The sequence below is a fragment of the Carassius auratus genome, chromosome 45, assembly GCF_003368295.1.
Source record: "Carassius auratus strain Wakin chromosome 45, ASM336829v1, whole genome shotgun sequence".
Classification (NCBI taxonomy): Eukaryota; Metazoa; Chordata; class Actinopteri; order Cypriniformes; family Cyprinidae; genus Carassius; species Carassius auratus.
Genome location: NC_039287.1, coordinates 7,461,993 through 7,518,885, shown reverse-complemented (window position 1 = coordinate 7,518,885; position 56,893 = coordinate 7,461,993). Strand labels below are relative to the sequence as shown.

At 37.1% G+C, this 56,893-nt stretch overlaps 2 protein-coding genes and 1 long non-coding RNA gene across 4 annotated transcripts in view; 1 reads left to right on the top strand and 2 right to left on the bottom strand.

Moving 5' to 3' along the window:
* The first annotated feature begins 19,848 nt into the window (after window positions 1-19,848).
* Window positions 19,849-35,688, top strand: LOC113063092 (sorting nexin-3-like). The gene is made up of 4 exons (XM_026233259.1): window positions 19,849-20,069; window positions 32,703-32,798; window positions 33,074-33,198; window positions 34,880-35,688. Exons 1-4 carry the CDS (start codon window positions 19,908-19,910, stop codon window positions 34,983-34,985), a joined length of 489 nt encoding a protein of 162 aa, XP_026089044.1. The 5' UTR covers window positions 19,849-19,907; the 3' UTR covers window positions 34,986-35,688.
* A 1,568-nt stretch (window positions 35,689-37,256) lies between these two features.
* LOC113063091 (nuclear receptor subfamily 2 group E member 1-like) lies at window positions 37,257-45,095 on the bottom strand. Of its 2 annotated transcripts, none has more exons than XM_026233258.1 (9): window positions 44,397-45,093; window positions 41,029-41,174; window positions 40,524-40,611; window positions 39,729-39,964; window positions 39,426-39,572; window positions 39,198-39,294; window positions 38,913-39,062; window positions 38,683-38,788; window positions 37,257-38,530 (listed from the first exon to the last, which is right to left on the bottom strand). In XM_026233258.1, the coding sequence occupies exons 1-9, from the start codon at window positions 44,452-44,454 to the stop codon at window positions 38,368-38,370; spliced, it is 1,191 nt and encodes a 396-aa protein (XP_026089043.1). In that variant the 5' UTR covers window positions 44,455-45,093; the 3' UTR covers window positions 37,257-38,367. The 2 variants fall into 2 exon arrangements, 1 of the variants encoding a protein (XP_026089043.1); XR_003278627.1 differs by having other exon boundaries at window positions 38,390-38,530; window positions 38,683-38,823; window positions 44,397-45,095.
* A 9,663-nt stretch (window positions 45,096-54,758) lies between these two features.
* Window positions 54,759-56,893, bottom strand: part of LOC113063090 (uncharacterized) — a 5,060-nt gene continuing 2,925 nt past the window's right edge. Inside the window, exon 3 of the long non-coding RNA XR_003278626.1 lies at window positions 54,759-56,758. This is a non-coding gene — a long non-coding RNA (uncharacterized LOC113063090). The remainder of the gene's footprint in view (window positions 56,759-56,893) is intronic.

The window sequence follows — 56,893 nt, the reverse complement described above, 5'->3', positions numbered from 1 at the left end:
GTAAAATAACATTCGCAATCATATTTTTGGCATAGTGAATCACTCCCATTATCTGCATGAATCAATGGAGTTTGTCATCCATGTCATCAAACACTGAGTGACACTAAAGGCAACATCTAACTGAACATAACCACAAATTATGTTTCAGAACCATAGCAAGACAAGAGTTCAGTTCCAAATCTGTATTTTCACAATACTAGCAATAGATTGCTGAAGGAGTCTCAGAGAGTCACTGCATGAGGACTTTTTTCGAAAATATTTGGTAATGAATAATAATAATAATAATTAAAAACAGTTTTACTTGCTCTGGGGCCACTGACAAATGTTGAGGCATGTCTTGTATTTACCATCCACTGGCCCTTTAATCCCTGCGTGAAGTCGTCCTTCATGACACGCCCCCAGCCTCGCTTTATTCAAACACATGACGTAATTCATAATAAAGAAATTTGCTATGCCGTTAGCGCTCCTCCAGTGCAGTGACGTCTGATCAAAACACGAGCACATCTTTGTTCCTGCAGATGAATCGTGAATCCAACGATATTTGTGAAGGAATGCGCGCTCTTCTTCCACGTGTCTGCATCGGCACATAATCACATTTAGCGAGATACATGCTGATTAATTTTGACATTTATGCAGGTTCAGAGTCTGAAGTAAGTTACGTTACCTTGTGAAAACACGCAGAACTCATTACATCATCGCACGGTTTGTGTGGGATATTAAAGGGGTGCTTTTCTGTGATACTATTGCATGGCCAACAACAAGTGGCACTAAAGGCTGTTTTCTTATTCAGTCACAAAAGATTTAACAACATTGTTTGCTCCTCCATTTACTCCTTATCTTTTCAAAATCGGCCCTCCCCCCTGCTGTCTCCCTTTCCTTTGTTCCTAACCCTGCATGGAGGGAAAAGTCTTCAGGTGACCTCTACAATTACTGTGTAGACACTAGCTCTTGTAAATGTCTAAAATGGTTCCTCGGTACAAGAGACACTAGCTATATTTCCAGTAATGCCAATGTAGATTACACCTATTGTTATTTGGAAGCTGAAAGTCTTATGTGTTGCTCCAAGGTCTCTTGTGGGACATAGGCTATTTGTTATGATACTTATTATTCTTTAGTCTGTATAAATGTTTGTTCAGTATCCCTGAGCATATGGTAATAGATGTATTGTGCAGATTTGTTTGTAGGTGAAGGTGCCTAGTCTACTCTATGAGAGGAACAGATAGGAAGCTTTGCTAGTGTCATATAAAACAATAACACAGAGGGTGTGAACAGGCAACAGAACTATCTTCTACTGCCACCTTCAGCCCAAAATGAGAAATGACATAAAATAGACCCTTTAAATGTTAAGATTTTGAAGATACTGAATTGGTGACCGTTTTTGGAGCTTATGCTCATCATGATTGGTCCCAAGACGAGAAGAATTAACAATTTAAGAAATGAAGTCCATTTCCACCACATAAGAAAAAAATGTCGTAATTGTAAATTTTTGTTTATAACAATTATTTTTATTTAGGAAGCGAATTTTTTTTTATTTATTTAGAAAGGAAGCGTAACTGCATACATCTGCATTAATAATGAAACATTTAAATATACATTTTGCCATTTTATTTTTTTCTTCCTCAGAGAGAAAGTGTATTCCAAAGGACGTAAAGTACTAAATACCACAGAATACATTGTCCACTAGAGGGTGCTAGACATCTAATTTGACAGTATGCATTCTCCTTTTTCAGTCCATGAGGTTAGTTTTGCATATTAATGGGGAAGTGTGAGCATATGGATGATTCCACTTGCATTGAAGTCATAAGATACAGCTTTTTTTTTTTGGTGATGTGTGTTTGTGGTGATGGAAATGTACCAACCCAAATGTTTTGGGAGACTCTCCTTTGGACTCTATTAAGAGGTAGTTGGTAACTGCAAGGGAGTTTCAGTTCATGTTTGTCTTCGATCCCCACTTAGCCAGTACTGTTCTGTGTGCATCTCTGTGAGGCCAGATATTGTCCTCTGGAAGGCAAAGACCTCTCCATCTGCTGTGAACAATGTCAGCCGCTCACTGGCCTCCTGAGCAGAATAAATGCCGTTCTGATGAGCAATTACAATGTCTTTCTACATGAATTAGCAAAGAACCAAGACTCATTCAAATATACTACAGAGATTTGATCTATTTTAAGGGGTGAGTTTCAATACATGACCATGAATATTTACATGTAACATCTAAAAAGTGTGTATTATGTTTGGAAGTATAATATAAAACTTAAATTCATCTGCTTGAGCATCAGGGGTCTCTCCACCTTCACAGTGATTGAGAGGAAAACTTCACTGATGTCTCTGAAGCCTTTGCACATACCTTTTTCCCCATCTACCTCACTTATCTCATGTGCTTATTCCCTCTTGAATTTTTGTCTCTAATCTTCTATTTCATCCTATATTCTGTATTTTTGCTTGGTAATGTATCTCTGTGGTAACTAAGTGGAAAGGCACATTAACACATGCTGACACAGTCCCAACTGCATTAGCCTGACCATGAAGATGAAGAAGTTGAGGACTCTTTAGACAAATCCACACACGTACATGGACACACACACACACACACACACACATACGCTCACACTCTCAGAACGCTGGAGTGAACAGCGCACTCAAAAGCACTGAAGGACGCAGAGACAGTGCCTCGGCTCCATTAGAGAGCAGCATACTTATTCTTTCTTTCCTTCACAAACAAAAAAGGGAGCATCATACTGGTAAACCAAGTCCAAGGTTACATGCATAAACAAGCACACACATACAAGCGGACTTAGAATAACCAAAGACAATGCTAAAATGATAAATTAATGATTAATTGATTAAAAAAAGGTGTAGAGATGTAGAGACATGTAGAGGTGTATTTTTTTTAAGAAATTAACACTTTTATTCAACAATGACACATTAAAATTATAAATAGTGGCAATAAATGCATTTATATTGTTACAATGAAACAAAATGATTTTTAAATGCTCTTCTTAATTGTTCTTTTAAACTTTTTATTCATGAAGAATCCTGAAAAAATGGTTTATTATGGTAAATATTATGGACAACTGTTATTATCGACAACACTGTTATTAATAAGAATGTTTCTTGAGCATCAAATCATCATATTACAGTTATTTCTGAAGGATCATGAAGGACACTGGAGCAATGGCTGCTGCAATCTTTTTCAGCTTTGCAATCACAGAAAGGCATAAAATATTTATAAAATAGAAAGCAATTAAGTTATTTTATCAATTTTAGAAACTTAATATTGGTGGAATGACAAGCTCCTGATATTTTTGTGTTCTTTTTTTTTAATATAAGTTGCCAGAATGCTGTTCCTTTGCCAAAACTTAATTCCTCATTTTATGTCCTTTCTACACACTCGCTCACACAGCTCTTGGAAGGTGCAGGTTTCCACAGGTCCTGCTTAGGCTTACTTCTCTTCCCTGCACGTTCAGCACCCTTGGCTTGATCACTATCAACATTTAAAGGTAGACAATTGAAACAGAAAGATCCAAAACTTTAGCAGTGAAACGATAAGGTCGACACATAAAAACAGCCAACACTACAAGATCAAACCTCACACACTAAGTCAAGAAACATCCACTCTTAAAACTCCCATTTATGCAAAGGCAAATTAACTTGCTTACTATCATTTTGTCTGCACGCCAGTTCCTCAACCAGCGTATTGACAGCATTCTCTGCATCAGGCTCACTTGATCTATGGACAGCGAGTGAAAGAGAGAGATAATTGAAAATGAAATTAACCAGGTTTGAAGTGGTTACATCAAACAGTGCATGCTGAAGGCTTGTGTTTGAATTTTCACAGTGACTCAATAGAACAGGATGTTGGATTCAAAACACAAACACTGAGAGAGTGTGAATAAGAGGGCATAATATTAACATCCTCTAAAAGAGCAGCTGTTGAGATAAAGAGTTTACAATAAGTCAGAAAAAAATGCAGAGTGTATATTTATATTAATGTGCACTCATTATATGTAATTCTTTCTCTTGCCATTCATTATCAGTTCTGTTTTCTCTTCTCATTTGGTAGAGACCAGAGGCACTTTTAACATTTTATTTCCCCTTTATAGCTTTAAAGATTTATTACAAATCTACCTTCCATTTCTTTTTCTTAGTTTTTTTTTAATATAAGAAACATTTGGGCGTGGTAAAATAATTGTTCCATTAGGTAAAGTAAGTAAAAAAATATATGATGTATTGAACTAGACATGCAATAATAATGATAAATGGCAATTAGTGTAGTTTGTTACAAGCATTTTAATAATTACCAGTTAAAATGAATCGTTTTGCTATGTATTTTGTATTGCAATGCACAACTCACCTCTAGGGGGTGACAATGCCACATGTAGGTTACTAATACACTCATTTTAATTGCTTTAACAAAATAACACTGACACAATGTGATCCATATTATCCTGATATAAGCCATATGATTAAGACTTACACTTAGTTTGAACTTTTCTCATGTCTGTATAAAACTGTAAACTTTTTTAGCATCTAGGTATTAATTAATTATTACATCTGAGTAAAAGCTCAACTTTATCAGCTTTCACAATGCAAGTATAGAGATTTTATAGTGGCTCGTCTGCACTTGCTATTGTTCATTATGAAATTGTCCCACTGCTAAAATAGCATCTATGAAATAAACTGATATTTAGTTAAGGGTCAACCTGTTAGTGGAACCACAGCATGTCAAACTTCTGTGACGACAAAAAAAAAAAAAAACACACACATACAAAAAAAAAAAAAGAACTAAATGCTGAGGAAACAATGATAAAAATGACTGATGGTGATTATTTTTAACAGGATGTGGATAATATGTGGTATTTAGGCGAGAGGCCTTTGCCTGAATCAGTCCTCAATGACAGCTCCAGCGAATTATGAAATCAGTGAATTTTCCGCCACCCTCCTCCTTGAACTAAAGATAATTAGCAATCACCACACAGAGCGAGAGAGGAGCGGTCTATTCCTCTTCTTCCTGTGTCTCTCCCCTCTCCCTCCATTCTCCAGCGCTGTCAACTTTTCTCTCTCGAGCGCAGAGTTCCGTGTCCAAGCCAATTGGCAGAATCAGCCGTAATGACAGGCTGACAAACGGCGAGCAGAAGAACACAAAAGGAAAAGTGTCACTTCATCAACCCTGCTCGACCTTGTCACCAGGCCGCCATGTAAACAGCCGCAATGGCCACGACGACCGCGCTTCCCCGGCAGCCATCAAACGGCTTATTCCTCTGTACACCTTTTTTTCGGCGAATATATCTTAATGGTTGATGGGCCATCACGCAGGAGAGTAATCGTGAGGAGGGAGAGGGGTAGAGACATACAATCAGTAATGATTCCAGCGCATGGTACTTTATAATCAGTTGAAGACACGTCCTCTTGTGGATCATTGCATGATTATGGCCTTTGATGGGTTCATTAAGGACTCATAACTCCTCAAAGATCTTCATCATTGGCCCCTTCCCAACTCAGAATGCACTTTGCCACACAAGACCAAGACCCACCAGCAGACCCCTCAGAATGTGCAGGATCTCCTAACTGACTGACCTTTTAATAAAACAACTAAACTGCAACTGGAATGAATAATTATTTTTATTATTAATAATAATATTTATTTTATTTGTTGTAATACCGTGCATGTCCTTATTACCAGATATTACACCAAAAATATATATATATATTTATCCATTTTAAAGACTAAGTTATGACTAAAGTTTAATTTTAATAGTGCCCACAGCTTCCCTGGACAACCATTTAGAATGAAAATGAAGTCTGTCTCTCTTTCTGTCCATCTTGCTCTCTCTCTCTTGCTCTCTTTCTATCTCTTCGCCACTCTTCAAAAAAGTTGCCTTTGAGTTTTTCAAAGCAAGGGTTGCCATTGAGCTCCAACAAAAGCCAAGGATAGCTGGCGATTGGTCCCTGATGAGGTCCACTACCTCATTACTGACAGCCGAAAACATTTGATGCTTTTTTCCCCTCCTGTTTGGGAGGAAGAGGGGCGGATTGACAGAGCCTGGCTTAAGGAGCGCGCGGTGGGAGAACTGAAAAAGAGAGGTGGCAGAGGGGGACAGGGGGGAAAGGTTGTAGTCCATTCATCTTTGTGTGTCTTACAGCCTCTGTGGGTAGGAGAAAAGAAAAGAGGGGTGGAAGCAGGGGCGGGGTAAAAAGAGAACGAGAGACAGCTTAAAACACTGCCTTTATGCTTTTGAGTCCAGGACGACTCCTCTTACATCAAAGTGTTTTACCACTGCAGTGTATGATTTTGTCTCTCTCTCTCGGTGTGTGCGTGCGTGTCTTGAGTGAATGTATTGAGAGATTAGGTGACTAGTGTGTGTGTGTGTGTGAGGGAGAGAAAGATAGAGAGAGCTATGGGGGTGGTTAACGACGTGAACGCACTAATTACGCCTAATTATCTATTCCCTTTACATGTAACTGGCTTTGTTAGTTACTCAGAACGCTCTCAAAACATACTCAAAATGTTCTCACAACCTCTCCTTGCCCTGTCCAGGACTCTTAAAGAAACATCACCCTTGGAACATCTGTCTCGCTTTGAAAGCGTGGACCCCCCAGACCTCCGCAGAGGGCACAGGCCACAGCCCTCATCCTCTCCATCACAATCACTCGCTCCTCAGTCTTTGCTAATCTGCGCCTGCTAAAAACATGACTGACCAACTTTAAGGGTGACTTGGCAAAACAAAATCTTTTGAGTGACTGTTAACGAATGTCAAGGCACCTCAAATGTCGGTCTCACAGCTCATTCACACCAAAGCCAGACGTTTTGACAGAGGAAAAGCATGACTAACTAGATTTTAAGGCCAAAATATTGTAATAATGGCCAATTTTTTGCTTAATTTAATAAATTTTACCATTCAGGTTGTTTTATTTTGATTTTCAAAAGAATGATTGGAAGTATTTTCACTTCTCTGTCCTTCTCTCTGCGAATGGTTTATGTTATTATTAGATGTCTCTCATAGGTCTGTCTTTATTATCTGCTTCTAATTAATCAGATCAAGAAGGAGTCAGGCTGTCTAGTCAACTATTCTTCAAATACTTTAAGGTTCCCGTAAAAGTTTAAACATTTATGATAAAATGGATCTGAAGGAAAGCTAAGAAATATTAGAAAAAGGAGGTTAACAAAAGGTCAGTGCAACAATAGCAGCCATTCAACATAAATTGCCTCTTTTCATTTCTGCTCCATCTTCAAGTCATTCAATCATCATACACTCATCCTTACCCACCAGAGACCTTCACCATGAAAACACACACACATACTGTAAGACCAAGACAACCATATGTACAATTTACTCCAACCAAAGGAACACAGGGGACAGCAGAGAAAAGCAGTAAGCCAAAATGAAGACAGAGATTTGAGCGAAGATAAAATCATCACGCCTCTATGATACTATTTTAATGTGTCTGTTGGAGCAAAAGATTAATAAAATAAAATAAAACACTAGGAACAAAAAGTACACCATGGAAGACAAATAAGCTGCTTAAAACTTAAAAATCATTAAGGGGTTATGACCTTACTTGATATAAATAATTAGGGCTGTCAAATAAAAATAAATTAATCAGATTGTTCACCCTTACCAATATTCATTCAAAGACTGTTCAAAAGTTTGGAGTCAGGACTTTTTTTCTCCTTTTCTTTTAATTAGAAGCATTTTATTTGAATACAAATACAGTAAAACAGTATTGTTGTGAAATATTATTAGAACTTAAGAGTTTAATCTATTTGTGGCATTTTAATATATTTTTCAAATGTATTTTATTTATCAGATGCAAAGCTTAATTTTCAGCATATTATTATTAATGCTGAAATTTCGTGCTGCTTCCTATTTTTGTGGAAACCATACTTTTCTTCAGAATTCTTTGTGAACAAAGTGAACAAAAAACTGAATTTATTTAAAATAGAAATATTTTGTAAAATGACTGTAACTTTAGAAATATAAATTGTTTTTAAATCATTTTTACATAATTAATCATATTGAATTAACTTTTTCAACTGACAGCCCTAATAATAATAATAATAATATTTTGTAGGCAAATAAACATGACCACTCTGAAGAGAGATTAAGATATATAGAAGAACAGTCAAGAGCCAGTGAGTGCATTTCAGTGAGTCTGTGACACATTAGTAAGGTTGACCAAACATGAGAAGAGGCACTTGGGCCACCCTAGTTACCCTGAACTGGGATCCTGGGTTGCCCCAAAACCAGATGGCTTAACAAAGAAGCTTGAGCGTTAGAGGTGCAACGCAGGGTGGGAGGTATTCAGCACTCTTACCAGGCAAGATTAACACAGGCCAGAATAGAGGGTGACTTTAAGGACCCCAGGGATTAGACAGAGACGGTCTTTGCTGTACTGTGCTGGGCCACTGACCATAAAAGACCCAAGGGTCAAACTGAGAAAAATCACAACCTGAATAAAGCGACTAGGAGCATTTATTTTATACAGCGAGGGGTCCTTTAACTATAGAGAATACCACTATATAATGTGCATTAGAAAGACATTGTATTGCCACTCATCAAAGCATCCTCATAATCTGTCGCTCTTATGATCACAGAAGCATGTAAATGGTGACTGGTTTGTATTGCTGTGAGCTGCCCTTAAAATTGTAACAATCCAAAAATGAATGGATGGATGGTGAAAGGCTGCATGTTTGTAATAAACAAATCCATCATTAACTTATCTAACTTTACTAAAAGGAAGCATTATTATGGATTATGGACTCCTATTTTGGGCAGGAGTAAGGGTTTAAATGGGGGGTGAAATGCTCATTTTCACTCAATATCCTGTTAATCTTGAGTACATATAGAGTAGTACTGCATCCTTCATAACTCCAAAAAGTCTTTAGTTTTATTATATTTATAAGAGAAAGATAGTCTGTACCGTTTTTTCCCGGAAAAACCTGACCGGCTGGAGGCGTGACGTGTAGCCAGTAGGCTTTTGCGTTGAGAGCGTTTGGAGGCTGTGACATTACCGTGAGGAAAAAACCATCATCCAAAACAAACCAGATCAAACCAGTCAGTTTTTTTTTTTTTTTTTTTTTTTTTAAGGTGTACATGTGGAAAGTGCAGTTTGATGACAACATCGCATGTTGTTTACTTGATGTGCTTATGCGCCGATAGCTAAGTTAACAACACAGAGATATATGAAGCAGTTTTACTCACCGCCTGCGGTTCCAACACATGATCGTGACCCTTTTTCGTTGGGACTGCATTATCCTTAAAAAACAATACGCAAATCCGGCGTAAAACTGGGCCTTGTTTGTAAAACAAGCATCTTAGAAATGCAGGGAACAAACAAAAACACTTGCACAACTCCGTTGATGCTCTGTAAAAATAAACTCCATCCACTGGTCCCGTAATGCTGTTTTTTTTTTTTTTTGGGGGGGGGGGGGGGGGGGGGGTAGTAATCTGTGCAGGGTTGTCTTGCCCTGGCAACAAAAAACACACTTCTTTTGTGACATTTCGCTCTCGTTCTGATCAGTGAATGTCTGTGCTCTCAGTGCTGTGCTATACGGGAGCGCACGCTCTTCCGGGAGAAGTGCCCTTAGGACCCATATAAGGAAATTCCGCTCCATCTAACGTCACACAGAGCCATACTCGAAAAAAAAACGTTCCGAAACTTGTGACAAACCGGAAGAGGTATTTTTGGAACAATCCAACTCTTTAACAGTGTAAAAAACTCAGTATGCATGAAATAGCATTTCACCCCCCTCCCCCCCCTTTAAAGTTAAAATGGCTTACTGATGGATTTGTTTGTGATGTTTTTATCAGCTGATTCGGACGGCACCCATTCACTGCAGAGAATCCATTGGTGAGCAAGTAATGCTTAATTTCTCCAAATATCTTCAGATAAGGAAACAAACTCATCTACATCTTGGATGACCCGAGAGTTAGTAAATTGTCAGCAGATTTAAATTTTTGGGTGAACTATTCCTTACGCAGAATGCCAATATCTAACTAGAGAGAAGAAGAAAAAACATGGGAAGAATATGTTACATTTCATATATTCACAGTGTCACAGCCACAAACAAGCCACTCAATGTTAAAACACATTGAGCGTGCTCAGTGTGCTGATATCAATTAAATGTGCAAGAATGTGGCCAGCTGTAAAATGCCTAAAAATGATGGTCTGATTATTTATGATGGAAAGCTGTCGCAGGATGATGGTAATTACCCAGACAGCACGCAGGATAATACCAATACCTGCTTAAAATAATACAATTAACTTGCAAAGCAGATCAGAGCATTGCTGGCGTCCAGGGCCGGGCACACTTTGAAATGCAAGCAGCTTCATGCAATGCCGACTCATTCCAGCCAACCCACGCCAGTCATTAAACGGCCTCCATCTCTATCAAGCTCTCTCTCAGTCTGTTGCTCTCATCTCCAGGTATGATCAAAGCTGTCTTTTTTCTGTTTAGCACGTTTTCACAAACACATATGGGGTTGTGTATTTTTGCCTGTGAATAAAATACATCAAAAACCAGACAGAGCAGAGGAGGAAACATGAGAAGAGAGAGGGAGAGAGAGAGACATGGAGATAGAACGAAAGGATAAATAAATTAACTGAGAGAATGACTTTGTCTTTACCTTGAGTATGCCAATGAAAGGTACAAAAGCAGCCCTCTGAAGCTCATTTTTGTACAGTTCTGAGAGAGAAAGAGCATTAGAGGGAGAGATGCTGGTTAGATTCACTCTTTAGCCTACTCATAATGTCATTCTCCATCTATGATTGGCAAATAAAGTGTCTATTGATGAGGGACGGAAGGGGAGGAGGGACAAAAGCAACGAGGAGAGGCAGAAATTGATTTCTGTGGGCAGCGCAGGAGAAAGGCAGTACATGAAATTCATTACATTCCCAAACAATGAGCTCAAGAGAAGAAGTCTCTCTCTTTCTGCACAGGCAATAAACCTGCATCACGGTGAATGGAGACTTCAATTAGCCACACGGGCATGATAAGCCACACACACACACACACACACACACAGACAGATGTAAAGAGACCATGATGAGGATATGCTGTTGTCTGTGCTGTAAAAGCTTGTTTAATACTGCTGTGGGCAAGAAAATCTAAAGGAAACCGAAGTGTCATAACAGAGGGATGTTGAGTCCAGTGAGACATGTTCGGCCAGTTCTCACCCAAGAAATGAAAGCATGCTATAGGGCTCTTACTATGAAAGAACAGATAAAGCATTTCCATAGGCGTCTGGAGGCCACTCGTTTTAGTGAGTCATTCTTTTTTCCCTTTCTTTTTACAAGAGCAATGCAAACTGGGATGACTCTTTTTCCTTAATATCCACTTATAATGTTAGTCTACACTGTTTTGTACAGTGTGCAAATATTTTATGCCCCCCCCCCCCAACCCTTAAAATTAAATTATTGCTATATATACTCTCAACAATTTTCCATATATATTAATTGTTATCTTTAATCCTTGTCCAGAAACATTACAAAAACTGAAAAAATCATGGGGGTTTTGAATATTGGCCTTGAAATTAAAAAGGTTATGAACCACTGCTTTAAGATGATTCTGCAGTAATTTATTTCTGACATTTTAAAAATACTGTTAAAACATTATTCAAATATTTTTAATTAAACTTGTCTTTGACGATTCTCAATCAATATATATATTAACACTACACAGACACATCTAGATACTTCTGAATGAATTCTACACTCTTTTGGCAGCTCAACTATATTATCCCGGTGCATACGTAAAGGGTCATTTAAAGATTTAGGAAGTGAAGTGCACACTCTTCCACATTTGTACAATCCATTTCCCTCACTTTACCTGAAGAAATGGTTTTAGACGACGACAAACATCCAAGTTCAGACAAGTGAGCCTCTTCAGTCCAACATCTTTATATCAATAAACGAGCAATCTTTCGGTGCCATCTCTCTCCGTCCCATCATTCATGTGTACCCGTCTATCCATTAGTCACCTAATTAAAATGGAATAAGATGGCTATTAAATTTTAGCGTAGGCTTTGTTCTCAGTGGCTGGTTAATGTCAGGAGAGGGTTTCTTTATGTTTTGTACTCGGCTCACAAGGCCACTTCATACAACGAGACATTAGCAGCGCTCCAAGACAGAGACAGAGAAGAGCAAGGCAGAAGGAGTGTCTTATCTCTACCCTTATCACGCTCCCTCTCCAGTTTAATGTAACATCACAGCAAATTTCAAAATACGGCGTCTGTTGAATCAACAATGAGGCAGAGGAAGAATAGTGGACAGAGATAAAAGACTAACTGCTCATGTTCAAGCGGGTATCAAATAAAATTGCCTCGTTTTATGATAAACAGCATATGGGGTGAGAAATCTTTGATGGCGGCCAGGTTTAAGTTTACACATGATTTAAAGGGATAGTTCAGCCAAACTTGTCACACACATAATTTTAAACCTGTATAATTTTCTTTCTTCGGTGGAACACCAAATGAGATATTTAGAAGAATGTCAAAGCTGCATTTTTCTGTCTTTCTTTTTTCAAGACAGCTTTTGCCACCATTCCCTTTCATTGAATGGAATTTAACAGCTTAGACATTATGCTAGATAACTGCCTTTTTCTTCCACAGAAACCAAAAAAGTCATAAAGGTGAGTAAATAATGAAATCGAATGTATTTTTGGGTGAATTATTCCTTACAACAAAAAAGCACATAGGAAATGGTTTGCTGATGAACTAAGGGTTTAAAGTTCAGATGGATGCTGCAGTCGTTGTATTTCAGCCCTGAATAACACTCCACAGATTAGTTTCATGTAATCCACCACACAGAAGCAGCCAATGACAGGTGTTGGTAAGAAAGGACGAAAGCAATAAAAAGCTAAAAAGGAGTGAGAGACTTTACGTGGATTATCAAAAGACCTCAAACATCATGGCATCGAAATACACATATTAACCAAAGAGTGACTTAAAGGGGAGGTGAACTTTAAAAAGGTGTAAAAAGGAAGAAATAAGATCCTGACACATGAGATCGTGCAGAACTGGATTAGAACATGAGACGGATGTGTAGTTTAGGAACATGTTTTACTTTCTGGACACACAAAAGACTGAGAAGAATGAGAATGGTACGTTGGTCTATTGTTGGGAAATTGGTAGCAAACAATACAAGGGGAAAAAGTAGAAGAGTCATGTGTGTGTGTGTGTAGGTGACAGGTCAGTATCAGAAAACACACTGAACCATGGAAATTGATGGAGGGAATAAAAGGAATAAACTGCTTTTACTTTCAGATTTTTTTTTTTTTTTTTAAAAAATGATTATGAATTATAAACTCTAACTTAAATAAATACCTTTACACTTTGGGATCTGTGATATTTGTTAATGTTTTTGAAAGGAGCCTCTTTCAAAAGGTGCAATTATTTGACCAAAATACAAGAAAATGGTAATATTATGAAATATTATTACAATTTAAAATAACTGATCTGTATTTTAATTTTTTTTTTTAAATGCAACTTGCTCCTGTGATGGCAAAACTGAATTTGTCTTCACTGTTATTATATTAGTTCCTTCAGAAATCGTTTTGATGGTCCTAATCAGAGTCTTTTCAGTATTCCAGGATGTTTTGTAAAATTGTAACATTGTAAATTATGTTAGTGAGACAGGTACATTTTTAACTTTAACTTTTCAAGTTTCCGTTTATTCAGATCAAAAAATAAATATCTGCTTAAATAACTGCTTCATTATCACAGCATCGGCTATATCTACCATCTGGAAAATAAAATAAAAAAGAGAAATCTTATTCATTGTACTCTGAAGAAAAACATTTAGTATGGCAACACATATAATCTGCATCAACATTTACTTTTCCTGCTCATGTAAAATACAGCATACCATCAGATAAGTGCATAGGAATAGGTCAAACTGAATCTTTGGCTCTGAATTCTAGAAACTGCCAAACTGTAATAAGATGAATGAATGTGTATTAATATATTAAAAAGGTCACTTTTAATTTCATGCTGACTTTAAAGCAACCTATAGCTACTGTTGTTTCCATTCAGTTCTCTGGGCAGGACTGTCAAACACTAAGAGAGCGAGCACAGATGATTTAGCTGAAGATGAGCGAGGAGCAACTCTCTCCCCTTTGCCCTTCCTCTGCCTTGAACTAATTGTGTGCATGCATGGATACTTGTGCATGTGTGTACATGTAATTGAATGAGCAAAAACCAGGTGTTGTTACATTTTAAAACCAAAGCCTCGGCCAAGGTCCTTTGACATCACAAGATCGCACACAGACGCAGGACAGACACAAAGCCACTCCACCTGACTGTAAAATGACCACACAGGGTTTCTGCTAGAGACAAGGACAAGTGGTCCAAGCGCTGAAAAAGGTAAATAATTGAATACATAAATAAATAAATGAACAGCGTTTTGAGGTAAAATCAGTGGCACAATGACAGCCAGATGGCCACACCGAGACAAATACATACATACACACACAGATGCGCTCCCATTGTGCTCTTGAGGGCCTGGCATGGCTGTCCCTGAATCTCAGAAGTGAGAGGATGAGTGGTTCTTTCATTATTATCATTTTCATCATCATCATTCATTATTATCATTTAAACGTTGCCTTTTTCACAGCAAAGAGCTGTTGCCTCACACACATCTGCAGCAACACTGGGGCTGCTGACCCTTCCTTGACAAAAAGGAGCCCTTTAGTCAATAACACACAATGAGACCGACCATGGGTCCGCTCTCATCTTCTCCCACGTTTCTGCTACTTTTTCAGGGTTGAAATGCATTTAGTCAAAGCGCATATAGAGTTTCTCCTCACTTCGCATTGATACTTTATCAGCGTTTGCATATCTGGCAACGAGGGGCCAAATTTGGGGCTGGGGATGTTTTTGTTATGTAGAAGATCTCCTCATTCACCGAGCTGTACTTTTCTTAGGAGGACACACTTATGACTGCCATACCCCCAACATATGTTGTTTTTCTTATATTGAAGTGTTTCCCTTTTTTGCATATTAAACCTTCAGCTCCATCAAACCTAATTAGCATCTTCTATAGTGGCCTTACGTGCGACAAGGTGGAGGGCATGCGTGTGTTGTAGAAAGGGTGGTCGGTTACAAAGATGAGGTGCTATGGCATAAATTGGATCCCATTCCCTTTAACCGTCCTCTTCTATTCTTTATTTCAAAGGAGTCATTTAATTATGACCTTTTCATCCGTCCTGTATTTGTTTTTTGTTTGTTGCACAGGCACCGTGACACTCATGTGTAAGTGTGTGTACACACACACTTTTAGTCTCGGGGTATTGATTGCCAGTTTGAGTGCAAGAAAGCCCTCTGTGTGGCGTTGTTGTGGACGACAGCGAAAACAACAGCACGGATATTCAAATGAGCATCCAATTATGCCAGCAAAGAGTCACTTTTGTGTGGCGCACACGGGTGCCAAATTGCACTCTTTTGATCTTAAATCTTTACTTACACAACTCTGTCGATGAGTAATTTCACCCGGCGACTGACAGGGGCCTGAGACAATGCCTCAAGCGGTTTCTGCTCGCTCTTTCCTCTTTCTATATCTCTCTTGGTCCTTCTCTCAATACCTTGCATTCATTAAGGGAGTGGAGAGGGACAAAAGGGGAAGGCTACAAATTACTGATAATGATGCCGGACTAATGAAGAGAATGGAGAAATTTCATTAGCATTTAAGAGGCATGGATACATGCGACCCGCCATAGTCGTTCTCCATTACCCCTCACTCAAGGAAGCAAGAGAGGCCGACTGAAACTCGATGCCTCATTTGCATACTTAAGTGGCAGTGGCTCCTGATTGGTAAGGGGCTGTCAGCTTCTCATTTATGCATCATAAACAAAATCTGTGTGCTTTCCATAATGCGGCTAGCGACGATTGGCGAGCAGATTGACAGAAGGTAGGCTTTCGGGCAATATTAACTAAATATATATATATATATATATATATATATATATAAATAACTAAATAAGCTTTTAGCTCTGAGGTAAACATTTCAATTTAAAAGCCGTTAAAACATAAAAATAGAAGTCCTTCTTCCTTAAGCAGATAGAGAACTCTTGATTATCAGAAATTAAATTTACACAGGTTAGTGGAGTACCGTGTGTAATATTAATAAGATAACTGGACATTTTTTTTAAATAAATAACTACCACACTGATTCTGAACAAGAGAATACTAAACGAGATAGTTAATATGCATATAATTTTTAAGGAAAATATTATCGATTGAGAAATGGGCTGATTTCTCAGTTTAAAATGGCAAAAGTTTATGTGACATTTAATTTAATACATCTGTTGTGGTTTGTGAAGAATAGTTCTCATTTCGGTTACCTGTGGCCTCAGCATGTGTTTTCTGCTTTGTGTGAAGGTATCTGACTCCACTAGATGGCTCCAAAATGAGCAAGCCTTATATCTATGAAGAGCTTTTCCACACTCTAGACAGATAAACATCCCACAAGCATGCTGATTCTTACTTACAATATTACATTTAGGATTTCTGCAGCTTACATTATTTCCCTCACTCAGAAAATATGCATTGAAAGTGAAGTAACATTCAGCCACCCACCCACAATTCCTGCTGGCCCGAGACTAGAACCTACAACCCTTCGATTGGGAGTCCAACCCTCTAACCATTAGGCCAACAACAATTTCAAAAACTCCTCACCCTCCCGATTTCCCTACTCCTGCCCTCACCTGAAACCTAACAAAGAATAGGAGACAGGTTTCCTCTGCGATCTCCATAGCAACCTGGAAAGATGGGGTCATACATTGTCATTCTACCACCAATCCACTGCTTTGGCAGACTCTGTTTCAGTTTGTTGATCTTTTTATTCATCAAATAATCCTGAAAAAATTTGTTATCACAGGTTCAAAATAATAATAATAATAATAATAATAATAATAATAATAATAATAATATATATATATATATATATATATATATATATATATATATATATATATATATATATATATATATATATATATATTTTTTTTTTTTTTTTTTTTTTTACTTTGACCAATATTACTAATTTCTACTGTCACATAATTGCACCCTGGGTGGACACAGAACAAACTTCATTCAAAAACATTTTTAAAAAATATTTTAAAAAATCGAAACAAACTATTGAATGGTTGTGTTCTGTATACTGTATGACCTTTCATGATGTCTCCACACTTACTTGAAAACTGGTCACCTAGGCTTAGTTAGAACTTACTTCCATGTGCATCTTCTATGTGAACACTGTTGTTTCTTTTGCTTTTTCACAAATGAATAAAAAGGGTCCATCAGCATTGTTTTCTCAGTGCCTCTTGTTTATAAAACAATAAAACAGAATAGGTATTAATTTGCCTCTCCAATATCCAGTCCAATCCCTCCAAAGTCGATGCATGTTTAAAATGACTGATCATTTTGTTCCAATAGCTAAAAAAGTATCTCAAGCTCACCAACATTACCATAGATATAGGAACCGTGAGGAGGATGTGGCTTTGAGGCCTCCTGTAAAACAAGAACAAATATACCATCTTCTTCAAAGCTGTAAAAAAGCTTGTTTGGTTAACTCCGCAGATTTTAGCCTACATAGCTCATATCATAAAACAAATGTATAAAAATGCACATATCCAAGAAGGTTTTTATTTTGTCACCCACTAAGAAAGAAAATTATTTTTCAGGAAATTTGAAAGCATTAAGAGTCCCATTGACTTAACATTTCCAAACAATTCAGCATTGCATTCAGCTTTAAGAGTCTGTGGCTGCAAACAGTTGATTATTCAGGAAAGACACAGAACTGTATTCTGATTTTTTCTGGTGGGGGGAATGCTGTTTGAGCAGTGAAGCGCAGTGAAGCGCAGTGAAGCGCAGCGTTCTTGGATGACAGCGTGTGACTTCTCACTGACTTCCAGAACTCTCTGTAGCTCGTTATTGTGGTTGGTGGCAGTGGTCCAGTCACAGTAGAGTGGACAAACACAGAGCGGACACAGGCCCTGTCAGGGACGGGTCCACAAGGTGGAGTCATGCGCTACACTTTCACTGGGAAAAAGTTCTCATCCCAACACTCTTAATTAGAAAGTCTGTTTTCCACTCTCTTTAACAAATGAACTGTTGTTTGCTCTGGTAATGCTTTAGATATACAATGACTTTGGGATTTTAATAAATTTTTTAAGAAGGAATATCTTTGGTTAATATAAGAAGCGATTCACTTTTAAATAAAAAGAATGCATTTATTCAACCCTTGCACTGTTCAATTCACCCTATGCACAAAACATTTAGCTTTTTTGTCCTAAATAATCACCACAAGAGCACATCGCTGTACATGTTTATGTTTATTTCTCCTTATTAAAAATGGAGCTGGGAATCTCTTTCCCAGACAATAGCGACCCCTCATTACTGAGACGAGGGGTAGGTGGGGTGTCCTGACTCAGTAGGGGGCTGTGCTGTGATCCAGCAAGTGCTTGGTCTCGTCTTTCCTCCCACTCTCCACCCCCACAAACACAGACAGGCTGCTTTGACCTACAAATAACAATCCCACAGCAAATTAGGCAATGGCACAGTGCAAGCGCTGGGGTCTGACTGAAGGTTGGACTGCTAAGCATTTTTTCTTCATTGTAAACATTCACAGAATACATTTCTCAGTTACGCACATACTATACGAGTCACTAACATCTCTGTCTTCTTTTTCATTTGAGTTTACTTTATTCTCCAGTTCTGAGGTGGGTTGACTCTGCAAACAGACTTAAGGTTTGAGAGAGAATTATTGGGATGTTGGTATAGTCTGTCATCACTCATAACTCTGTTTAACTGTCCTAACTGAAGAAGTGCAGCTCTCTGTTGAGCGTCCTCTCGCAGTGAACCAGAGTCTGTCAAAGTGGCTGATGAGTCCGAAGAGCCCAAGATGCTGATGTAGTATGTCCTGCAAAAATAAACATTTATTTGACATCTATTTAGTAAAGAATTTTTACAGTGCTTACATCACATAATACTTGATAATAATACATTAATAATTCACATTAAGACTTTGTGAATATGTTTTTTTTTTTTTTTATGAATGCAGAACAACAGAACTAAAAACGAACAAAGGTATACGGCAAGAGAATAATGTTAGCATTAGTAAAAGATGACCATTAAAATTTTGGGGTGAACTATAAATTTCAGGCAAAACATACAAGTGGCCATATCTTTAAATAAAATATGGTCAAAATATGGATGATAATGAAATAGTAATAAATGCATAATCAAAAAAAAGCCATACTGACCAACGCCTTCAAATTTAAAAAGGATTGTTCAAAAGGAGATATTTAAACTTAAAATATTTACATTTGTGGAAAGATTCAAGAAATATGCTCTTATATGTAAAATAATACAGCACAATAAAAGGTTTGACAGACTGGTTATTTGTTTTTTTAAATAAATACAATAATATACTATCTGTATCTCTTTCTCTCGGACACCTTGATATCCCTTTATGTAGATCAGATACTCTGCTTCTGCATGGTGCTCTTTCAGGATTATGTGAATTACATTATATGAGAAATCTATAATGTAACAAACACGTTATTACATAAGAAATGTGTCTTTATAAATATAAACTGAGGCAAAACCTATATCATATCTTAAATCATTAAGATCATCTAAATCATTTATCCAGTCACCGAGTATTTTGGCACGTGACATAAACGCTAGGCATTACTCTAGGACGGTTATAAATAGTCATGTAACCTATAACATATTCGACTTCACAAATGTAGCCTGCCCTACACTAAAAAGTACACTCTACTTGCTATGACAGCTTCGATCCAATCAAAGCACAGGGATAGTACCACGTGACCGTGTCGGTATGTCACATGTCAGCTGTTCCTCAGCTGATCGGAAGTGTAACCGCTTGTTTGCTAAGAACAGAAAGCCATGGCTGAGGCCATACCAGATACGAGAAGGCTGTATACTAAACCACAAAACCTGAACGATGCGTATGGGCCACCGAGTAACTTTCTAGAGATTGATGTTTCCAACCCCGAGACGGTTGGCGTCGGTCGGAACAGGTTCACGACATATGAGATCAGACTGAAGGTGAGCAGCCAATGCTGGCCTGATCAGACAACAACACGCTCTGGCACACTGATCTGATCAGACTGATGCTTGAATATTCTCTTAATGCGATTATAAGAAGTGATCTATAATGGGATAGATCATAGTGTAGTGAGGCTCGCGTTAGTTAATAATTCCATGACATGAATATTCTGTTGACATGCGCGTTCAGGTATAGCTTTATAAAACTTGATGGCTTGCTAAATATTTCCATGACAGTGTAATTGTTCAGCTTGGTTTTGATTTTGATTTAACAAAACATTGAGGACATCTTCGTGTTTATCAAAACCATCTAACTTTCTTTCTTGACTGGAAAACAAAAGGAGATGTGACTGAAGCTGTCAGTTCACTTTTATTGAATGGAAATCATGTTCATTGAAAGGTGGCTAAAGCTAGCAGTTGTTAACATTCTACTTAACATCTCTTTTCTTTTGTGTTCACTAATAGGAATAAATACATGTTTGGATCAAAATGAGGGTGAAGACAGATTATTCAGGTTTTGGTGAACTATCCGTTTAATTTTTCCATTTGACAATGACCTAAATATTTACTTATGCCTGACTGTGCAATGAACAACTATGTTGTGTAGTCGAGTACCGTACGTAGTTAAGTTGGCTTGAAAGACTTTTAAGACAAGTTTCAAGCAATTTCCAGTTAGATCTCAAGCATATAGTCGGTGTGACCACACCTTTTTGTGTAAGTTCGAGATAATGGTGCTTATAACAATAATGATAAACCTGGTTAACGCTGAAGTACTGTGTACATCTTCTTTATCAAGTGAGACCTTTCAGTTTTATGCTTGCTTCTTTAAGTTGTCTTATGATCAAATTCTTCTGAAGCCACTGTGAAGATTATGGCATATATTTTCCACACATACACACTCCATTCCTAAGAACGGAGTCAGCTTGCCCATATTAGTGCTGATAAAATGCATACCTTTGGTTTGTTGGCCAAATTATTCTGAATGCTAGAGGAAGTTTAGAACAGTGAGACAAAGACACATGTGGCTTCCGTCTGCTTTGTGTATGTGAGTGTTTGTCCATGCACGGTTATGCATTGAATCAACTTTTCGACAGATAAAATGACTGACAGGCCAAATAACATGCAAACCTCCTAAATTCCCACACTGTTATGGTAAAAAGGTGAAGTTACGGTACATGTAATTTGAATTCTAGGTATCCGGAGACAGCTAAAATTGCAAATGTTCATCCAAAAGCAAATGATGCCCAGACAGAGCGATGATACAGTTTGGTGCAGTTGCTGATATTAATATGCCTGAAAAGTAAGATGAATTCTGATAGCATATAATGTGAATCAGTAAGATCTTTGTAAACATTGTACAATGCTTCTTACAAGCTTCTAGCATTATATTTAGTGTTTCAACACTATACTTTGCATTCTGTTTTGCATTACTTCAGATTGCTTGTGCTTTCCGTTTTAAATTACTTCAAATGCATGAGAAACAAATCATTTACATCAAAATCATCAGGCAGGCCAAATCAGAAAGCAAACTGACTCGTGTCATCAATTTGTTTCCAGGGGCATTCATTATCTGCCCCTGAAAAGCAGTGGGTCAGTTTGTGTAAGTTGTGTAATTCATTTCAGGGTTTTCCCTGTATAGAGATGAAATTAAATTAAAAGAAAACCGATAGAACACAAAAAGATTAGAAACTATTTTTTAAAGGCAAAAGTGTTGTTTTTTAATGTATTTTTTATTTTTATTTATTTATTTAGCTTAATATAAAAGGCTACAAATAAGTTATCTCAACAACATTATATGACAAAAATCCAAAAAGTTATTGCAAACACTCGATGGTGGTTTGAAGGGAGATTTGTGTGAAATCATAGAATTAATCTTATAAATAGTCTTATGTAACTTGATGCTAATGTTAGCTCAGATACACCTGTTACCCTTCTGTGATTTAAATTTCATGATGTATTCTATCAAATAATTTACGGGATGTTGTAAGAAAATGTTTGGTTTTCTAGAAATCCTTTTTTTAATAAGTGGATAAATGTATATTGGATCAAAGTGGTGTGTACCAGGAGAGATTTTCAATTTCATGCAGTGTTTAACGAACTGATGTTATGTTTATGTTCACCTACACTGTATAAGGGCCCCTTTTAGCTGTTATGTTGTGTTTAATTTAATGTTCAACAGGTTTTGTTTGTGTTGCGTGTAAAAAGTGTTTGCTTCTGCCAGTTAAAGGGTGGTGTGCATGATCAGGATGGTACCACCTCCACCTGATTTTGAGCCAGGAAACCCCTGTCTTCCTTATAGTTTTTAGAAGATTCCTATAACGAAGCATAAAATTTAGCAGTTCTCAGTTATCCTCAGTATTTTACTGGGACTCATTTTGGCCCAGACATACTGTTGTTTTCTAAGAGGCGTTTATGTATCAGGTGCCGGTTTACTGTCTGTACTTCCACTGGTAGTCACACAATGCATTACTGCTTATTTTAATGAAGTTAAACTCTAGTTTGAACTCTATTGCTAATGGTCGAAGTTGCTCAAATTGCAGAAGTCACCAGAAATAACTTTGTTGCTGTGTGTGAAATGTCTCTTTAGCGAGGATACATTTGATTTAGGTGTGGGTGTGTAGCGAAGTTAGAAGTCCTAGCGGTTAAAGATTTAGGTTGGAAAACAAAAGATTGCTCTGACTATTGTGCACTCGCTGTCCCTGTAGCTTAACAATGCAACATTACCTGAAAGTGGAAACAAATTTTACAGTTCTCAATTGTTTGTTGGTCTACAATTGTGTTCTACTCTCTGTTCTACTTAATTTATTTCTTGACATTTGTAACAATACTCAAAGGCTTCATACTTTCAGAAGTTAGTTATGATGAAAGATGTACTATTCATTGGACTCAGGTGTTGTTGTTGAAACTCTTCCCATCTATTTCATTTTTTTTTTATTCCCTAAATAGCCTAAATTCTCCTTTGAAATGTGATACTTTTAAATTTAAGGTGCTCGTCGAAAGGAGGCGGGGGCGAAGATAAGACATTGTCAGAACCCCTTCCAGTCCTAAGCAGTGATTTTCCACAACTGATGAGTTGTGACAAGTGCTGTTGTGTCTGCTAATAGGCCACTGTCTTCCCAGCTTTCCTATAGTATTTTTAGCTTTCTCCTACCTACAGAGTGGGCCACCGCCTGCCATTAGCCCAAATCTAAAGCTACTGTACTTGATTAGCGTATAATAATTAGCATATGCGTGTAATCAGTATTATTGTGTGTCTCTGAGACTGCGGTGACCCTGCTTTGCATAAGGGAACACCCCACACATCCCTCTCACGCTATCGCTCTCTCGCTCTAGCCCTCAAGACCGCGAGAAAGAGAGGGGCTGTCAACTTTTGATTTGCTACTGAAGTAGCCCAATCGCAACAATGAGAGGAGATAAAGAGATTCTGTTTGTATTTGTCATAGTAACACTGCCTGTGTTGATTACATGCTTTTGTGTGCCAAGGGCACCATATTTCTTTGACACTCTTCCGCACCATCCATGCACGCTTTCTCTCTTTCGCTCGGTGGCCAACCATTATCCTTTCCATCGTCATATCCCACATCCCATAGATGATCCTGGCATGGTAAGTGAGAGAAAGCCAAGCCATATTTGTGTCTGTGTGTCTTGGAGAGGGAACAAGAAGCTTCTTAATCCCTTCTTTTAAAGTGGAACGTGTGAATGACTGTGGGGGTGCAGACCTCGTCTTAACCCCCTGCCAAACCCACCCCCCACTGGATGGCACAAACATGCCCATCCCCCGTCACCTGCTTCTCTGGTCTCGTCTCAGGACGGGCTTATCTCTTCCTCAGTTCAGATATTGATGGATTCTTAAAGTTCTGTTGGATTTTTTTTTTTTATCTGTAATTTAAACTTAAAGGTAGAATTTATTTACCCTCATGTCATTCCAATCTGATTATCAAACTGGCATAATATAAAAAGTGAATATTTCCAACATTATTAATCAGGAACATTCATGTGAGCAGTATTCCGATTTATGGACGTATCTTGTTGTGTGAGTACAATCTTTGTCATCAGACAATCGATTCAGTTCACAAAACCAAAACTGAATGATTTGTCTGTGAACTAACTGGCTCAATCAAACCTAAATTTTGTGTGTTCCTATAATACTGTCATATGACTTCAGAAGATATAAAAATGTACCGCACAAGTTGCACGCACAACTTTTATGATCCTTTTATTGTTTTTGCATCCTCTTTAAAGCCTCCATTCCCATTCTTATAGTTGGAAAGTTCAACCAGTACAGTTCTTCAGAATCTGTCCTTTTGTGTTAAAGAGAGAAAGTCAATAAGGATTGAAATGACATTAGGGTGAGTAATTAATGTATATAGTTAATGTATATAGCTATATAGTTCTGTTCAAAAGGATATATTTAGTTGATTAATAAAGACTTTCGTTCATTCATTCATTCATTCAAGGTCTTTTGAACTTGTTCATTAAAGGTCTTGTTCATTAAAGAATTCTAAAATAAAGCAATGTTTTCACAAAAATATAAAGCAGCACAGCTGTTTTAACATTGATGATAATACGAAATGGTTTTGATGCCAAATCAGCATGTTAAAATCAAACCAGCAACTTACTCCGGTGATTTAAAATTCCGCTTTCACATCACAGGAAGAAATTATTTTTTTTAATATATTAAGATAGAAGAGTTATTTTAAATTGTAATAATATTCCACAATAATACTGTTCTATTGCATTTTTGATCAAATAAATGCAGCCTTGGTGAGCAAAAGACACTTCTTTCAAAAACATAAAAAAAAATCTTACAGACCCCAAACCTTTGAAAGGTAGGCTAACTTTTCTGTTTCTGCCTGATATTTGAGTTTGTCGTACTTTTTTTTTGCTTATGAGATAGGAAGCTCAAATAGAGAACAGTTGCTTTGTGCCATAATTTGAAAATAAAAGTCCCTTTAGTAATTTAAACAGCTGAACGTTGACTTCATTGCCTATAATCTTTCACTTTATGGTTTATGCAAATTTGCAACTGTGATATATTCACTTGTTCCTGGAATATGTCAGTTTTATTGGGTTTGTCACAGGCAGTTCGAGCTCATATTCACATGACAGCACATCATAAGCATGGTCTCTCTGGTAATGACTTTCTGTCGTAGAAGTTCTGTTTGTTGGCTTCAGTTCATATAACTTCATATAAGATCCATATTGTGACCATCTCACCGTAGCTTTAACTCTTTGTTTGTGGCCACCTTGTTTACAGTGCTTAAGTTGCGTTACATGAGACCACTGACATTGTTTACAGACAAGAGAATCCTCAGCCCCCCTTCTGCGTTTTTGTATACAACACTCTCTTTCCCTACCCATCTTTCGCTCCCTTTCTCCTCTCTTCACCTCCTCCTCCTTGTCATCCCCCTTTCATTCTATTTTCCAATTTCCAAAAAGCCCTCTCTCTCTCTCTCGCTCTCCCTTTCTGCCATTACTAAAAATGGCTTGCTTGCTTGCCTGGTTGTCAGTCCCAGTCAAGTGTAATCCAAAGTCTGCAGCATCCTCCCCGACAACTATTTTAATGGTAATGGGCAGCATATTGTATCAAGGCTACCATATCCTACTTGAGATGACAGTATCAAAAGTGGGAGTTGATGCTATGGGAACAAAGACAGGGGGCAGCTTTTTGCTAGAGTGAGGGTGTCGGGCGGGTGTGTTTTGCGTGTGTGTGTGTGTGTGAGAGAGAGAGAGAGAGCAACTTGTGTGTTAAACACAGAGGGGGATGATGGTGGGGCGTGAGTGCTCTCATTGTCCCTCTGTCCTCTTCTCTTTGGAGCTATGATGCAATGAGATGGTATTGTGCTTCCATTTTTGCTACTTTTATTTTGAAAAAGAGAAGAGATGAAATGCTCGCTCTTAAACTTGACTTGATCCGACTCGCTAAAAGCTAATGCATAGCCACTGCAGAGCCCTTCGCAGGGTGAGGTGACCCCTCAGCTGTTTTTTCACTGCCCTCGCTCTCCTCCTAATGAGGATACATCATTGTCCCCAGCACACGCATGCATCTGAAAAAGAGGAGAGAGACCTGGATTCTGCCATCTCCTCATATCGGCATAAGCCATGTGGAAGCTTTTAACAGTGCAGAAGAGTGACTAAAAGAAAGAACGCTTTTAGTGCAGCTTTCACACAATTGGCTATTTTGGGGTGTTGTGCATAAAACGGACTTGGTCTGTATTTCTCTCAGTCTCTCTCCGACTTTTTCTTACCCAGTCATTCTGTCCCATTCTTTCTGGGTTGTTTTGTTTTTGACATGTTTAGGGTATTTTTGCATATAATTTGTTTGTAAGACATGAATGTGCTAATAACATTGATCATACTTGTTGAATCTTGAAGACAGAACCTCTGGGTCAACATGGCACTGTAATGTTTTCATCAAAACACGCCTTTTTCCTCTGGTTAATATACGTACATAATTATGACCAGTGAAAGGGCAGTTTGCAGATTTTATTAACTAATTTTAGTCCATGTTTATGTCAATGTTGAAAACGGCTTATTATATTTTTGTGGAAACTGAGTTCTTTCAGGATTATTTGATGAATTCAATGTTATAAAGAACAGCATTTAAAATAGAAACACTAAAAATAAGTTGCTACCTTATATTTAGTCAGTAAGTCATTTCAACTTAAATTTTTAATAAAATTACTTAACATCAAGTAAAATCTTTTATAACTTCAGAAAGTTGAAACTGGTTCAACTGTTTTGATTAAGTTGAAGTAATGGAAAACATGTTGACATCATTTTTTATTGTGAATCTTTTGTAACATTTTAATTATCTTTTGATCAATTTAATGCATCCATGCTGATCTTTTAAAAACATTTCATTTCTTAAAAAAATAACTTATTGGCTTAAAATCCATCACTGTGTCTATGGTCATTGCATTATGTGTGTAAAATGTATTGTTGTGATCCAGCCACAAAGGGTTTTTCCTATTAACTCTGAATGTGAAAATGCTGTGCGATGTTACAAACATCTAGATCAGAACATATTTAAATTTCCTGATAATTTAATCACCTCCGTGTCATCCAAGATTTTCATGTCTTTTTTGTCTTTTGTCACAAAGAAATTAAGTTTTCTGAGGTTTTTTCTCCATATAATGGACGGGTTTCTGGGCTACTTCTGATTGGTTAGTGTTGGGGGTTAAGTTTTGTTAAAGCATTCACCTTTCGGCTCACCACATTTTGCCACGCCCATTTTTCTGTCCCAAGTTGCACCCTAAACCCTCTCGGTCTTCCACACTTTCGTGACATAATGCCACTTTGACTGATGGGTAGTGGACTGCTGCAGAGCTCACCTCAATGCGGGGCTCAGAAGAAGTGCGTATTGGGGATACACAGGTTTTTCATGTTAAGAGGGCGCTTGCAAGCACCCTTTGAAAGCTAAATTGATGAATGGACATCCCTACGGTCTTGTGGACTTAACGGACATGTGCATGCGGTGGCTATTCTAAAGTTCTAAGTTCACACGAACTGTGCCATGTGGGACAGGGCTGTATTTTTAAAATACAATTACAGAAAAATTACAGAAATAGACCCTTAAATGTTCATGTTCTATGTAAAAAACATTGTAACTGTGAATAACCATAAAAATTTTTTTTTTTTTAGAATATATTTTTTTCTTCAAATAAAATGCTGTTAAAATGATTGTAAATTGATCAAACTTCTAAGTATACATTTTTATATTATAGATTACATTTTATAGTCATTTAATAATTTTTATATAATAGATTACCTTTCTATAGTCATTTTATAATTTTTAAGTAGTCTTTTTACAGGAATTACCCCCCCCCCAAAAAAAATAAAATAAAATAAATAAATACATTAAAAAAATTATAATAATAAACAAAATATGCACACAAACTAACAACAACATTGTTGCCATTGAAGATACATCATCATGCGAATGCCTTCGATATTCAGCGTAATGTTTATTCAGTAGGGGTGTAACGCTACACGTATTCGTACAAAATATTTTTGGGCTTTTCAGTAAAACAAATACATTGTTTTAACCACTGCATGAGTGGAACTTCGTTGAAAAAGTCAAGTTTTATATATTGTTACGCATGTTAAAGGTACAGGTCTTAGGACCTGCCACTAGAGGGTGCATTACCATAACAATAACAGTCGCATGGTTTGATGACGCTAAGGAGGAGCGTGGAACAATGGGATTTGTCTTATACCCAACCGCTGACGGGCATCAGACGGAAAGATAAATCATGGATTCAATGCTAGTTCAACGATTTGCGCTAGTAGATTACATTCAAAGTCAATGTAAAGACAGACTATGGATCAGACGTCCCGGGTTAGGCGATGCCCTGCGTTTGGCGTGTATGCCCCATTATACTTATCTTGTTGATCGTTATAATAGCATACGTTTTCTGTAAAGATACGAATCAAAGCAACTCACCTGTTGAGTAAAACACAAGCAAGATCGGCATCTCTTTCTAGTTGAAGTTCCGCGTTTGTCCACGACACTGTTGTCATGTGGTTTCTACGTCAGTAAAGGCGGTAACAAAGGGTAACTAACGTCATTGACAGGCGACTGCACTGCCCCGTGTCACTGTTTAGAATGGGAATTTTCTCATGATTTACAGTAGTTGAAAACATTAGAGATATTGCTAGTAAACATATAAACGCCTCAGTTCAAATGGCAGTGTGATCCTCCCTTCCTCTTTACTTCTAGTTTTAACATGAAATAAACATGAATGAACATCTCATGCCTCATGTAATCATTTAGTCAGTGTTTCAACCTTGGAAAGACAGCAATAAAACAACTTGTAAACGAAATGTCATATAGCATATAAAAAAATTACGTAGCATTTCATTTACCTCAGGCAAGTTATCAGTGTCCACAGCTCATAAGTGCGCTATAAATGAAGTCAAGATAAGAGCATTTTGCAAAGTGTTAGAATATATAATCATTATATTTTTCTTTACCTGTTAGTGATGTCTTAATTATTTAATGTTTAAATAAATCTGTTATTAAACAAGTTATGAGAGGCACTGTGCAAATTAATATATTTTAACAAAAGTAGATTTTTTATAATTTAGAAGTTACTTTAAAAACTACATTATTTGCATTTTACATGATTGCATACTTTTTTCTGTTTTTTTTTTTAAGTTGAGCGTTGCTTGTTATATTAAAAAAATTAATAGTTATTACATTTTAGTTTGGGTTCTGTGGTTAACTGTAACATTATAGTAGGCCTAATGTGAAAGAGCTCACTAAAGTTTAGAGCATACATCGAAGTAGATTTTTATGTAGATTTTTTATTAAGAAATTTTGATTATAACTGAATTTGTTTAAAGAAAGAGCAATTTGTTCAATAAACCACTGTTTAATAAGAAAAAAAAACTGTACCGAACTGTGACATCAAAACCAAGGTACGTACCGAACCGTCAGGTTTATGTACCTTTACACCCATATTATTCAGTGATGTGACCAGATAACTTAATCGTCAAAGTCATATGATGTCTATGTTTAAATTCTGTCTTTATATGCTTTATATTTCCATGTGTTCAAGTTGAACCTGAATAGATAATTAAACCAGGAGATGGACTTTTTTAGGCCCTTGACACATGCTCTGTTGTTAATAAATGTGATGGAACAGCAACTGTGGCCTTTTTAATATTACTTTTTAATTTTTGATATTAAAATTACAGGAACAAGCTGTATTTTAATTGCTGAAAATTTAATGTATTTTACAATATGGTAATTTATGTTTTTTCACAATTCTTTTTCTGGCTCCTCAGCTTCCTGAATATTTCCTTTTTTTTTTCAGAAAATTGCCGTCCGGTTTTCTATTATTTGAATATATATTATTTTAAGTTTTATTTATTTTTTTAACAGTGCAACTGCCAAAAACTCAGTTTAACATTACTTAAAGGAACACTACACTTTTTTTGAAAATAGGCTGATTTTCCAACTCCCCTAGAGTTAGACAGTTGTTTTTACCATTTTTTTAATCCATTCAGCCGATCTCAGGGTCTGGATGTAGCACTTTTAGCTTAGCTTAGTATAGATCATTGAATCTGATTGGACCATTAGCATCTCGCTTTATAAATCACCATAGAGTTTCTATATTTTTCCTATTCAAAGCTTTACTCCTCTGTAGTTACATTGTTTACTAAGACTGATGGAAAAAATGAAAAAGTTGTGATTTTCTAGGCTGATATGGCTAGAATCTATACTCTCATTCCAACGTAATCAAGTAACTTTGATTCCCTACCATGGGTGCAACTGGCGTAGTGATATTACGCAGCGCCTGAAAATAGTCCCCATTAACTCTGCTATTGCTGCAACTACACAAACTAGCTAGGGACTATTTTAAGGAGCTGCGTAATATCACTGGAAAATTAGCCTATTTTCAAAAAAAGCGGATTGTTCCTTTAACATCACGTCACTCTTGGTTTAGTCACAGTGTTATGCTTAATGACAAGAAAGCTTGGTTTGTAGCAGGTTGGTTGGCATCTAGAGAGAATAAAAAAAAAAAGACATCATTAAATATCCCACCAAGCTTATGGAATTAACATAAAAACCACCCAAGAGAGCATAGCTAGCCATCAGAGAGTCTCTAAGCATTTGATCGTGTAACACTGAGTCTCATTACCTGTGATTTAATCATGTCATATCATTCCCCACTTACCAGTATGCTCACAGGTATTGATGGACCTCTTGAAAAGCCCCGTCTTAGCCGCAGTGCAAGGCTGCTGTCTTAATGAATTGGGCTGTTTTCATCTGCTCATTGAGTGTTTGATGTGTAAGGGCTTCTGTCTGTGTGGTTAACTTTGGTTGCCACGGTAATCAGGCCCTTTGTTGGGCTGTTTTGTTTGCTTGTCTCAGCTTTGATTGAGATCATTAGCAGTGAAGGGAGGACAGTCAAACTCTTCAGAGTTTACATCTGCAGCTGTACAGTGTGACATACCCCTCCCTTCTCTTTACACACACTCACAAATACAACACTGCTCCCATCACAGCATTTTTGTTGAAGTGTAATTAGTGGTTCTTGCAAGCATCACTATTACCATTGCTCATACTTAAGGTGAGAGATTTGATCAAACTCCTTACCCTAAATAGTAAACTTCAGTGTGTAACTATTCCTTCAATCATGCTGCTTGTTGTGTAATGTTACTTTCCTAATCGGTCAGACAGAATTTTCAGCTACAAAGTGATGAAACAGACAAGCAAATCCTATTGGCTCACATTGAAATAGGGAGAGGAGTTGTGTATTTATGGTCTAATCTTAATGTACAGCTTTAAGATAGCTTTCTAAGTAAGGGATTTTTATGCTTTGCATTTTGTTTGGCAACTTTGACCTGGCCAGTCGTATGAGCGGCTGGTGGTACTACCAGATAGGGAGCGTTTTTGGCAAGTCTATTCAGATACAATTTTATTATTGTTACTGCTAGTAGTGCAACAGAAGGAACACATTTTGGACAGTTGCAGCTTGTCCTTTGACTAAGTGCCACTAGATAGTTTAATATATAATATTAATAATTGTCATCAACATCCATAGGCTTTCTACTCTTGAGCATTGTATTTTGTTTTCGTTGACGTCTTGTGCCTTGGCCTGAATGACTTCAAAATGATACCTTCATTAGAAGATGACGTAAAGATGACATTTTTCTATTGCAAGATAAGGGGAAGAGATGATTTTTAAATAATCTTGTCCCCTGCTTTACTTTGTGAAGACAATACTGAAGTTGTAGAGTGCAATAAGAAACCTTCATGGGTCTTTATATTTTCTATGTTTGTGTTTTAAGAAATGTTCAAGATAAATGGGCTTTCACCCTTGGCCTAAGAACTAATTCTGTTCAATAACTAACAAACTCTTCCTCCGTTTTGACTGTGCACCGTATAATAGTTCTGAAAGCATGACGTTATTCTCATGACTGTGTGTATTAAATGAACTGTTACTGTGATCAATTGACGTAGGGATTAACTTATTTTGACCTCTTTACTTAGAATGTAAACCCAGTGGTCCAGCCATTCACAAAGTATTATCGAGCACCTCAGTGAGGTCACTACTAAACGCTTCCTTGGCATTGCAGCTATCCTGCTCTCAATGACGCAAGGGTTGAAGAAATGCCTAGATCGGAGTTATAAAAAATGCAAATGGTACTGGAGATCACCGGAATACATGGTGTGAGGACGTCAATGATATGATTAGAAAAGGAAAGGAAAGCTTACACCCCCCTGCGTCAAGCAAATCAGCCTGTTTAGGAGTATTGATCTAGACTTTTATTCCCATCCATGTGTTGGTTACTTCCGCTGCCTTTTGCCTCTTAAGCGTCTCTTTGAATGCTGTCATCAGGCTGTTCTTTTATTTAATAAACACCTGCTTCTGCATTGACCCTGTTTTAGAATCTCAGTGGGCCTTTTTGTGGACTCTACCTATTTATTTAATGCTTTACTCTAGACTCTAATACTGAACTTGGTGTTATTGAAATAGTGATGCTGTTCAGCTACACCATCAGTCTTAACATGGTTTTCAAACTACTTTTATTTAAAAATGTGTGTCTGTTTTAAACGTTTTCCCTTAATCTGGATGGACGTGGCTTCAGATGTTGTTTGTCCTTTCTTGTTCTCCCCAGACAAACCTCCCCATCTTCAAGCTGAAGGAGTCACGTGTTCGGAGGAGATACAGCGACTTTGAGTGGTTGAGAGGAGAGCTGGAGAGAGAAAGCAAGGTGAAAGATTGGCGAAGGCTAGATTATGAATAAAAGAATAGTGTTGATTTGGTTGGAACATGATGTACAAATGTTCAGGGTGAAGGATTGTATCATCCTTCTGTGCTCTTGTAAGAGTCCATTTCAACTAGAAACATTTGTTAGCAAAGCTTTTTCAATCATTGGATTGGATAGGTTCTGTAGTTAAAGTAATCACATTTGAAGTGATTGTTAGGGACCTGTGATTGCATTATTAGATGTATGTAACTTGAATGAAGTTTTTGTATTTCAAATAGGTGGTGGTTCCTCCTCTTCCTGGAAAGGCTCTGTTCAGGCAGCTCCCATTCCGTGGGGATGATGGTATTTTTGACGACTCTTTTATCGAAGAACGGCGGCAAGGCCTAGAACAGTTCCTCAACAAGTAAGTTACAAGTTCCTCCAGACCATGCATTTATGTTCACCAAGAACACATGAGGACAAAATTCCAAAATGTAACAATTAACAGGGATCCCTTCCAAATAAAGTATATTTTGTTCAGATTATTTTAAACTGAACTCAGTTTGCACAAGGTTCCAGGTGTATATTTTATCAGTTCATACATTGCTTGGCTGTCAAACACATTACTTTTTTTTTTTTATAGTGTGCTTCAATTATTGGCACCCCTGCAAATTCTTAGGAGTGAAAGTGTAACCAAGTATATTTCCATTCATGCTAGACATTTTTAATGTTATCTGAGTGATTAGAAATACTAAAGTGTAAGCCATGAAAGAAAACTGGCCAAAGGTGCATGCACATTTGAGAAACAAAATGTTTTAGTGATGTTACTAATAATAAAAAAATGTTATTTGTAAATATTTTGATTGACAAGACATGGGGGACACAGAAAAGGTGGTGAACTAATGGAGGAAACCGTATGTACCCATGATGCACTGTGAAAAAATAACTTTTTCCTTGCGATTTTATTCTCAAGTGTGGATATGACAAGATTTACATTGTCGTCTACTGCGTGTCCTTGCTTTTAACTTATTTAAGCCTCGGCACATCTGAACTGTTTTTTATATGGAACACTGAAGCGGTTATCATGATAATGAAATACAAGAGTTTTTAGGTTAAGGTACTTCAATAAAAAAGAAAAACAGACACTTGCCAGCCTTTGTGTCATCTGATGTCTTCCCTCACACTTTTTTCCTTCTCTCATAATTACCTACAGAATGATCGAAACTGATGAGAGGCCGCAAGTGCACCAGCTTTACTTTTTACATTTGTTTTATTTTTGATGTGTAATTTATGATAATTGCGAGTGAAATTACAGGCGTGCATACCTTTTCCCTACAAGATGTTGTGTGCTCTCTTGCTTATTTTTGATCCGAGGTGCTGTTCCCCCCGCCGACTGAGACAATAAAAGTTACAGTTCGATTGTAATTATTTGCTGTGATTGCAGACTTTGCCATTATCTTTGTTTCATGTGCAAATGCGCCAGCTCTACCTGTTTGAATTTTAATACGAGACGAACAGCTGTAAATTAGGTTTGAAGAAAGAAAGGATATGGAGGTAATTAAGATGGGATTTTTTTCTTTTACCCAAAATTCCTGAATTAAATGTCATTGTTTGCTACTAATAGCATCTGGAGAAGGGGGATGCATTCCCATTATACATCTAGACTATGTGTGAGTAGATTTGTACATTTCCTTGTCCCAAATCTGAAAATCATCCTCCGTCATCTTGACTTGTAACATCGTGAGCATCGTGTAATTTTAGAGGTGTAAGGGTCCTTTTTCTTCCAGTGGAATCTGGAATAGATTGAATGGTAAAATAATGAGTTTAATTAGCATGATGCCTCATTCTACTGTTTTTAAAGATATGCGTAATTAAATTTCGATAATATCGCTCTGAAATTCAAACTGGATGATTTATGATCTGAATAAGAATGCTGCAAAATGTCACAGCCTCCTAATAATGTCTAAGAGTTATATCTTGATTTGGGTCAAAGTTGATTCCGCCTCCTCTCTCTCTATCTCTTGTGCACTCGCTTTACAGTGTGTATACTTGCTTAAAAATTTTTTTGGGTGGCTAATATCCAATTTTTGGTCTGATTTTTCCAGAGTGGCTGGTCATCCATTGGCCCAAAATGAGCGCTGCCTTCACATCTTCCTACAGGAGGAATCGATGGATAAAAACTACACCCCTTCCAAAATTAGACAAGCCTGAACCGGTCTGGACTCTTACATGCACAAGCACAAACACAAAAACATGGCCCACAAGCAATAAGAAATGTTTAAATCATTCTTAACTGGAACAGAATCTTAGCATGAACCACAGGATGTCTAAAACTTTTATGAAATGATTGAAAACGTTCTCTACAATTAGTCATTGTGCCACTTCACTTCTCCAAAAGATTTCTCTTTAAAGAGTGTTTCGGTCTTTTTGCTCTGATTTATAAATCCCTAATGTTAATATTACCACTTTAAGTCAGATCAAATAAGTTCTTGTGTATATCGATGTTGTCAACATTTATTTATGGTAGTCTTGTCTCAGAGCACCACTAACTTCGATTAGTATAAGATCAAACGAAACGAACCAAATAACTATATCACAATTATGCAAGCACTGTATCAAACACATTGGCTTTCCTGTGTTATTGTTACTGCCTACCTGTGTTGCTTTTAGTGCTGAAAAAAACGTACAGCAGCTCACCATGCAGGATGCACTTAATTGGGAACCTCCTTTATACGTGATGGTTGATCGTGTGCCGTGTGTCCCACTTAGCTGCAGACAAGCCTGTTTTTACTGTGTAATGGCGCTACACAGAAAGAGAAAGTGCTGCCTACAATGCATGTTTCCAGATTTGTATACTGCTGTGCCATTGTTTTGTTTATGAGAATTTTTCAATAAAACGGATCAAATACACACATGAATGATGTGGTTTGCAAAACTAAAGCCCCTATGTTTGCTTCCTCTAAAATATCTTTTAAGAGATAGACAATTTGGTCTGCCTTTAAAGATTTTTCTCTTCAACTGTCAGGAGTTTGTATAAAGTAAGTCATCATGGGGTTTTCTATGATATCTGATTCATATAAATCATATAAAATCATATTGGCAACAGCTTTTGGATATATGAAAATCCATTTGTTTCAGTAACGTTTATTTTTTTTTTTTTATAAATAGCATGCACCTGAACAAAAAAAACTGAAAACCATAGAAAGACTTTTATTTAAGATTATTTCAGAGGAAATAACTTGTGTTAACTGGAGGAAAAGTATTAGTATTCTGTGTGCAGGATATATTAAAATAAATGTTTTCTCATTTTAGCATTACACAATGAAAATAATTATACTATGTATTCATCCACAGAACATGGACATTTGTCAGTATTTTACACAAACAATATTAAAAACTGCATAAATTCATTTAGTTATTTGCTATATGCTTTATTCAAGTGTTTTAAAATGCACACAGATAACTGTAAATTGGGGTGATTCCATTTACTGATAAACCGATATCTAAATGGAATGCATTGATTTTTTTTTAGACTGAGGCAGGTGGCTTTGAAAAGGAGAATGGTATTAAGAATGGTTACTCAGAATAGAAAAGGAGTGGAGGAAGGAATGGAAGGTTATAGGACCCTGAATGCTCAGATACAGACAAGGAATCTCAAAGAACACGGGCAATACTAGGTTCTGAAGGTCAGTTCCTCCTCAAATGTCTTTTAAAAACAGTAGAGTAGAATAAACTTTTTTCATTGTAATGAATCATGGCTAGTTATTTCAGTATGTGTGTGCCTCTGTGTGTGTATGTATGTAATATATAAAATATTTTAGGGTCAAAGTTGATTCATCGATTTACGAAAATGGTTTACAATAACTGGTTATTCAAATAAGGGTCATTTGTTTTGCGTGGGTATTAATAGTGTAGTTTACTGAAACCAGATGACCTGAAGTAAAGCGATAAACACTGCATTTATACTTTTTGGAAGTGTGTGTATTTGACTATATAACAGATGCAGTATATATAACCAAGTGTATGCTATTGCGAAACAGGTGTTTTTGTACTGTTTCTAATTGCTGTACAAGACACTGTAAGGTAAAGAGAAGGGCACAGCCGCTTGGCTCATGCAACCTTGGAGTTCACTCCACGTCAAAGCAGCCCATTAAAAAAGAACTGGGATTAAATGGATTGAAAGCTGTCATTGCAATCATGTTTCTTTCCATTGAATCCTCTCTATCAAAAAAATGAAGATAAAAAATGCAATTTGGGCAAAGCCCTTGATTTGTGAAAGAGTGCTTAAACCCGAGCTGTGCAAAGCACAGCAGCTTCATTCAAGGTCTAGGGTATTGTATTGGCAATGGTTTAATATGCACTTATGTGTCCCCGTTTAATACCCCGTTTAGGGTACAATGGACCTTTCGCTGCTTGTAGAAGGAAGAGTTAGAGACCCAAAAAGCAGGAGACAAAAATTTGAGTCGTATAAGGACCAGGCGATCAATATTCAATATTTATTCTAATATCTTAGAACAACTTTCACAAAAATTATCACTGTACAACGAGAAATTTATTTACAGACTACAAAACCAAATCCAAGTGCTGAACGTGTCTCTTTTCCAGGGTTAGTAGATAGTCAAACAAAGGCTTCAGACGGTGACCTCTGACATGGGCCACGTATTGAGCAGAAACCGCTTTTTAAACATCAATAAAATTACTTTTTCAAATTAGGCGCACCGAAAACTCACAATGCCGAAAGAACTGTATCCAGAGGATTTCAAATGCCCTGCCCAAATTTCCTGTTAAGGTCACAGGGTGTGGGTGCTGTGGCTTTCCAGTCACCTCCATAGGTAATATGTGATGCATCAAGTCAGTAATGATCAGTCTTGCTCCCTCTCTGCAGAACTTTTCATTGTACATTTCAAGTAAACCTGATGAGCTGGTTCAAGTGTTTTGATTAAAGTTGGAGCTTCTGCTAGAAATTTAAACAGGAATGAACTTGCTCTGCAGTTCTGACTCATGGGCCTTTGGTTTTCAGCACTGTGTCAAAGGGACAGCGAACTACTTCCTTGCAACATACCTCAGTTTCTTTTTTCCTTTTTTGGTTTCCTTCAAAGTTCTTGTGGACAAATGAATGATTATCTTGCTGAAATCAAAACAGCATTGGTCATAAAGGTATTGGTCAAATGGACACAAAACATCCCGTTTCGAAATGAATGATTGTACATAACCTCACGGACACTCCATTCAAATATATGACTACAAACTAATAATTTTGTGTTTAAATCTTGACAGAACAAGAACAGATTAAGCTTGTTAAATTACTTCCATAAACGAACTTAAATAGATTAAAAGTAAATCAATTTTAAAAAAAAGTATTGGTTAAACGTTCATTTTTCTTTCTAAGCAGTAAGCTCAACTTTTAGAGATTCAGTCTTGTTTGTGTTTCCCTGTGTAATAACATCTTGACATTGGTAGAGCTTTATTCTCCAAACAAGTGCGTGAAGTATCACATTAGGGTATCTGGTATCATCCACAGCGTCCCAGCGTCCAATGCGAATGCCAAGGCCAAAGATACATTTTTGTTGTTTCTTTTCCCTCTCTCAGTAGCTCATATATCACTGGATTTGTACATGTCGGACAGCAGTCGTGTGATGGGCACGTTTCCGATGGTCTTTTTGAAGAACACCTCTTCAATGGTGGATGAACCAACTGATCGTAGAGCAGGCAAGAGCAACAGCAGTTTCCCAAAGCGACATGGCTGAGTGGGGTACCTGAAACGCAACCATTGGTTTTTTAAATAGGCCTACTCAAAATGAAGCAGAATTCAGAAGTGTTCTCAGTTTGTCATTGCTCTTATAATTATTTCACAATAATTATTTCATGAACTTTATAAAGTTAATTTTTCAGGAAGTGTTAGTTGTACCTGGTGTGGATGTAGCTGTTTAGAGTCAGCTGGGCTTCGTCCTGAAGGGCGGCAATGGCACTTGCATTGCGAAAGCTCCTCAATTCCGATCCACTGTGTGTTGGAACTGCAAGAACGGAAAAACGAAGGTTTGTTCACCTACTGTTTGGCCAGCAAAGAAAGTTTCTATAATTATTATTAACAATAATATTTCGCTTTAATATTTAGTATTTTATGTGATCGAGCCCCACCTGCTTTAAAGGTGACGATGCACTTAAGGCACGCGAACTCGGTAGCGTCCAGTCTTAACTGTCTGAAGCGCGTCACGACCTCCTGCAGCGCCTGGATCTCTGCGATGATTTTGTTTAGCCTCTGGGAATCTGTGTTCTCGGTGTTCATTCCTAATTCGCGAGAACACGCAAAATATTACTCTTGTATGCATATAACATTGGAAGTAGTAGTATTTTTACAGTACATAAACGTGACGTAAAATCTTGCGTAAATCTTAGGAGCTGGCTAAATGTTGTATGGTCTACCTGAAACAGCTAGGAGAGTGCTGGAGTCAACTGGAATGGCCCACTGCGCTATGCCCAGCACGAACAGTTCCCTCCAGGCGTCTTCTAAAAGGATCAACTGCAAATAAATCAAAAAATAATAACCTGCATTTGGGTTTGGTTTTACACTTGATGGCATAATGCATACTTAATCTGTGTAAAATGAAACCTTGGCAAATAATAAGTGAAAATATTAAAACATTTGTTTACCTGGTCCGGTAGAGGCAGTGTGGAGAAGGCCGGAACACTCTTGGCCCATTTAATGCTCATGAAGAGCAGGCGCGCGGCTGATTCGCACACAGACTCGGTCGCCACTTCATACAGGTACATGGGAGTGCCGCTAACTTCATGAGGATACTACAAAAAAGATTACATCATCACAGAATATAAGCGAGGTGTTATGCATTATTCAGTTATGAGTTGAATTTTAAGTTCGTAATAAAATTCTTATTAATTGATAAAACATTAAAACGTTAAACTGTACATTGTTGAAAAGGAACACTTTTAGCCTACCTTCGGTGTGGGTTGGGCGAGTCCCACAATGGCCTGTCGCTCCGGTGTGCTTGTGACCGTGTTTAACTCCAGATTGTGAGGCTCCAGCTGGGTGACTGTAGTGAAAAACGGCGGCCCCGGGATAGACGTGGATGGGAAATGGGTCGACGAACCGTTCACCTCTTTATGCCCTCGGAAATACAGTGCCACCTGCTTTCGAATGGTTGAAGTCCTCGGTCCTCTCTCGTGCTGCACAGCTGTAACGATCAGTGACATGAGAAATGAGCTTTCCCATGATACCAAGCAGAAATCGTTTAAAAAATAGTTTAGGAGCCTGCAAAGTAATGCATTTGTTTTTGTTAGATTTATAATAATAAAAAAAAACGTTTAGGGCATTTTCTATAGCATGATTTAATGAAGTTATTTATTATTTTACTTGCACATTTAAGACACTAAACACACATCTTGATCATTAGGCTAATATTTCTTTTCTACAAATCTTGAATATAAATTACGTAAATTAGTATTACCACATTCGACATTTTTCATAAAAAGTTTAATTCAAAGACTGACGTGTTGATACATGCCCCCCCCCCCCCAAAAAAAAATCATATATATATATATATATATATATATATATATATATATATATATTTTTTTTTTTTTTTTTTTTTTTTTAAGTGGTTTTACGGATTTAAAAAAAAAAATCTGCATCTGTCAACGTGGATTACAGGCATCATAAAGGCTAGAGACAAAATCATTTTCTGTTCTCTAAAATGTATCGAAGTATATAAAGAAAACGTCAACTGCACTTACCATCTTTATTCATATTCACGTCTAGACACTTTTTCAAGCGACAGGCGCGACACTGATTTCTGTGCGTCTTGTCTACTGGACAGCCGCCCTGAGGAAAAAAGGAGGAAAGAATAAGGGAATACAGTAAGATTCGTTTAGCAGTAATGGCAGACAAACAATCTCTTCTGCTATGCTCCGCTGGTCTCCACTCCACAGGTATGTGGGAATGGCAGAGTAATGACGGCTATTGACTCGCTCCCCCGCCGCACGGCCAATAGTCTCATTCCCGCCTACCGCTCTCCAAATCCACCCATTCCTGCCGGTGCGTTAGATTGGATTACACCTGTTACACTAGACGGGGCAAAGGGCCCTCAAAGGCGCGGGAGGGGGCTCACTTCTGGGATAATCTTTCAATTATGGAAATCACTAGAGGTGTAATCTAGTCCTTAGACGCGGTTGCTTAGATCAAATTAGCTGACGCTGTTATGGTTCAAACACAACGCTGTAATTGATTAGTGTAGCTCACCTGTGTGCCAGATTTGCACACATACGTTCGGTTTCTCCTTATGCTCCTCTTGAAAAACCCCGAGCAGCCATCACACGCATAAACACCGTAGTGTTTTCCAGAACTTCGGTCTCCACACACTTTACATGGAATGTCCAGAATCCGACCTAACAGAGATGGAAAATAAAACACTTATTCAAGGGGAAAAAAGCAACCCTATTGGAGACTTTGTCTATTGAAAACATTGACACGTTTTGTAAAATCTGAATATTTATAAGGTTTTGTAGGTTTAAAAAAAGAATAATACTATAATATAATAGTTTTTCACTTTAACTGGACAAAATGTTTTCGAAAGCCCAGTCCACACCCTCTTTGGGGTTTTTTCCAAAGGGTGGGAGCTGATTATCCTAATTAAGGCTTGAACACCCGAGAGGACGTCCGAACAAAAAGTTGGGGGTCTTAAAAGTACATAGTGTATTAGTTTAACAAATTGGAGCCTACATAGGCTGCGTTTAATTAAATGTATGTTTAAAATTTAGAAAAAGCTCATATTTCCACCTTGCCATAAATAGACACTAGCGAACAAAAATTAGGATTAGGATGTAACCATAGCAACAGAAGGCTTCTCTTGCGCATTCGTTCAGGTTCAGTAAAGTGCGCTTTACCAAGAAAACAAAAGTGGGCTATACTTTTATTATTCGTCACTTTATGTTAGATTTACTTAGACAAGTGTGTAACGCAAAAATAAACAAATAAATAAATATAAAGTATTACTTTTTGGTTAGTGTTTGATTTTCTGTGATAAGTTCCCAAAATAAAAAAATTTCATCCGACTGCGCCAGGTGATTTTCTACATACATTTTCTGAACATCATTGTATAATTTGCAGATTTGACCTAATAATCGTGCTAAATATTATGATAAAGGACGCACTTTTAATGAGTCTGTAGGAATGTGTAGACTAAATCCACAGGCCTAAATTGAGGTCGCGTTGGTGGGAAGCGTCATATCGCAGGACCCATAAAACAATGTTCAGTTGATGCGCACAATGGCGACATTAGGGAGAGTGTTAACTTAATGATTTCCCCATTGAGCCTCGTCTGACTGGCCTGGTCTCGACAAGCTGCCAACCCCGCTTCATAATGAAGCTCGACAACTGCTTTCTTCGCGCCGTCTATAGGCTCGCGGATTAGGGAGTGACACGGGAGAGAATAATGCGCACCAGCGCGTTTCAGCGACTCAAATGAAGTGTATGCAAATGAACTTGGAGTAAATGAAAATTGTGATTTTCTTGTGTGCAGAACACTTTTTTTTCCTGTATTTAAGTCTGTCAATAGAGGTATATTTGCATTTATATGGGGGAGTCGTTCAGAGAAACGGCTATGTAATTACACTGACATATGTCCACCTGCTCATTGATTTTCCAGTGACCCGTCAAAAAGGGTAGCATGGGAATTCGGATATAGACCGGTAACGACGGAGAAGGAAAACGACTTCACGCTCTCTGACTTCTTAAAACAAGAAAAGAAAGAGAGAAAAAAACGATGTTGCTTTTTAATGTAAAAACAAATTTCTGTATGTGCATGTCAGATGTTCCTCGTCCTTTCAGAAGTTAGAACTATATTTTAATACACGTTTTTGGTGATCACTTAAAACGGAAAAGTGACTGAAGATTTTCTTGTGTGTGTATCTTATTTTAAAATTTAAGAACAGTGCGAGACTCAAGTAAAAGTCTCGACAACAATGCAGATTAATTGAATATTTCATATGCTTGTATTTTGCATGAATGAAAGACAACACTTCTCTTGTGATGGAGACAACTTGTTCCTTTTGTCTCCGAGTCGTTTTGAAACTTGAGAATTGCTCCACAATTAGGCTACACTTTTTTTCCAGATTTGAAGCTAGAACGACTGCATTTTAAGTGATTTTACAATTTCATTTTTTATGTCTGTTTAAGATGACTAAACCCATCAAACCAGACGGTTTTTTTGGCGAGGAGGTAGAAGTAAAGTCCTACTGTCCTTCATCCAGTCAGCTGGTACTGGTACGTTGGTAAGAAAATATGAATTGAAGGCGGACTTGTTTTAAAGAAAGGGACACGTCTTTAACTTTCCCTAGTTGGGGGTCCCAGTCTGTCTCATTGTGCGCTGTAATTGTTTAAAGACATATGGCATATTTCATTAATCAGCATCAACCCTGGAACCTGCTGCACTGGATTACGTGCAGATGTGTGAAACTCTGAATTTAATGGGCCTTCGACCACCCAAACGGTGGCACGATATCACCCATGTAAAACATAAATATTTGTATTTATAATACTCTTGTGAATTCTTTATCACCTGGGATCCCTAGCCCCATTTTGCACACAAAATAATTTTATGTATCAAATACGTGTAAAGTGTCAGAAAGATTTGGAGTAGGCATTCAAAATAATCAACGAAAAGTTTAGGCCTCAACGAAATTGTTTCACTTGCTCACCAGTGCTAAATAAATTACTTCTTACAAATGTCATATTCATACAAATTACTCATAAAATACTTGGATAGATTTAAAAAGGTGTTAAATCTAAAATATGTTCAGTTTTGTTATTTAGAAATCATTACTTGTGTGCTTTAAAAAGTGTGATTGGGTTACCTTATTTTCTTTGTCTTTCACTAGAATTAATTGTATTGCCCTTTTCACTTTTACCTAAACTTTGAAATACCTTTAACCCTATTTGTTTTTTCGATTTCATTTCAGCTTAATGTAAAAAGTCAAAGAGAGGTACACATTTATTTATTTATTTTGAAATTAACTGAAAGTCAAAAGAGACAGGAGCAGCCTAATAAGGAAAACTTACAAAGCAGATCTGCTTTGATTACATTAAGTTTACGCAAAGCTTAGGGCCACATTATTATATTTTAAAACTGTACAGGCTGGTACAATATAATAAATGTTTTTATTTTTAGAATTTCAGCACGCACAACTTACGCTCAACAAAGCGTAATGGGGAAATGAGGCTGTCAAAACATTCTCAGCATCACTAAACACAAACTTGTCTCAGATTTTTGGGGCTCATTCATTTATTTATTTTCTTACATTTTCACATCTAAGATGTATACAAATAATAATTTATAGTGTGTTTTGCCTGCTTCGAGATCATCTTGTTTGTATCTGGCAGTCGTGCTATAATTCTAAGATATAGGCAACAATTTGACAGCATGTAAACATTTCGATTTGCGTTTGACAGCTATGGAGTTTACGCGATTATGGGTCATCTTAACCCATAAGCAATTATTTTGCTTTTACTTATTTAGTAAACAAAAAGAGACATTTTGCATTTTTGCTTCGCTATCACGCTATTTCTAACAACACGCAAAACTCGAAAGTAAAGAAAGACTATCTACTCACTGGATTTGACATTTAAAATATCCAGACAACCACTTGTTGAACCGGCAGGCTTGCTCATGTTGAAGACCTCTGCTCCAAGAAAACTGCGTTGAAAAGTTACACTTCTCAGGCCCAGTGGAGTCTTAACACTTTTGACTTGGTTTTAAAAATTACAGGCATAAATTTAACATCCGATTCGCGGTGGACAACAGGATCCTCTTCTTTCTGATGGAGTTTTCTTTGATTGTGTCCAAGTCGCTCCTCTTGTTTTTCAGCAAATAGAATCCAGATATCGTCTGACTGTTGATAGATGCGAAGGATGCAGCCCCACAGACAATATATGCCCAAACCGGTCCCTGGTCTCTCAGCGCCACGGAAACTTGGTGCAACTAATGGAGAAACACGGGCTTACGCCAGCACTGTAGCCTACTGCTCAAAACCAGCTTAAAAAGTACAACATGAGCTGGGAAATGCGTCCAAGCCAGGAGCCTTGGTGAGTGACTTTGTGATGTGTACCGTCAGATTAAAGGTTTGGTAATATGTATGAGATGTATTAGAATAGGAGGGCGGGAAAGAGGGAGGGTGGGAGGAGAGCCCAACTTCCTTTGACCACTTAGCTTTTCCCTGCCTTCTGCTTCAACTCCTGCTCGCGCATATGACGTCACGGGGAAGAATGAAGTGATATTCCATTCACAGTGAGTCAGACACTGTCAGAGGCCAATGGTGCGCTCTATAGGAATTGATTGGGATCAGCAAGGCTGTTTAAATGACCGAATCAAACGTTCGCCACTGATTAGGAACACATTTCCATCCTCAGAGAGTTCAGTGACTTAACTGCTCCCAGACTGAAGTAAACAGTTTAAAGCACTCTATTTAAATAACCCTTTATTAAGAAACATTATCACTTTTTATTTTTTCAACGAACTTACTTTCTGTTGCGCTTTCTCGGATCCTTCCGTCGCGCGCGTGCACCTGTTGCGTTGCTAGAATGACTGCAGGAAGAAGCTCTGTCCTCTCGCGAGCACAAATAGCTATACGTTTTACATCATCGAGCTCTCTCATCTTGCCAGGTTTTCAAAAATTAGAGGAATTATGCATAAGTGTATGTTTGTTGCATTTTATGAGTGAATCGACAGGTAAATGTGGCTTATGTTATGGTTACTATTGGAGGATAGCTACAGAAAACTAATGTTTCTGTTTTGTAGTAAATGCGCATTTATTTGGCACTGTAATCGGTTTTATAATCTGTAGTTTTCCCTACTTTTTCTCCTAAGTTGATCATCTAAATGTACACATTGTTTGTTATATTTATAGTTCTATATTTAAAAGTTTTTTTTCTTTCTTGGGGGACAGGCAACATGTACTTATTTGTAGGCTATATGACAAATAAAACTTTAAACCTACTTTTTTTCTTGCCGAGAATTTAACATCATTAATCGTAACTTTTTCACTGTTTATAATTTAAACAAACCACTTGAATCAGAGCTAATTTTAACATGTAGCTATAATTAAAGTTATGTAATGGATTTTACGTCTGTATATTTAGATTTATCTATACTGCAATGGGGTCTATGATCATGTATTTATTTATTTTGTACAAGCCTTTAATACTGAATACATTTCACCACATACTCGGTTAAATTGCTTATAAAAGGAAACACAACAAGAAGTCGCTGTAAAATCAAGTGCGCGCTCTGTTTTAGAGGGGACACATGCGTGCGAGTCTCCCTCGTGGACTGGGAGAATCACAAATGTAACCCTTTGAGAGCGTGCGCAATGACATATTGACCTTAACAGCGTGCCGTGTTGTGGCCTCCGCCAGTAGACACCCATATTTTAGGTTTAATTATGAACATTCCCACGGTAGATCGGGGCCATATGGGAGCCCTAAATCTCAGTCTAAACGTGGCGAACCGGGGCGTATCTAATCGCAATTAGTGATTGTCATGTCCTCCTTTAAACGGTGTTCTCAGTGCATTGAAAAGAAATTAGGATTTTTGACAGGTGAATGACTGCACATTCAAATGTGTGTTTTTCAGGACCTTATGTGCCTGACTAAGAAAAACAGTGTCACAGTAAGATCCATATCTCTGTGGGCATCACCAGCAAACTCTAGGCCATGAGTGATTAAATCAAAAAGATTCAGAGTCTAATGGCTTTTAGATATATGATATATTAAGAGGATCTTTTTTATTTTAAAAAATGCATGCATATGATTGTGAACAAATCTGATTCTATTCAAATCTATTTTCTTTCTCTTTTTCCACTTTCTCTATCTGTATATTTATGTGTGTGTGTGTGTGTGTGTGTGTGTGTGTGTGTGTCTTAGGGGTGGGGTGGGGTGGTCTGCTCGTAGTAATCTGCTTAACTCGCCCTAATCCTGTCATTCATAGATAGTCTTTACACAAACATAACCAACATCATGGTTGCCCCGGCTGCTTGCTTTCACTTTTTGTGCTTGTGACTCTCCTCTCAATAACAGTCAATGAAAATCTCTGACAAAGAACTATCTGATTGTGTATCTAGTTGTTGGCTTGACAGAATCAGTATGCAACTGCTTACTTAGCCCTTAAAGTGGAGAGGGACAGCAACACCATCTCTTATACTTACAACAACTCCTGTAACAGCATGTTGGAGATGTTGCAAAATACTTTTTCTGTGATGGCACTTTGTTCTGTGATGAACACATGTACAGTATGAGGCGGAATCAAACCAGAAAAAAAGATACAGGTTACTGATAACCAGTAGACTAAAAATAGTTAAGAGCTTTTGTTCCTGCCTTAAATACAGAGAAATTACTACAATAATTTATGAAATGGGGGTAGCAAATTAAATATTTTAGACTTATTTTATTATGAATTAATCTATTTTAAAAACAAACATATATTTTTGTTTTAGCAGAAATTTGATTGATATTAACATTGATATTAATTGTACAAACACCCTAGTAACCTGTCAGTCAATTAGCAATGACAACATAAGTTTCCTTTCTGAAACTTGATTCATGGAGGTGAATTTTATGAAACTGTAAATGTATTTATTAAAAACTGAAAATAAATTACTAATAATTACCCATTATTATTGTCTCATAGATCATTGTTAAGGCTGTTGTGCTTACAAAACGCTCTCTTAAAACATGCATGTCCATCTATATGTGTATGATGTATAAAATATTTCCTTTTTGATGTTAAGTAATGTATATATATATATATATATATATATATATATATATATATATATATATATATATATATATATAGTGTTTATATGTATGTGGGCTTTTATTACACTTGTGCATTTTTTATTATATTTTTTTTCACTTTCCTAATTTTGTAAATAAAACAATTCAATGCTTGCATTGTACCTTGAGATGTCTATCTGTTTTTTAAACAATAATAATAATAATAAATATATATTACTGTTAAACTGTTTTGTATTTATGTCTAGAATTATTTTATTTTTAGACTGCATTTGAATACTCAAAAGAAATAAGTTCTCAGTCAAGAGAGGAGGGTTTTTTTTTGTAATATATTATTTTATATATTATATGCCATTCAAATAGTTGCCAATTGACATGATTCTTTATTTATTTATTTTTTACCCTTTTTCCATTGTAGCTAACAATCGGATAGCCATTAACTTGTGTGTTTGTCTAAATGTATTTCCCATAGCAAGTATAATGTAATTTTGTCCTTTTTTTTTCAAGTACTGTAAAGTGAACCCCATATTTTACCCTTTAAACATATTATGGATTCACTTACACATATGTTTTAATTTGAACGAAAGTTCTCCTTAGACCTGATACCAAATATATATATATAATTTTTTTTTTTTTTACACTTTTGTAAGCCATTGAAGTATTCATTTCAGCATGCACCTTACATGAGGTTAGACCGTCATATATACGCTTCTCTACATACCTGTATATAGTAGTATATAGTATTTTCCCATTACATGGCCTGCATTTCTAAAATGATAATAGTAATGAATGCCTAACACAACCTCGCCCTGTCTAACTGGCAGGTCGATGGACGCTTTCTGACAAATCTATTTGGGGCAAATTGTCAGTGAGAAACTTCCGCCTGAGCTGGCCTGGACAAAACTGGCTGTTGGACGGACTAAATCCTACTGCAGGAGGGTCGGGACAATAGGCTCTGAATGTGTTGATGTGCTGGCAGTGGCTTGGGCCTGACAATGGCCGGATTAATTGGTCCCTTGGCTGACTGATTTGAGATGGCTTCACTCGGGTCCTCTCCATGGGGAGCCCCATTGTCCTTCTCCTGATTCCCACTTTTCACAAACTCCAAACAAAAGTCAATTTCTTTCTCAAGGGGGTTTGGAAGAAGAGGAGAAATATCGAGACCTCGTGGTTCAGCTTCGCGAGAGGTGACTTTAAAAGAGAGCTCCTTTCTCCCCTCATCGTCTAAGTTTTTAAATGGATGACTTAACTCATTCCGTTTCCCTTTCTGTCTGCCCTCCCTCTCTTTAAGGCCCAGAGCTCCTCCTGAGACTTAGAGGTGTTATCATCAGCGGGACAGGAGAGAGGTTGTCGTCCTGTATGCGGAGAGGATCTGAGGCACCTGTTGAGAGCGCTGTCAGGCCGAGCCGAGGAGCTCGCTCTCATTAATATTAAAACATCAGAGATGCCATCATGTTGCTGCGCTGAAATCGGTCTGATGTTGTCCCCCCCACCGACTCGGCTCCCTGGAGACCAACTCTCCGCTTCCACAGTCAATCACGAAGGGCGCCCCCTCTATCCTCTCTCTGCCTGTCTCTTTTTTTCTGTCCTCTCATTATCATTCTGCTTTTTTGAAAGGCCTCGTTAACAAATTATGACAGCTGGCTAAAGAGGCTTTGGCCGTTCACACCATTTCAGCAAACAGTTTAGGGGCACGATATGACAAACTTTATTCTGCTGTGACATCAAGTTTCCTTTATTTGTTTGCACACTCTAATTTGTCTCTTCAGGTGATGGCGTATCAATGGCATATTTCACAGAAGTAATTTGCCTGCCAAAGCCAAATTTAAATTTTGTCAAAGAAAATTAAATGGCTTTAATGTGATATTGTCACACGTGTGCTGTTAAAATAAATATTATTTTAATCATTATATATATATATATATATATATATATATATATATATATATATATATATATATATATATATATATATATATATATATATATATATATAAAATGATTAAAATAATATTTATAGTATATAGCAATTTGTTTAACATTAACATCCTGGTCAAGTCACCTTTATTTCTGTAGTGCTTTATACAATACATATTTTGTCAAAGAATTTTGGTAAAACTCTACAATAAGGTCCAATTAGTTAATGTTAGTTAATGCATTAACTAATGCAACTAAATCAGCAATACGTTTGTTCTTTTTAATATTTAACATTAAATAAAAATACAACTGTTTATTTTTTAGTACCGCTCCATTAGATAATATGAACAAACACAACTTTTGATTGTGATAAAAAGTTTTTATTAAGTATTATTGTTTATCATGTTAACTAATGTATTTAATTAGTGTTAACAAATGAAACCGTTTTGTAAAGTGTTACCAAAATCAAGTAAAAAGTGCTTTCCTACTTTCCATTGCGTATGTTAAGCTGTTAAGCAACAATTATTTAATATAAAAAACAAATACAATAAAAATATTTCAGAGATTTTGATCTTTTACTACATTTTTTCAATCTCGCTTGTGCAACTTATGTTTTATTTTGACATAAATGCAATGCAGTGTTCAGCTACAGAATAAATATAGGAAAGGAAGAAAAAAAATAATTCAAATGAAAACCGATACGTAATGTATGTATTTATTTATTTTTAACTTTTAACTTAATTAAATAATTTTGATCTATTATAATCCTCTTGTCTTGGCAATTTCATTTATTCATGTCCACCAATTTTGAAAATGATCATTATGCAATAATATATTCAACTGACTTTAACAGCTAATAACATAAAAATATATATATATATATATTGAAATAGCTTATTATTTTATTGAATATGATCATGTATTTATTTTACACTAGTGAAGTTTGGGTAGCACTTTATTTTACAGTCCTGTTCCTCATGTACATACTATGTAATTATTATAGTAATTACAATAACTATGTAATAACTAGGTACTAACCCTGAACCTACCCCTAAACCTAACCCTACCCCATGTAGCTACCTTGTGTTACCATAACTTTCTTAGATAAATACACTGTAAGTACACTATAAGTACATTTAAGTACACGTACTGTAAAATAAAGTGCAACCGAAGTTTGGGTCATTGGGCCACCCAATTAGAGTAAAGGTCACAAAGAGCAGAAATAGCTGATGTTATGATGCTGAAGCTGGCCTCAGTGACTGTGGGAAGATCACACCCAGCTCATTTCACGAGGAGGATTCGTTTTTGGGATCAGACAGAGGGAGTAGAGGGAGGGGAGGGGAGATGATATCAGGGCATGAGCGGGGTGGAGGGGGGCATTTTTATGTGTAACTGATGGATTCATTGTTTTCCCAAAGAGTGATTTGTGTTGATGTTCTGTTGATTCTCCGTGATCTGCTTTTTCTTTATTAAGCATAAATTGCATCCGTTGCCATGACTGATTCTATTGTAGATGGCCTATTTGATGGAGAAAAGACTATAGGCCAAATACATCCACTATACGTCCAGATTTCAAACTTCAAATTTCTAGTCTTCCTATAGTGAGAAATGGTAATCATACAGTTGCCAGACAGACCAGAAAGGTTTTCCTCCCTAAACTCGGACTTTCTCAAAAGGTTCAAACACAAATGGTACACAGAAGACTGGCCCTTGCCCCTCACTCCTTAGACCCCAAACTATCATTCATAACCTTTCTGCATTGCACCAAAAAGGAAAAGAGGAGAGGAGAGAGGGAGGGGAGAGGAGGACTGTGGGGAGGACCATGAACGCTTATTTAAAAAGACTTCCTTTATTGGACCATGTGCAGGCAGTTCACTCTCAAAGGCTTTAAATAGGATATTTTCTGTTCCCTATAGTTGCTTTCCCTTTTAAGTGCCGAGGCAAAAAAAGTAAGTTTACAACTCCTCTCACAATGAAGCTCTTCACTCCCAGGTTGCTGAGACCCGGGCTGACCTGGGAAAGTTAATTAGGAGGCCAACAATGAGCGAGCCCGAGCAAAATACCTCGCCTCTCCTCCAGCCAAAGATGTCATCCATTAATTAGGCAAATCTTTAAGGTGGGCTTATTGAATTTACAGAAAGGCCGCAGTTTGGGCGGGCCACGTTTTTTGATCAGGCCCTCGCCTCAAACAATGCCTTCTCCTGGTTAAGGAAAAAGGGAGGGGATTGGTGGAAGCAGAGGAGGAAGAGAAAGAGAAGGAGGGGAAAAGGAGAGGGAGAGAAAGAAACGTATGGCTTGCAGAGGCTCAATGGGAATAAGGATGGGGAGCTTCACAGGAGCTTGGTGGGGCATGCTTCAGCGATGATGTCATGCAAAGGCAACCTGGGGGCTTGAGAAGAGTGGGTAAGAGTGTTTTTGGGCAGGGGAGGCCTCTCAGAGTTAACATGGCTGCATCTGGGCCAAAGCCTTCTCTCTAAAGAAGCAAAATGCATACGCACCCCTGCCGATCAGAGCCGGGTTCACCTGGCATCTGCATACCACCAAGGGCAGATTTGCCTCAGTGTGTTACCTTGATCAATTAATGACCGGTTATGCATTACACTTTTAGATCTATATTAGTGTCGGTATTATATTTTGTATGGTCATATTCCAGAACAACTGTTGGCATGACAGCCCATCATATTTGTCTTGTTTGTGGAAATTACAATTTCATATTGCTCTAACAAAGGCATAATCATGTCATGAAAAATAAATAAATAAATAAATAATAATAATAAAAAAAAAATATATATATATATATATATATATATATATATATATATATATATATATATATATATATATATATATATCTGAACAGAGACAAGAGAGTTTCCATTTGTCAAAATATGTTTTCAGCAAATAATTGTACAATATTACTCCTGATGCATTTTTATTGTATTATTATTCTTTTTTTTCTTTTTTTTTTTTTTTAGAAAATGACTAAAAATGCTACAGTTAAAACTAATCTTACCATAAATGGTGCAAATGGCAGTAAAAGTATATTCCCAGAAATCTCTGTATGACAAGTGACATCTGATTTTATTTTATATAAATAATTTAGATTCTTCTCATTTTTGTTATCAGTAGTGTTTTGTGTTAAATTTTCTATCATTAGTTAATAGCTAATACCATCTATATTGGCCATGTTTTATAAACTTGATGATTTAGCTTTGTATTTTACCACCTCTATTATCCTGGTGGTTATCAGTGCATTTTAAGGTAAAAGCTAATTTTTCATTTTCATTTCCAATTTTTTTCAAAGTGCCTTAGTACATTGCCATTACATTATTTATGAAATATAAGGTTGTAAGGTGTAGTAAAATATACAGGCACCAATATGTCATTCCATTATGCAAAAAATTTATATTTTGAAAGAATTTCCAGCACTTTTTGTACACTACATGCTGAATATATTCTGTTGCATAATTACAGAATTACAGATAACAGTTGTTTAACATTCTTTACATTTTAAGTCAAGTCTTTGAGGGAAGCCTGAATGTGCATTAGTAATAAGATCACTTGACAATAAGAATCTCACTGACTAACATTACATGGCACACAAAAGGGAAATTCCTCCAGAAAGTATATTGTCCTCCCCACATAAAGCCAAGCTGCTCTTATTATTTGATTATGACTGCTATAATTCACCAAGCAAAGCTTCATACTGGATTTAATCTTTGTGGGATTTGGTCTGCGTGCTGAGATCTAGCTCTTTAGGAATTTCATTGATTCTGGAATTCCGGGCTTCTCAGACTGAGCACTGGTGTGGTAAAAGCTAATGCTGACACTTGTACGCAGGCTAGCGGTATAGTGAGTATAAAGATTGGTAGGGGGAGGCTGGGTATCTTTCTGTCCTCCTCTTTGACATGACCGGTCTTTGAGAAAAAAAAAGTTTCCCTTGAAGGCCATACCCCTCCTCTTATACCCCTCCTTGCTTTAAGGGCACTGACTGGGCTGAGCAGTACCTCCCTAAAATACACCCCCCCCCCCCCCCCCCCGTCAGTTCTAATAGGAGGGGTGGATCTATGTGTTTTGTTGCTTGTCAAAAACAATCACTCTTTGGGCCATTACAGTTGCTGCACGTCCTCCTTTAATTGGTGTAACGCACGGAGGAATGAAAGCAAGGGCGGCCCACAAAAGCCAGCCAGTGAATGAGAACCAACTCACACTGAACTGCCCTTCAGGGCAAAAAAAGTTCACAATTGGCAACTAACAAGGAGTTGTAGGGGGATCTTTCCTTCAGCGATATCACTGGCCAAACTGTCAGCACACCAACCTTAAAAATGTATTCTCACTTGATTATATTGGATTAAAGGTAGCATTTTGTTTCAGTCAAGTGTAAATAAAAATATGATGATAAATGATTAAAACACATTACAGGGAAATTGACTAAGGCTCTTAAAGGAGCAATTTTTCCCTCTTTAAATAAGTTTTACATTTTTCATTTTTAAAAGTATTTTTAGCAAATTATTCATGTTTTAAATTGGGTACATGAGATGAAAACTCAGTAAATGATTTATTTTACACGAAAGGAGTCTCCTGATGGAGGTGGCCATTTTGAGATCACATGACCAGATGAATGCCATTTGCTTCATTATCGGACTCTTTAGCTTCGTCAAGCAGGCACTTCTTTTGAATCAGTAATACTTTGTGACTGTAAAAAAAAAAAAAGAAGTTCTATATAGTGTGATATTGTATATTGTAAGAATTTAATCCACATATAACATTTGCCAAGTAGTCATCATCATGTGACCTACCAGGATCAGTTGAGTCAATTCACTGTCATTCATGCAGCAAAAAATGACCTTTAAAAAATTCTGTTAAAATGTTTTGGTAAACTCTAAAATGCTATTACTAACTCTTATTCTTTTCAGAGAAAGCTCACTCTAAATGCCACCTTCTCCCTCAGTGATTGGCATGTGCTGGAAGTTTTATGCCCAGTTCGCTGGAGCTGAAACAAGTCAGCATCTTGTCTTGTTATAAAACAAGACGTCCTTGCCTGGGGTGACTTGCGTGGAATGATGGCCTCACTGTGGTGCTCCACAGAGGCGAGCGACAGCGAGAAAGTCAATGCACCATTGTGTATCAAGTTCGTCAGCTACATGTTTGGCAATTATCCTGACTCTTTGTTTTAGACTTAGATCTGTGAGCCAAGCAGACCGACAGTACAGTACAACACCATCAACAAAGATGAATTTATTCATGATTGGTCAGCATTTCTAGTTGAGGGAGACAAGCTCAAAACATCATTGATTAGTGCTACTAATCAGTTCTCCAACAGCAAATGTCACCCAATTTTATTCACGGTGGATAAAAAAAATCACACATGATGTGTGCTTTTTGAGAAAACACATATTCCTCTAACATATGTTTGTTTGTTTTTTTAATTCCAGCAGCATATATAGCCTATAGTTGTAAATTATATTTCATTTTTGTGAAGGGGTGTTTAGTCAGAAGCAGAAGTTTAGCCTGTTAGCAGAAGTTGTGTTTTATATAAGGTTTTATATATTAATCCACACTCTCAGGAAAGAAGGTACAAAAACTATCATTGGTTGAGTACCCTTTTAAAAGGTACCATTTAGATATAATATTCCAATATAAGGTACTGATATGCACCCTTCGAAGATGTACCTTTTGTAAGGGTACTGCCCCGGTGAAATAGAGCTGGTTTTACATGGTTTCTAGCCACACCATCCAGGTCATTTATGGTCATTAGCTGATCCAGATTATGGATTGGACTGTGTTTGTGGGCAGGCAAGTTTACAACGTAAAATGTAAAATGTGGGCGGACATTATGCAAATGTGTTACTTTGTGAGATAGAATAACAGAATAAGATTCAAATTCCTGACGACTTTGGGCCATTAGGACTCGATTCTTTTTTTTTTTTTTTACAGACAATAACTTTATCTATCATGCACTGTCAGCTTCACAACTTTGCAGATAGTTTATGTTCACATACAGCTACATGACACACTGCATGAAAGGTAAAAAGGCATAATGGGGCATTTTAAGTCTCTGGACCTGCAGGAATTGTCGGTGGGGGGAGTGAATAACCAGCGCTCTCTTCTACCCTCAAGTATGGATGTGTGGATTTACTTCACATTATTACAACCAACAGCGGAGATGCATCATATACACATGGCAACAGGTACTGTTTACTAATAAGGTGATAGCGCCAAATACTGGCCTGGCATATGTAATACAGCATTTTTAGCTGTTTTCGCGGATATTTGTAAATGCAAATCATTTTGAAAATGTTGTCATGTATAAGCCTACTTGGACCTATTTAAAAACGTTTTTTTTGACTACATCATTGTGGTGTAAATATTAATCAAAGAGGTGAACGTATTTTTGCAGTCGCGGGACATAACTCTGGAGCAGTTCTTATTAGATCTGCTCCTACAATACAGATTTTCAAATCTTTGCGTGAAACTCTTTTCCATTACTTTTATTTTCCCTTGATGATTAATTTTTTTAATTAGACTTTTGTTGTTCTGATTTTCTTTTGATATCTTGTTGATAATTAGTCACTGATTTGATCAGATTTTTAATTTTTTGCTTGTATTTATTTTATATAACGCTGTAAAGCACATTGGTCAACTGCTGCTGTTTAAATGGTGCTATATAAGTCAATTAAACTTGAAACTTGAATATAGGTACAAAGGTGTAGCTTTTGAAAAAGATCAAGCTTTTGTACCTTTTATTGTAAGCTAAAAACCTAACACCACATTTTGCCTTTGAACTATCCCACTTGAAAAAAAGAAACCGTGAATTGCAGTTTCTAACTCCTTAAAAGGGTACTGTCATACAGAAATAACTATAGCTACGTATTACCAACTCTTTACCACTCTTGTTTTGTTTTAATGGGCCAACTGTAGCCTATGTAATTTCCCCTTTAAATGTTGTCTTTCTTAAGTTTTGTTCAGTTTTTTAAATATAGGACCACCATTAATAGCAAATTAGTGAGGTCCTGATATTAACATTTTAACAAGAAAGTCAGGAGTAATTAATTAGGCTGCAGGGCTCTCTAACCTATGTAGGGGGATCCATTCATTGAACATTGAGATTGCGTCTCTCCTGTCCAAGGGCTTTTCTCCTGTCCAGCTCTTCTCAGTTCACAGTGCCTCTCAGAGGGCAGAATAGCCCAAGCCTTGATCCTCATCAGTTGTCATCCCCAGTTCGGGCCACTTTGGCCGCTGCTGGTGGGGAAGTCAGGCCTAATCCCTGGAAGGAATCAAGGCAAAAGAAAAGCAACAATAACCAAGTCAACCGTAAAAAATTAAAGCAAAATCTCTATTATCACCCCCAACATTTCCCAGCAATGCAGTGAAATCAGGCTGGTTTGTCATTCGAGTCAGA

Bases quoted from the DNA above. Each gene is read 5' to 3' on its own strand.
- LOC113063092 (XM_026233259.1), top strand. From the start codon at position 19,908: ATGGCTGAGGCCATACCAGATACGAGAAGGCTGTATACTAAACCACAA. The intron at 20,070-32,702 runs GTGAGCAGCCAA...TGTTCTCCCCAG, and splicing joins CATATGAGATCAGACTGAAG to ACAAACCTCCCCATCTTCAA. The intron at 32,799-33,073 runs GTGAAAGATTGG...TATTTCAAATAG, and splicing joins AGCTGGAGAGAGAAAGCAAG to GTGGTGGTTCCTCCTCTTCC.
- LOC113063091 (XM_026233258.1), bottom strand. From the start codon at position 44,454: ATGAGCAAGCCTGCCGGTTCAACAAGTGGTTGTCTGGATATTTTAAAT. The intron at 39,573-39,728 runs GTAGGCTAAAAG...TCTTTTTTGTAG, and splicing joins TCGCCCAACCCACACCGAAG to TATCCTCATGAAGTTAGCGG. The intron at 38,789-38,912 runs GTGGGGCTCGAT...CCGTTCTTGCAG, and splicing joins CATCGTCACCTTTAAAGCAG to TTCCAACACACAGTGGATCG.